General features: G+C 46.5%; 1 protein-coding gene across 2 annotated transcripts; it reads right to left on the reverse strand.

The window, feature by feature from the left end:
* Window positions 1–10,192: 10,192 nt before the first annotated feature.
* On the reverse strand, window positions 10,193–21,022 carry Cby2 (chibby family member 2). 2 transcript variants are annotated; one of them, XM_051161059.1, is made up of 3 exons: window positions 20,948–21,022; window positions 20,570–20,650; window positions 10,193–11,401 (listed from the first exon to the last, which is right to left on the reverse strand). In XM_051161059.1, the coding sequence occupies exons 1-3, from the start codon at window positions 21,020–21,022 to the stop codon at window positions 10,193–10,195; spliced, it is 1,365 nt and encodes a 454-aa protein (XP_051017016.1). The 2 variants fall into 2 exon arrangements, with proteins under 2 accessions (XP_051017016.1, XP_051017017.1); XM_051161060.1 differs by lacking the exon at window positions 20,570–20,650.
* Window positions 21,023–71,381: the final 50,359 nt, after the last annotated feature.

A 71,381-nucleotide genomic window follows, 5' to 3' on the forward strand; every position in this document is an offset into this window, starting at 1 on the left:
TTTAAGGTTTCAGAAGCTCAAGCCAGATCCGGTGTCACTCTCTCCTTTCCTGCTGCCTGCAGATCCAGATCTCAGCTCCTTCTCCAGCACCATGTCTGCCGGCGTGCAGCCACACATCTCACCATGTTGGTGATGGACTAAATCTCTGACCCTGTAAGCCAGTCCTAATGGGGTGTCTTCCTTTATAAGAGTTGCTATGGCCATGGTGTCTCTTCACAGTAATAGAAACCCTAAGACATACGGGCATCTTTCTTGGTTCTCCAGCTTTCAGAGGGAAGATTTTCAGCATCTGTAACTCCATGTGTCAGCTCTTTCTGGTTCTGCTTCTATGGATAACCTGACGCTCACTGTAACCAAGGATCGTGGTACCCAGCACACAGTGCACAGACATTTTCTGGCTCTACCTCTCCATGCTGAGTTACATAGGTTGTGTAGGAGCTCTTTCTCCTCTACCAGGAACCACTTAGCCAGAAAATCAGCACCACAGTTTCTCCATCCCGTTTCACTCCAATACCTGAAATACATCCACCTTCCTTCCTCACCATTGCCCCACCAGGATGATCAGCAATGACAATGCTGGAACCTACCCACATTATGCTGTTTAGGGCACCAATGTAGGGTATCTCTGAGGACCTCTCTGAGCACAGCATCCTGGGTAAAAGCTTCTGTAGTCATTGGACTCCAACAAATCAGATTTCGAGAAGTGTCATGTTCTCCAATTTCCTATGTATGGTGGTTGGGTATCCAACAACAAAATGTGAGGCCTTCATAAACTACCGACTGTTGGTTGTTACCTGGTAGCCTTTTCTAATATCAATTCTGTACCAGCCTAATAGTACACATATGGCCTTGGAAATGGTTATTTGCTACCAACTAATAGTCTATAGACATTAATGGCTAAAAAGAATATTAAGTTATTGGGCTGTGGAGGTGGAGATAGAAGCACCCCACGTGCCAGCATCCAATGGTACCTGTTCTATCCCATCAATCCTTACTTTCCTGTCTGTCTGGGGTGCCATGGTTCGTCACATCCACTGCTGCTCAAAACATCAAAGATGGCTGATAATGAGTCAGTCTTTACTGTTCTATTCCTCATGATACTCACTTCATCATTTTGATGCATCGGACTTAAAATCTTAGCAAGTTGCACTGATGGAATTTAGAGAAGACACTAGGCTCAAGCCCCGAGGTCTTAGCTCTGCCAGCACACAAGTGAACCTCACACCTGACCTCCAAATGGTTCCTTGAGTTTCTAATTTACTGACTATCTAACATGCGCTTGGCATGGTGCTGGGTAGAAGATAACTAATTTTGTCTTCAAGGAACTCTTAGGCTAAAAAGAGGCAGGCACACAGAAAACCATTTCTTGGTTATATAGTAAGGACCAATGTGACAGAGTTAGCCTGAAATCTAACCCCTAACTTAACCCTAACCTCTAACCTTAACACTAACCTCTAACCCCTAACCCCTCACCCCTACCCTCTGATCCCTAACCCCTAACCTCTAACCCCTAAGCCTTAACTGTAGGCTTCACCTTTTCCAAACCTACTTTATTTGGGGTTCTTTAAACACTTATACCCCCCTTCCAACCTACCTACCCTAGACAGGAGAGAAAGGAGATTTATGGGACAGGAGAAGTACACCTTTTTGGACTCAGTTCCTGGGAGTGATTCCCCTGGCGTAGTTGGCAGGATTTCAGCAGACCAGCAATTCCACCAAAGTTGCTGCTGGAACCTGGAACAGCAGCCATAGCCCAGAGCCCAGAGCCCAGAGCCTTGAAGGACTCTCTTGAGTGGTCTCTCTGGGAGCATCTCAAAGTGGAGCAATGAACAGCCAAATGATACCAAGACACGAAAAGCCCCAGCCTCCTCTTTTGGGCATAATCCTCTCAGAGTGTGTACTAGGATGTGTTTCAGCTGGCAAAAACCCAAGCCCTCCCCAAAAGTGGCTCAACTTCTAAGTGGATAAACATCACCTGTTCTCTCACAAGTCTGTTCCCCACCCCACACTTGGAATCAAAACAAAAATATGTTGATATATCCATTACATCTAATCCCTGATCTCTAACCCCTAACCCTTAACCTCTAACCCTTAGCCCCTAGCCTCTGATCCCTAACCCCTAACCTCTAACCCCTAACCTTACTCCTAATCTCTTGCTCTCACCCCAGAGGAGAAGAGGGGGAAATAGCTAATGAGTCATCCTCGGCCTAAGTTGAGCTTCTAGGAACATTTCCTGAAATAAATGATTCCCAGTTGAGTCTTGAAAGATAATTAAGAATCCAAACACATAAGCAAGCTCAAAGAGCATCTTAGATACAGAGAACTGCAAGAGCAGAGAGCAATGCGGGGGGGCGGGGGCTGTATTAGTACTGCACAAGGCAAGATAGCAGATGATAGACCTGGCAGGAAGGGAGCCGTCTGAGCACCTTGGATTCTTTTCTACACAGCCTCCCCACGCTGTGGCACCTATGATAAATGGTGCCCGCATGGAATGGGGGTGGGGTGAAGGTGGGGGTGAGGATGGGGGTGGGGGTGGGGGATGAGTCAGTGAGACTGCTCACAGCGTGGACATTCTTTGAGGTGAAGGAATCAATATGCCTACCCAGCTGCAATTGAACCCAACGTATTAGTGATAAAGCTCACCAAAAGAAAGAAAGAGCTATTGAAAGCACCAAAGAAAGGCTGCAGCATAGCCAGGACAGCATTTTAAATTGCTCACCTGGAACAGGGTAGAAAAAAAAAAAAATGGCTTATCTTAGAATTTGACCATCATCATTCAAGCAAGAGTAGATGAGGCCCTAACTGGGTCAGTGATCTGACAGAGAAAGAGAAAAGGACATTCAGGAAGCAGGAGTGAGTGAGGCAAGGGGCTCAGTTTGTAGAGTGCTTTCCTAGAGTCTTAGTTAGGGTTGCTATAGCTTCGATAAAGACCATGACCAAAGCAACTTGGGAAGGGAAGGGTTTATTTCATCTCATACCTTCAGCTAACACTCCATCACCACAGGAAAGTCAACACAGGAGCCGAAGCAGAAGACATAAAGGAATGCTGCTCACTGGTAGCTTGTTCCCCATGGCTCGTTCAGCCTGCTTTCATGTCCATGGGTAGCACTGCCCACAGTGGGCCGGACCCTCAGGCGTCAATCATTAATCAATAAAATGCCCACAGACTTGTCTATATGCCAATCTGATAGAGGCATTTTACCCTCTGTGGTCCATTTTCCCAGCTGTTATCAAGTTGACCTAACCAGCAAACACACCTGGCATGCATGGAGGCGTGCTGCAGCACTGCATCCACTAAGCGTGGTGCACACACCTGTGTGCATCCCCTCGGGCAGCCGCACACTCCTGAGGAGGAAGGAGGAGGACCAGGATCAAAATCACCCTCAGCTCATAGCAATTTTGAGGACAACCTGGGCTACAGGAGACCCTTCTCCTACAGACACAAGAGATATGAAGGAGGTAGAATCGGCCAGATTTGATGATTTCATGGTCATAGGAAATAAGGGAAGGAACAGGGTGTAGGGCAGCTGCCTGGGTTCTGGCTCATTGTGAATGAATACACAAACGTATCCTGTCTAAAGATGAAAATCTTTCCCTGTTCACCAGGCCGTTGAACTAAAAAAAAAAAAAAAATGGTTATAAGACTTCCTAACCCAGACCAAAAGCAAACAAACAAACAAACAAACAAACAAACTTACTGTGGGCATCTGAAAAATCTCCTTCCTCTAAATGACAGGGCCCGTGATCACAGAGACACAACTGAGAGGAAGAAGAGGGGAGGGGAGGAGGAAACTAACTTAGTTTTCTGTGTGAGCCTGATATGAAATTGAGTCTAACAACCTATGAGGTAGTGTGTCAGAATCACATGTTGATAGTCCCAGCCAGTGGCTCCACCATGTGTACTTTACAGCTCCTGCCCTCAAGAGACAGAGTGTATTTCGCATCTCTTCCCCTCCAGCCGACTTCTTGACTTGTCACCTGTTGAATGCGGTCTTTGGAAGTGACCCACTCAGAGCCTAGGTTTCGGAGCTGCCTACAAGCTGTTGTTCTGTCTCTCTTGGACCTTTGCTGAAGGCTAGGGTAAGTCCTGGGGAAACAGAGAACATGTGGGAAACAGCCGAGGGTCCCCAACAGTCAGCCAGTAGCTGGAATCAGAGCCGCCTAGTGACTTGCCTACTGATTTAGGACATTAGGAAGCCCAGCTAAGACTATAGCTTCCCAGGGAAGCTCAGTCTGATTTCCCAAACTGCAGACCTGGGAACTAATGGAATGTGTACTGCAAGATGCTAAGTTCAGAATGAGTTCTGGCATAACAAGTCATTGATGTGGGAGGCTGCGATCATTGTCCTCACTTTGCAGAAGAGAAAATAGTAGAGCGGAAGTTGGGGGGTTAGAATAGATAGAAACCAGTTGTCAAAGAAGAAAGTAGAAAACACTACCACCACTGAAGCTGAGCTGAAAGAGAGCACGCACAAAACAAACGACTCACAATACTGGTGACCTAAAGGCCCTGGTCCATGGCGCACAGGATTCTAACCTTTCCTCTAGCTCTGGCCCAATTCCTTACTCGGAAGTACAGTCTTTGCTAATAAACTGGAGCTGCTTCTACCACTGCCCATGTGCCTCTGCTGCAGAACACAAGAAACTGGAAATCTTGGCAGGTGCCCACCAGACTCCAGCATCTGCCAACATCTGGATTCTAGTGAGAGCCTTTCCTGGCTTACAGCCACTGGCTCATTGTATCCTCACAGAGGCAGAGGCAGAGCCACCTCTCTGGTGTTTCCTTTGGACTCTAGCTCCATCATGAAGGCATCACCTGTGTCTTAGGATTACTATTGCTGTGATAAAACACCATGACCAAAAGAAAGATGGAGAGGACAGGGTTTATTTGGTTTTCACTTCCACATCACAGTCTACCATTAAAGACAGGACAGGAACCCAAGCAGGACAGGGACCTGGAGGCAGGAGTTAATGCAGAGGCCAGGAGTTTAGGGAGGAAAGCTTTAGTTTGGCTTATGTTGTCGGAGAATGCAAGTCCATCATGTCATAGAAAGCATGACGGAGTTCACATCACAATGGGCCAGCAAGCAGAGAAAAGAGAATGTGGGTGTTCAGCTGACTTTCTTCCCACTCATCCCCCATTTTTTTTTAAATGTCCAGTATTACTCATATACAAGGTATGTCTCTCCTCACAGGTAGTCCTCTCTGGAAATGCCCTCACAGACATGTCCAGAGATTGGCTTTCCTAGTCTTACATGCCCTTCCCAATTCAATCAAGCTGATATTCAAGATTAAGTATGACAACGAACGTCTTTATATTTAGAGATATACTTCACTTTTTTTTTTTTTTTTTTTTTTGAGACAGTGTTTCTCTGTGCAGGACTTACTTTATAGACCAGGCTGGCCTTGAACTCACACCTGCCTTTGCCTCCCTAGGTGCTGGGATCACAGGCGTATGCTACCACACCTGCTTTATACATCATTTTTTAAATGCATGTACTTTATTGTGTATGGGTACATGCCAGTGTAACCACCGTGTCGGGTGTTCTAACTCCAGCCAAGTTAACACTGAAGACTGCTCATCAAAGCACCCTGTGACCTCATCAAAGGCTAAGTATCTTCCAAAGGCCTCATTTCCAAACACTACCACATTGAAGTGACACAACTCAGTCCTATATCCATCCTATTTTACTCCTTCGGGTACATCTTCCTCAGACCTCCAGCTGTCCTTAGAAGGAAAAGTCTCTCCATTCGTCAGGGACAGCATCTGGAACCATTTGAAGAAGTCCAGTGGGCCCCGAGAAGCCGTGATCTGATAAGTTAATTCAGATATCAGGAGAATATAAAGTACTGCCCACAATTAAATCAGAGCCCCATAGTACAACGGTGGCTTTTAAGGAAGGAAAAGCCATGGTTATCTTTTTACATTTAAGAAAAGCAGCCTAGTTATGGAGAATGGCTAGAACTAATTCTAGGGACAGATCAACTTGTAGCTGCCGCTGTCGCCTGCAGACTACACTGGCCAGAACTGGGTTTGACCAGTGTGAATGGAGAAATGGAAAGGTCCTAAGGATGTCTAGGGAGACTGAGGAGAGATGGTTACCGGGTGACTGTGTGGATGAAAAGAAGAGATGGTAAAGGTAAGAATCGTCTAAAGAACACAGAAAGTAACTGATCACCAAAAAATTCTCTTGTAGCTTATGAGACATTCCCTGGGTGGCAAAGGACCAGTTTCTTATATTTTTGGTTGTAAGCCTTGCTTTTAACTGCTCAGCCATCTCTCTCCAGCCTATGGGCCCATTTATTAACAATTGATTTGGACCTGATGTTTCCAAGGGAAGAATTCTAAATGGGCTGAGCTGTCTGCAAAGAATAAAAAGGCTTATAAAACACCATAACTTAAACCTCCACTTGTCTTGACAGCACAAATAACGTCACCCACCACAAAGGCCTTTATTTGAGTGAACAAATGGGGAAAAAAACTGATGGGAGTCCAGATTGGAGAAGACGCGGTAGATCCAATCAGAAACCTGCAGTTTGCCGTAAAGCACACCATCCGATTGAGAGGCTCCAAATTATGAATGGGGAGAAAAACCCATTTCCAGCAGCAACTCTAGGCAATGCGTGAAAATGACTTTGCTTCACAGCGAGTTCTTTCCCACCTGACAAGTCAGAAACTCAGCCCTGAAGACGATGAACTGCTCACTGAGGAGGGAAGAGAGGGCACCTGACTTCCTTCACCAGACACTTCATCCCAGCCTTCTCTCCTCCCCACTTATTTCCCATGCTTCCCAGGATAACGCTGGGCAAGTGTTGACTCCTCAAAGGCTGACATCACTTACTTATGAAAATTCCAAAGAGTTCAAGAACAGAATTTGGTCACTAAGGGCTGCCCTTACACTCTCTTTGATGCTGATCCTCATTGTGGATTCTGCAAAGTTCAAGATGACTATTATGGTCTAGTTGGAGCTTGAGTGTTTTCTATGAGGGGAACTTATCTAGATAAGAAGCTGTGGGACCTTTAAGAGGTAGGAATGTTAAACACTAAGCTTGGCATGAATTCCTGTATTAAAACACTTTCAAAGAATCATTTCCTTTTGTTTTAGGTTAAAAAAAAAAATTTTTTTTTGAGAAAACTGGGCACGCCAAGAGGCATTTTTAAGTCACAAACTCAGCATGTGCCCATCATTTTAACTTTGAACATGTACTCCAAAACCTTGACCTAAGAGTGCCTAGATATAGTCTCCATATTTCCTAATTGAACTATGACCTTAAATTGAGCATGCCCAGAAATACACTCCTTAACTGAGCATGCTCAGGAATGCACTTGTCCCTAAAGTGCTTCCCATATTATGGACTCCCAGGAAGCTATCCTCGCTCTACAAAGGCCATTGTTTTTGTTTGTTTTTCTTTCTTTCTTTCTTTCTTTTTGTTTTGTTTTTTTTGTTTTTTGTTTTTTGTTTTTGTTGTTGTTGTTGTTTTCCGCTTTGGAAATAATCCCTGTGTTCTTTCTGGCTGAAGGTCATAAATCTTTCTCCGCTATATTATCTGGCCATGCTTGTTTAGATTTTGTGGATCCAGAGAACAGTGGGAGGTCTTCAGGTCACTGGGGACTGTTGTGGTTTGAAGAGGAAGTATCTCCCCCACATCTCCCTGCCATCTCAAGCATTTGAACAGTTCCCAGGTGGTGGCAGTTACGGGAGATTTGGAAAGTGCATCTTACTGCTTACAGTTCAAGATGCATGCGAGCTCTGGGCTTCCTGTTCCTGCTGCCTGCCATGCTCCCCCCCCCCCCCCCCCGCCATTATGGACTCTGACCCTCTGGAACCATAAGCCAAAACAAACTCTTGTATAAACTGCTTTGGTCATGGTGTTCTATCACAGCAATAGAAAAGTAACTAATACAGGGCCCCTGGGAGAATCCAATTCTTGTGGGACCCTTTGGTTAGTTCTCAAGATGATTGTTATAAAAGAGCAAGCAGGCCATGCGTTGGCTCCTTCAGCTCCCCGTTAGGTCACATGATCTCTTCCTATGTACTTCTATTCTTGGACTGCCATCTACCGGGAGTCCTCACCAGAGTGGTCTGAGGCTAGGAATTTCTACAAATGTAATATAAGCTTGTTTGAATAAGTGTACAGCTTTGTTTCACTATAATTAAAAAAAAATACAATGATGCCTCTTACACAGATGGTTTATCTGTTAGACTATGTCACCCACCCCCATGAAATCTGGGGCTGTGGTTTCTGTTACTGAGCTTGCTCTTTTAGACTGTGGAAGTTCTCTATTGACCCCTGACCTTCAACTTTTAATCTGCCAACTCAACAAAAAATAGCAGTTGACTGTAGCAACCAAGAAGGGCAGCCAAGCCAATAGTCGAATGATGGAAGACAAGAAAGATTGAATGTTTAGCTCTCTAAACGCAAACCTTTGAGGCTCAGCTCCAAGATTCACCTTACAAAGAGAAAGCTTCAGCTATCCAATAAGGGCCTAATGTTGGTCGAGAGGCAGATCTAGAGATGGGATGCCTAGGGAGCATCTGTAAGAGTGAACACTCATGCCATCCCTCCGGAAGTTAGCTTCCACTGGTGTTGGCAGTGTTTGACAGATTGCACTGTACTGTACAATGAAGCAATGTTCTAAAATAAATCTCCTCCACTCTATAAAAAATGGCATCTTATGGCTTGTCTGGCTTATTTTCCATCCATTTAGATTTTGCTCAACAGAGAAAGCTGACATGGGTAAATAGTATTGCGTTGGCCAAGCACTCTCAGCTCATGAGGCATCTAACTGCTCTTTATAATAGAGATTAATTCCAGCTAAATACTGGGACCACAAACCTCAGGAGAGCGTGTCCTTTGTCTTCCTGTTGTCTAGAATAACAGAATCAATTTGATTCATCAGAAGATAAAAGCAACCCCCCTACACCCTGCGGTTAACTGACTTAAACAGGTGTGATGTTTTATAACACCCTGAAAGATGAACTAACAAACAGAGGAAGAAAAACTAAGGCCCAGAGGCCCATCAACAACCAGTTCCCATGTTTCAGATTCTGGTGACATAGGTGAAATAAATCACCAGCCTTCTCCTGCACCTCCATCACTGTCCACTCTGTGTGCAGAGTAAACATGTCACTAACGAGTGAGTGTAAAACCCACTCAGATTGTCCCCCTTTCTCTGGGATTTCTGATGTTGCTTTTGGGGTAAGGCTCGGTCAAGTTCTTAAATCTGAGAAACAAATACCAAAATGGCTTTTCATTTTTAGATACTAGGAAACTGGCAGCTAGTCTTGTGGAAAGAGCCCTACCTGGCTGGTCTGTAGTAGAAGTCCCCGTTTGGTTGTCGTTGGTGGTGGTGATTTGTTTGTTTTCTACCTGTCCATCGGTGAATGGCTTGGAATCCCTATTTCCCTGTTAGAGACTATATTGCCCACCACAGAGGGTTCTGAGGATCCCGTAGGTCACAAGCAACATACAAAGAGTTCCAGGAGAGGGGTGGGTTATGGTTCTCAGCTTACTGTCTGAGGACCGTAGCCAAGGAATCCTAACAAACCATGGACTCCGCATGCTAATGGTGATTTTTGTTACGTTTTGGTGAGGGGCGTGATGAGTACAGGCAGAGGTCTACAAGGACTCTGTCGGCTCAGTTTTGCTCTAAAGACCAAAGTCGGTCATCTGTGTCATGTGCCCCCGGCCCCGCTCCCAAAACTCCTTGCTTTTTGTAAAGCTAGGTGTTTTACTCTGTAGCCTAGGTAGGCCTTAAATCCACAATCCTCCTGCCTCAGCCTCTTGCCTGAGTCCTGAGAGTACAGAAAAGCATCACCATATCCCGCTAACTTTATAGAAGGGGAGAAAAAGTGCAGGGGTTGAAAGAAAAGGGCGGGGCGGGGGATGCTGAGTAATGAGAAGGTTGATAAGGAGAGAAGAGGAACAGGAAGCAGAAGCGAAGGAAGTAGGAAGTCACGAGAGTAAGGAGAAGGAAGGGAAAAGGCCATGATTCCACACAGGTGTTGGCTGCCATCAGCCTCCCATGACTTTATTGCGTCTCTGGGTGGAGGGCGGCCCTTTCCCCGATGTTCCACGGGCACGCACTGGGAGGCCAAGGTGAGGAAGACAAAGGGAGGCTGAGGAGTCGCTCTGGCCTGGTCTCGGGGCGTGGGGGGAGGGGGGGCGGTCTATGTCTGCTGCCAAGGCCTCAGACCCTGCTGGGCTTCTTGGGCTCCTTGTTGTTCTTGGCCGGCATGAAGGCCACCAGCTCCTCAATAAGCATATCCATCCGTGCCGTGACCTCCGTCACCGTGTCGATGACCATCCGCTGCTGCAGCTTCAGCTTGTTGTTCTCCCACAGGGCCTTGTTCTCCTCCTGGCAGGCGCGATGCTCCTCGCGCAGGACGTGCAGGGCCCGGTTCTCCTCCTGCAGCAGCCGGTTCTCCTCCCGGAGGGACTGCAGCGCCTGGTTCATCTCTCTCAGCAGCTGCAGGGGCTGAGCGCTACCAACGCCGCCATCTGCCAGGGCGGGGCCCACCTTGCTATCCTCTTCCCCGGAAGAGGAGGGCCCAGACAAGTTGTTAACCATCTCCCTCAGGGCTCGCAGTTTCTTCGAATCCTCCTGTGTTGATGAGGGCCCCTTGGGTTCCTCAAAGGCGGAGGAGAGGCCCTGGCTCTGATCTGGCAGAAGCCCGGCGTTATGGGACTCCTCCTTGGGGGAGGAGGTGACCTTGCCCTCGTCAGCAGAGGTCGCGTTGTCCTCTGCCTGGGCCCAGTAGGCCTGCCTCTGCTCCAGCAACTGCTGGAGAGCCCGGCTCTCTTCTCGAATGAGCTGCAGGGTGTTCTCCTTGCTACGCTGACCAGGCAAGGTAGCGGGCTCTTTCTTCACCGCTTCCTGGGAGGCTGTGTCCTTGTGCAGCAACGGGGAGGTCATCTGGCTCTCCTCGTGGCCCAGGGTGCTCTTGCGCTCTTCCCAAAAGACCTGCAGGATCTTGTTCTCCTTGCGGAGGACCCTGTTCTCGTCCCTCAGGGCCCTGTTCTCGTCCCTCAGAGACTTGTTCTCTTCCTGCAGCAGGTACTCCTTGGCCAGCCTCTTGTGGTGCAGCTTATGATGGAAGGAGGAGGAGGGGGAGAAGTAAGGGGACTGCATGGGGCAGTTCTCGCTCACCCAGCGCCCGTCCTGGAAGACGAACATCTCGTCGCTGAGCTGCACCCGGGGAGGGTTGTAGTCCAATTCCAGGTCAGCCTGGGAGGTGGGGCGCTCCATGGGGTCGAAGGGTACGGAAGAGAAGCGGTTGAGTGGGTAGGAGTGCTGGCTGGCTACCCTGCGGTTCATCCGGTGCAAGGCGGCCTGCCTGGAGCAGCGAGGAGTGGTGTACAGATTGTGGAGCCTCAGGAAGGGTTCAGCGGTGCCCCTCTGTGGGAGAGAGCAAGGCAAGCTGTTAATGGCGGAAGTGTTAAAGGACTGCTGCTGCTGGTGGCCTAAAAGGCCGGGAGACTCCTTCGCCTGACCTCCAGGGATCCTCGCAAGGAAGTATTGCTATTCTGGGGAGCTTTCTTCTGAATTAATGAATACTGAACCGTGGGCTAGGCTCCTGTAAGGCTCTGGTCATCAAATCGAGGTCACCTGATCAAACATAACGTTGTGCTTCTGTTTAGAGACACCCTCGCGAATGTGTAGATTGACAGTGGGTGTACCTGCCCTGGCAGAGTTCGGCTAACAAGCTTGCTCCATGAGGCACAGCACAGACACACTGTAACCAGGAAGGCTTTAACCACACATTGTAGACACCACTTTAAATGGTGAAACCAACAATAAGCACAAACGTTGCCAAAATGTGGTGGTGTATAGACTGCAAATGGGACCCTGCTCTCCAGGATGGCGGTTCACAACAAAGTGCTCCTGAACCCCAGTTCTCGGCTGCACACCCCCATGCGAGCTCTGTATAGATCCAAAACTGACTTCAAGTATTCTATGAGCACTGGTGCCAGTATAGTTCAAAGGTCTATAAATTCATAACTACCATGAGCTACGCATTGTGCGAGCCTATAACCCTAGCTTCTCGGAGGCACTTCAGGACTTGAAGGCTATTCTGGTCTAGCAGAACTGGTCTAGCAACTTCCAGGCCAACCAGAGCTACATAGAATAAGACTCTATTCTCAAAAAATGAAAAGCCGCAGATAAGATCCAATCATACGGTAGAAACTAAAGGTACTGATCTTCGAATCAACCTTTTTTTTTAAACCTCTGGCCTTGCTGTTTATCAGTTATAAGAAGATGGGTACATTGTGTGAATCCCCGTGTGTAAGATTTTAACTTAGGATAACTGCACCTCTTCAAAGAAGGTATTAGATCCCCCAGAGCCGGGGTTACAGGCGTTTGCAGGTACCCAGCTGGTTATGTGGTTACATTTTACCTACACAATTCACTTAATCTCCACAACACTGATGAATGAAGTATTTCAACTTGAACATTTCTATTCTGAAAAACTCTCAGTTCCAAAGTGCTTTGAAATCTGAGGTTTCTGAGCATCCCACATGATCTACATGATGTTACAAGTGAAAAATCCTGCACTTGCCTTCATACGAAGACACAGGTATACTAGTATATAAAATTATTGTGAATCGCACGTGTGTGTGTGTGTATATATATATATATATATATACATAATAGAGAGAGAGAGAGAAGAGGGGAGATGGACTCCCTCCTCTCTCCAAAATCTAAAACCATCCCTTTAAAGTCTGCCTCCTGCACGCAGCACACTAAGCATCCATGGTGGGTGGTTTTAGTCATCAACTTGTCACAAGCTAGAATCGCCTGGTGGGAGTTGGGGAGCACTAAACGGGGGAATTATTGGATTGAGTTGTCCTGTGGCATACCTGTGAGGGATTTTCTTAACTGAGTTAACTGAAGTAGGAAGACCCAGCCCTCCCCGGGTCGTACTGTACCCTGGGTTTGGGTCCCGGGCTATATAAGAGCAGAGACAGCGAGGTAAATACTAGAAGCGTGTGTGCAATTAGTCTCCCTTTGCTCTTGACTCTGGAATGTGACCGGGTGTCTCACCTTCACTTCTTTACAGAGATGAGCTGTGACCTGTAATTGTAAATCAGATAAACCCTTTCTTCCCCTAAGCTGTTTCTATCGGGGCATTTTTATCACAGCAACAGAAATAAAACCAAGAGAGCAGCCGCGTCATCATCTTGAACCTAGGACCCAAAGCAGCTTTGATCTCAAAACTCCCATGACTGAGTCCTGTTGGAGACCGTCTTGTTTCTCCATTGCCTCTAAAAGGAACTTAAACATGGCTGCTGTGCCTGCTCCCTGGGTGCATAAGAGCTAAGCCTTCATAAGGCCAAAAGAGTCCTGCTGGCAGCAACATTTAACGATTGCTGTTCTAAACCACCATGAAATACTGAATACATTGCTTTACAAAATAAATAAACTCTGCCAAAATGTAAGCAACAAAGCTGAAGAAATGTGCATAGATTCGAGGCCCCAGGCTCCCTACGCCAGTGCTCACAGCCCTTTCTTTCACAGTAGGTTACCTGGGATAGTCCCAGATTTCTTCCATTGGCTGAACTAATCTGCCTGATGACCTGGGTCCTGACAAGAGGCCCGTCAGACACAGGAGCATCTGTGCTTGGAACATCATGGAGGGGTTCTGCCGAGCCTAGGCAGATCAGTCAACAAAGGAAAGCCTCTTCTTGGTCTTTGGGACATGTTCTCACTTAGAGATAGAGACCAACAGGTGAAAAGAACAAAGCTGGCTCGTGGCAGAATGGGGAATGAAGATTGGGGGTGTGGGGGGAGGAGCTTGCGTCTCTGAGGCTCATCATATCTCCTCCATTAGGTGTTAGAATGGGGACCAAGAGACTGTCTTCAGGAGCAAGGAACAAACAATGTACTCATAGCTGTGACCCAACAAAGTGTTAGTGCTGGGGATCCAGGAAAGAGTCCTGGGTACCAACAAGGCCCTCACAGGTGCCTGAGGCCCGGCCTATGGACTGGAATCCTTCCCGAGCACAGGCCTAGCCTCTCCTGATGTTTGCTTTCTAACATGAAGATGCTTTAAACCAACAATGAATGTGTGGCATACTGTTCCCAGGGACCCTGAAAAACATAGTCAAGTAGCCAACTGGAAAGGGGAGGCAAAAGGCAATGGGAAAAGGAAGGAGACACCACCCGGGTCTCTTACTATAGGATTTCTATATACTCGTGCTGTAGGATTTCTATATACTCGTGCTGTAGGATTTCTATATGCTCGTGCTGTAGGATTTCTATATGCTCCTGCTATAGGGTTTCTATATACTCGTGCTGTAGGATTTCTATATGCTCCTGCTGTAGGATTCCTATATACTCGTGCTGTAGGATTTCTATATGCTCGTGCTGTAGGATTTCTATATGTTCGTGCTGTAGGATTTCTATATGCTCGTGCTATAGGATTTCTATATGCTCCTGCTATAGGGTTTCTATATACTCGTGCTGTAGGATTTCTATATGCTCGTGCTATAGGATTTCTATATACTCCTGCTGTAGGATTTCTATATACTCCTGCTGTAGGATTTCTATATACTCGTGCTGTAGGATTTCTATATACTCGTGCTATAGGATTTCTATATACTCCTGCTGTAGGATTTCTATATACTCGTGCTGTAGGATTTCTATATGCTCATGCTGTAGGATTTCTATATGCTCGTGCTGTAGGATTTCTATATGCTCGTGCTGTAGGATTTCTATATACTCCTGCTATAGGATTTCTATATGCTCGTGCTGTAGGATTTCTATATGCTCGTGCTGTAGGATTTCTATATGCTCGTGCTGTAGGATTTCTATATGCTCGTGCTATAGGATTTCTATATGCTCCTGCTATAGGATTTCTATATACTCGTGCTGTAGGATTTCTATATACTCCTGCTGTAGGATTTCTATATACTCGTGCTGTAGGATTTCTATATACTCGTGCTGTAGGATTTCTATATGCTCGTGCTGTAGGATTTCTATATGCTCGTGCTGTAGGATTTCTATATGCTCGTGCTGTAGGATTTCTATATGCTCGTGCTGTAGGATTTCTATATGCTCGTGCTGTAGGATTTCTATATGCTCGTGCTATAGGATTTCTATATGCTCCTGCTATAGGGTTTCTATATACTCGTGCTGTAGGATTTCTATATGCTCCTGCTGTAGGATTCCTATATACTCGTGCTGTAGGATTTCTATATGCTCCTGCTGTAGGATTTCTATATGTTCCTGCTGTAGGATTTCTATATACTCCTGCTGTAGGATTTCTATATACTCGTGCTGTAGGATTTCTATATGCTCGTGCTATAGGATTTCTATATACTCCTGCTGTAGGATTTCTATATGCTCGTGCTGTAGGATTTCTATATACTCGTGCTGTAGGATTTCTATATGCTCGTGCTATAGGATTTCTATATGCTCGTGCTGTAGGATTTCTATATGCTCGTGCTGTAGGATTTCTATATGCTCGTGCTGTAGGATTTCTATATGCTCGTGCTGTAGGATTTCTATATGCTCGTGCTGTAGGATTTCTATATACTCCTGCTGTAGGATTTCTATATACTCCTGCTGTAGGATTTCTATATACTCGTGCTGTAGGATTTCTATATGCTCGTGCTATAGGATTTCTATATACTCCTGCTGTAGGATTTCTATATACTCGTGCTGTAGGATTTCTATATGCTCATGCTGTAGGATTTCTATATACTCCTGCTGTAGGATTTCTATATACTCGTGCTGTAGGATTTCTATATACTCGTGCTGTAGGATTTCTATATGCTCGTGCTGTAGGATTTCTATATGCTCCTGCTGTAGGATTTCTATATACTCGTGCTGTAGGATTTCTATATACTCGTGCTGTAGGATTTCTATATGTTCCTGCTGTAGGATTTCTATATACTCGTGCTGTAGGATTTCTATATACTCGTGCTGTAGGATTTCTATATGCTCGTGCTGTAGGATTTCTATATACTCCTGCTGTAGGATTTCTATATACTCGTGCTGTAGGATTTCTATATGCTCGTGCTGTAGGATTTCTATATACTCCTGCTGTAGGATTTCTATATACTCGTGCTGTAGGATTTCTATATACTCGTGCTGTAGGATTTCTATATGCTCGTGCTGTAGGATTTCTATATGCTCCTGCTGTAGGATTTCTATATGCTCGTGCTGTAGGATTTCTATATGCTCCTGCTGTAGGATTTCTATATACTCGTGCTGTAGGATTTCTATATACTCGTGCTGTAGGATTTCTATATGCTCGTGCTGTAGGATTTCTATATGCTCCTGCTGTAGGATTTCTATATGCTCCTGCTGTAGGATTTCTATATGCTCCTGCTGTAGGATTTCTATATGCTCGTGCTGTAGGATTTCTATATACTAGAGCTCTTGGGGTGAAATCTTCTTCTCAGATGGAGTTACTGGGGTTGGTGGCCTTCCACGTAAAGCGTTTGGGAATGGGCCTGAAGAGTGGGCAGCCAGGCTTAACAGACCCACACCGCTGTGTGTGCTCTATATTTCAGGTGCCAGGAATGTAATCCTCAAACTCACACACTAATGGTGCTTGAGAACTGAGACCTTTGCGGCGTGGATTGGATCCTGGGGGAATGGGCGAACCCATTCAGGGGTCCACGGCTATTACAGGCGCATCTGTTATAAATCAAGCTCTCTGTGGCTTGCTTGCTGTATTTCAGCAAGCGATGCCTTCCACCCTTCTGTGACACAAGAAGGCCCCTGCCAGACGATGACCAGGTGCTGCTATAGTGCCATGCTCTTGAACTGTCCAGCCTCTGTGTTTTGTGAACTACCTGGCCTCGGGCATTTTGTTATAGTACCATAAAACTGAGGAAACAGCACTGAACTTCTCTCCCCCACTTGAAAGATGCATCATCACCCAGAAGAGATGTCGGCATACTCGAGCTTGGTCAGCCGAACGTCTATAGCACCTGCTTTGCCAACACCATTGAGGGTTAACAAGTAGGGAATGCTCAGCCAGCTGAAGGAGTTTTAATGCACCGAAGGACACCAGGGTTCTAGAGGGAGAAACCACAGTGCTAACTTCACAGCTGAGTCCCACTGTCAATTTAAAAAAAAAAAAAATCACACGGTAAATGTGATTGGTTTTGATAGACTTGCAATGCTAATAGCAAAGAGGATAAAGATGTCAGATGTAGTCATCTTAGCTAAAATTTTGCTCTTAAACTATTCCAGCTGGTATTGCTGTGAGCCAAAAAGGAGAAAAAGTCAAGGGGAAATGGCGAGGGCAGTGGGAAGTACTGTCAAGAGATCATTTTGACCAAGATGCAGATCTTTCATTGATGATCTGACAATAACAATGTCTTAATGAAACTCCCAGGGTGCTCACTGGGGAAGCTTGAATGCCTGGGAAAGTGTGGGAAAGTGAGTGTGTGTATACACGGAATCAGGAGATCAGTTGCCTGGACAGGAAACAACACTATGGCTTGTAAGTTAATGTGCTAGAGGAAAATAGATGTGAAAACACACATGTTCAATGTGAAGGGGGGAGGGGGATGGGAAATCAATAGGACCTGAAAAGACTTAACGGAGATAACTAGTGAATCATAGTGTTTACGGTGTAACTGAGAACTCCAGCCACCCAATAGGCCTGGGCGCTGGGAGCCAGGGGTACTGTTATAATTTCCTTCCAAAGAGAGTGAGCTCAACTCAAAATGAAGCTATGTGGGGCAGGAACATGCAGGAAGCCTTGGGAGTTAGCAGTCCAGACGAGGGGAAGGGATGTACTATCTTCTAGAAGCAAGACAAGAATTAGAACTGTGACATCACCTGGACCTACTAAGTAGGGTGACAGGCTGGGCACTGCCCTGGGTTAAATCTCAGCATCCTGGCTACCAAGCCTCCCAATTCCCAGAGCTGTGAAATCTCTGCCTTACACTTGTGTGGCCCATGGCCAGTATATAATGCCATCAGCGCTCCATCAATATCCTCCTCCCCCAGCACTTTCTCATTTGGGGAGGTACAGTGAAGCCCTGGGGGTAGGTCAGTTTCCATCTTCTGTTTTTCCATGACTACTTCCCTACCCAAGAGGACCAGTCTAGGGGATCCTGGCATGTTGCCTGGCTTGAGCCTCCATGGCAGGTGGGCCTATAACCACCCCAGCAGGAATGAATATATCTCAAAGAGATCCTTATGTCCCTCCTTCTAGCTATCAGATGACTGAAACACTGGTCCCCAAGAAATTTCTCCAGTGCTCTTATGTTTGGAGAAGGTAGAGGCTGAAGGCTTGTGCTAGCCAGAGGGGAAGACTGTCCTTCAGAAAGAGGTTTCGCCCAGTCCTGTTAACTTTTCTGACCACCCTGCAGGAGAGACTGGGGCTTGAAACAATGATGCTGGGCTGGATCACATCACAACCAGGACTGTTTAGTTATGTATACCTCTGGCCCCCTATATAACCCCTAACTTCCTGCCCAAGATGGACTTGGAGGAATCAATAACCTCTTTGTTCCTCCCTCAAGTGTTGCCACATTGAATACATCTCCTCTTTCTGCCTTTTTTTTTATGATTTTTTATTAATTAATTTATTCTCATTACAACTCAGTTGTTCTCCCATCACTTGTATCCACCCATTCCTCCCTCCCACCCCCACCCTATTCCCCTCCCCTAGGTTCCATGATTGAGGGGGACCTCTTCCCTCACTTTATGGTCACAGGCTATCAAGTCTCATCTTGGTATCCTGCCTATTCTTTCTTTGAGTGCCACCAGGGCTCCCCACCAAGGGGAGGTCGTCAAATATGGGGCACCAGAGTTTCCCTTCCGATCATATAAATCTTTCGCCTTTCTGCCTTTCAAACATCAGTTATTTGCTTAATTTCCTCTTCGTTGAGTGCTGACAAAGCCTGGCTGGCATACTCAAGGCCGCATCTGGCCGTGAGAAACAAATCTCCAGACAGCCATGATCCCTTCATTCCTTATCCCTTTGTCCCCTGAGGTCCAAGTAGCTGTATCAGGTCCCACAGCACAGGAAGTGGGGCTGAGGGTGGGGGCTGGGGGAGGGGAGGCCAGAACAAACCCAAGACTTCTCAAATCACCTTTCTTCTTTGACTGCTAAGCTGGTTCCGGGAGCTGGGCATGGGAAGCCGTGCCAGGGGTGGCTGAAAGGAGCTTTCTATTCTTTCTATACCATGGCAGCAATGAGGGCTTTGTGTCAGCTTCATAGGATTAAGAAACAATCCAGAACATTAACAAGGCACAACCCTTGGATGTATCTATGGGGACTTTATCAGGGAGGATGAACAGGGGAGTGGGCAGCATACTCAATGTGGTTAGTCCCCATGAGCTAAGATCCTGGACTGAATAAATGTGAGGCCGTGGCCCCACCACCGTAGCGTCCCCTTCACCATGAACTTAACACTCTTCACCAAGAGCCAAAGTAGACATTTCCTTTCTTAACTTGCTTATTGCCAGGTGTTTGGTCAAAACAATGAGAAGAGTAATCACCACAACCGCTTTCAAATCCTATTACCAACTCCTTTCCCACTCTCACATCTAGGCTGCCGTCTCCTCTCGGCCCTTAGTCTGTGGGCTGGTAAGGAACCAAAGGAACCATGCCCATACTCACACACAGTAGCAGACAGATGTGCGAGACCTAGCAAGGGTCCTTGTCCTTCTATAAGATGACCACGACATAGTTACCTAATAATCTGGCTCAGCTTTCGTGATATAAAAGTGGCCGCTCACTACAATGCTATAAGGAAAATATCATGCTGGATGTTTTCTTGCCTGGCTGTATTTGCTGAGCTTGTCACAGTTACAAGAATACTGAACACCCGTTAGACATTCATCCTCTTCTGTTCACACCTCCCTGGACTAAACTTTTAGATAAGTTACCTGTGCCTTGGATCCCTCCATCTTACATTTCACCTCCACTGGTTGTTGCATGGCCCTGGTCTTCCAATGAGCTCCTGGCTGACTCTGGAGAAAGCAAGGCCACCCCTTTGTGACATAGCAGCAGAAGCAACAGTCAAAACAAAGGGACCCTACCAAGTAAGCCACTGCATGCAGGAGACCTGAGATCGCAAGCTGCAAGGGGCTTAACCATTCCTTGGTCTCAAAAGAAACAACTGAATGTCCATCCCACCCCCCCTCCCCAGACTATCTTTGGCCCACAGCAGGGCTTAATTCTCTTGACAGCTACATGCTGGGATTTCAGCTCCTGGATTCATTCTTATACACATGACTTCAAGCTCAATTCTAGCTCCCCACAGATATCCAAACTGGTTAGACACCACCATGCAATGAAGGATCTCCTTTGGAAAGACTGGATTTTTCTTACAGTATCATCAAACCTTGAAAGGCTTGCCCTTAGTGGGGGGGGGGGCAGGAGGGCAGGGGACCCCGGCCATCCAACTTAGCCCTCTCAAGACCAGAGGTCCCCAAGGTCCAGAGAGACCATGTGTCCTCCCCCAGACACATAGCCAGGGAAAAACCAGCGAGACAAGAATCTGAGTGGCTGCCTTCTCTGTTCATCCTGTAAAGGTTTGGAAACAGGGTTATTGTAGCTGAGTTACATCCTTCCGTGGTTATCCCTACCTGAGGTAGAACCACATTGGTTGGGATTTCTAGGCTTTCAGATCTGGTATCTCTCTTTCTTGTAAACGTTGGCCTCGAGTGCTGTGAACAAGAAAAAATTAAGTTTTCCCCTTCTCAACCCATCCTCAGGGCCTCAGTGGCTCGCCTGAAACACATGACTACTTTCTACACACTTATGCCCTGCTTACAAATTAATTAGATAGCTTATAAAATTCTTGGTCTAAAGGTATGTGTAGATGGTACCTGACCAGAAATCTTATTGATCACTGAACACAAGTCAAGACAGGAATTAACTGATAGAAAAGCCTGTTGAAAGTCTTTGACAGTTGCAGTTCGCCCTGGCTTTAAACTACCATTTCTAATAATAAGTAGCCATACCAACGTGAGGTGCCAGGTATAGGTCCTATGCATAAGCTGGTCACCAAAACACTCAGAACATTCCAGAGGTGACATCACAGAACACGATCGTGATTTTCAGAGCTCATGGTTTCTCTTGAAGCGTCTCAGGTGGGAATGGGACTTCTGTAGGTAGCCTGTGTTATTGCTGCCTGTGCCCATGTGGCTAGCCTGGGTCAGAGTGACACACAATGGCCCCAGAACTCACACTTGTTTGGTCACCCCGGCTGCCAGTCATACCTCACTGCCAGGCTGGTTTGAAACTCCCCACCTCCCTTACTTCAGCTGTGTAACTTAGAAAGGAGGAAACATTTACTGCCCAGACCTGGGGAGGATTTGTCACTATGGTTTCATTCAGTTTCACTCAGATGCTAGCTACAGGGAGTTACTGTCAGGTTCTAGGAGTTAGGGCCCCATCCTTACAAAGTGGCCTTCACTTGAGATACCAATCCCAGATCAAGGCCACCTATACTGTAACTGATCAGACATGACCCAGGGGCTCAGGTTCAGTGGTTGCCTCTCAACTCAGGAAAGTGCTTTATGCTGAGTTACGGTTTTATTATGAAGCCAGAGCTCAGGAGGAGCCCATAGTAAAAAGGATGAGATACAGGAGGGAGCTTCAGGCCTCCTCTGCACTCACCTGCCTTCCAGCATCTTCAGCACCAAGGTCTGACTCCTATTTACAAGAATTTGTGAACTTCCATTACGCAGGCAAATTTAATTAAATCGTTGGCCTTTGATCATTTAACTAAATGTCAAGCACTTCCTGCTTCCCAGGAGGTAGAAGTTTGCTGAAAATTTTCAACTTTCTAATCCCGATTGGTTCCTCTGGCAACCATCCCCGCCCTCCTAGAGTCAGTCATTCCACTGTGCTCCAGTCAGGAAATTCCAAGGGTTTTGGAAGCCCCGTTCTATTATACAATTATATCACACGTAGAAGTTGCTTTAAGGACACAACACCCTGGCCCTCCATCCTCACCTCAGCCAAACCCATCGCCTCCAGAGCCATTACAGAGAGCTCCCTTGCGTATCTCTGTTCTGTGTGATTTTGCCCCTTTGGGTAGGGAGAGAGTGGTGACCCAAGGTCAGCAGACCCGCAGATCCTGAAACTGGTCACTTGAGTCCCCCACCCCCAAATTACAAGCAGAGAAGATTCAACTATACCGAAGTTTAAAGATGCATCCAGAGGAAAAACCAGTGGCCAGTTCCATTGTCAAAGAATTTGTGTCAACTAAGAAATTTCAAGGATATTTTTAATGTGTGTGTGTGTGTGTGTGTGTGTGTGTGTGTGTGTGTGTGTGTGTGTGTGTGTGTTAGTTGTTGGCTACTCTTGCCAACTCTAGTGGCTGGTTTCCTACCATAGATTTCCTTTGTTAACGTTGTATATTTGGTGAACTTTATAAACCCTCAAGGCAGGAAAGCGGTCCTGTCTGAGGAGCTCCAGCAGCCAGGCTCCCTCCCGCAGTCTTCTCTCTCATATAGCACTTCCAGCCGCCGTCTCCAGCCCCTCCGTAGAACCCTTCCCAGATTGTGCTAATTTTAGATAAAAAGTCTGAACAAAAAGCCACCAAACCCTGAACAGTAAAACCCACCAATCCCTGAACTCTCCCTGAAGCTCAGGATTTGAAACCCCACCAGTCCTCACCCTGGAAATCTCTGCCCTAGAAAGTTTCTCCTCCTCAGAAATCCTATATAAAGGCAGTGTCTGCTCAGTCCCCTGCTGTCCTCTCCTGGGAGCAGGGGCAGCCAACCATGGATTCACCCTACCAAACCCTGGACCCTCCTAATAAATTTCTTTTATGAGTTTTGCTACCTGGCATGGCTCGCTCATTGGGAGAAGGCAAGAAGCAATGAAGAGAAGAAGGGAAGAAGTGGAGTAAGGCTGAGATTCCTGAGCTCCTCAGCTCAGCTGGGACACCCTCCCCTGGGAGCCGCAATGCCTCTGCTGAGGAGGCTTCCTCTCAGAGCTCTGTGGGTCCTGAGCTCCTGTATCTCAGGATGCCCTTCCATTGGGATACCTTCTCCCCTCAGAGCTGTGTGGCTCCTGGGCTTCCTGAGCCTCAGGACACCTTCCATCTGAGCAGGAAGGCCAGCACTAGTACACGTGGAGGCCAGAAGACAACCTTGGGTGTCATCCCTCAGCTGCCGTCCATCTTATATTTTAAGACATTAGCCTGGAACTTGACAATTGGGTGAGACTGGCTTCCAGCGAGCCCCAGGGATCTGCCTGTGCCCACCTTGCCAGCACTGCCTGACGAGAGGGGCCCACATTAGAATTTTTAGGATTCTTTTTACATGGGTTGGAAGATCAAATGCAGGTCCTCACAGCTGCAAACCCACTGAGATACTAGACTTGTTTATGTAATTTTAAAATCATGGTTACAGATGCACAGTGCTGGGTTTGCCATCGTTGCCATTTTAAAGTGTATAGTTCAATAGCTCTGAGTATATCCACGCTGTTGTGTGAGAGCACTCTAGACTCTCTCATCTTAGAAAACCATGACTCCCATTAAGTGCTAATTCTCCCCCATTCCTTCCCTCCAGCCCTTGGCAACCACATCCCCATTTGTTACTGTTGTGTCTATGATTTAAACTACGTTAATGTCTTAGCGTTGCTAGTGTTGCAATGAAACACTGTGACCAAAAGCATCTTGGGGAGGAAAGGGTTTATTTCATCTTATTCTTCCAGGTAACACTTCATCACTGAGGGAAGTCAGAGCAGGAAGGCAGAGGCCATGAAGGAGTGCTGCTTACTGGCTTGCTCTTGTGGCTTGCTCTGCATCCAGGACCACCAGACCAGACATAGCACCACCCACGGTGAGCTGGGCTCTCACTCATCAGTTATCACTCAGCCCCATAGCTCACCCACAGGCCTGTCTCCCCACCCACCCACCCCCGTAGCTGAGGACCAAACCCAGGGCCTTATGCTTGCTAGGCAAGCACTCTACCACTGAGCTAAATCCCCAAGCCCCACAGGCCTGTCTTATGGAGGTACTTTCCCAATTGTGTTTCCATCTTCTTAGATGACTAGCTTGTGTCGAGTAGAAAAACAGCAAGCAAACCCAGTAAACTACCCAGCACAGTTAGATATCATAAATGAGTGAAATTACAAAATATCCTTTTGCGACAAGATTTACTCAACTTGAAACAAATATCAAGATTTCCTTCTTTGAAAAACCCGAGTCACGTTTCACTGTATGTAGATATCACCTGGGTGGCGACTATCCTTGGATACTGGAAATTATGCTGCCGTAAACTTGAGTGTGCAGACATCTCTCTGGGGTCCTGTTCTGAACTATTTTGGATGCATGTCCAGAAGTAAAATCGCTCAATGACAAGGCAATTCAGTTTGTTTTGTTTTGTTTTGTTTTTTTAAGATTTATTTATTTTAATTACATATACAGTGTTCTGCCTGTATATATGCCTGCACACCAGATCTGATTAGAGATGGCTGTGAGCCACCATGTGGTTGCTGGGGATTGAACTCAGGACCTTTGGAAGAACAGACAGTGCTCTTAACCACTGAGCCATCTCTCCAGCAACCCTCCCTGCCCCTCCTTCCCCCCCCCCCGCAATTTAGTTTTTTAATTTGGGGGACACCTCCTCACTGCTTTGCATGGCACCTGCATTATTAACCCTCCCACCAACAGAAAACTTCCCAATTCTTCACAGCCTCACTGACATTTGGTGTTTTAAGTGGGTGGTTCCTGTTCTACCTAAAACCATAGTTCTGTTTCTCCTCACGCCCCAGAGGAGCATTTGCACACCACTGGATGTGAGCAGAGTTTTGTACCAGGAAGATTTAATGTCCCCAATGAACTGAGGTCTGGAGGGGGCTCCCTTATGCAAGATTTGCTATCTCTTTGGCTTTGGCTCAACCGTCAACCAGCTGACATATAATTGGTACTTCTGTTGTGAACTGTCAATAAAGTGTTGTTCCCACAGCCCATGTGAGAGTCTCTTTTTCTGCTTGCTAGACGGATTGATTTTCTCTTTTATTTTTAAAGAAAGGAACACTTAACCTGGGCCATCCCAGTCATGGCATTTGCAGTTGCCCACTACATAGGATGGTACCCCAAATGCCTGTTATTACTCTGATTAACACAACCATCAATCACCCTTGTTCCATGAGCATCTCAATCGGTGGGCACTCCACCGAGGCTTGTGGGTTTTTTATCTAGACAAACTCACTAGAGATAAAAGGTAAGCAGGCCCCTAAGACTCCCCAGGGTCCTAAGGCCTACAGCTGTCTGTCTGATATGGAGTTAGTCCAACAGCAAGAAGGCTGTCAGAGAGCAAAGACCCCTACCCTTCCTCCAAAAACCCACACAAACTGAAGCTCCTCAGCCCAGTAACCAGAGGTGAGCATCAGGATTACACTTTGACCTCTCTTTCCTTCACCCCTATGGAGGAAGGCATAGGAAAGTGGGTAAGTATAATAATTTATCTCACACGGAGAGTGTGCCCCTGTCCTAGTTTGCTGTGTCTGTGATAAACACTACGACCAGAAGCAACTAGGGGAAGAAGGGGTTTATCTGGTGTACACATCCTGATCACAGTGAATTGTTTAGGGAAGTCAGTACAGGAACTCAGGCAGGAATTGTGGAGGAAGCTGCTCACTTCACCTGGCTTTCTTAGCTTATGTCCTTATACAGCCCGGGATTGCCTGCCTAGGAGTGGCATCTCCCACTGTGGCCTGAGGTCTCCCATAGCAATTGTGAATCAAGAAAATACCCCACAGATAAGCACACAGAACAATCTCGTAGGAGCTGTAGCTCAGGGAACATTCGCTCTTTCCAGGTGATCATACTTTGTATCAAACTGATAAAACAAAATTAAAATTAAATAAAAAAGAAGGAAGGAAGGAAGGAGCACAATTGGCCCCTGTGGTGATTTGGATGCCCCCCTACTCCCACTACTCCCATTCCCACCCCACCCACCCCATATCCCCCTCCACATCCCCACCCCTCCCCTGTAGGCTAATATATTTGCAAGCTTAATCTGCAGTTGATAAACTATTTGGAAGGATTAGGAAGTGTGGCCTTGCTGGAAGAGCTGTGTTGCTGGGAATGGGCTGTAAGGTTTCAAAAGCCACACCAGACCCAACCTCCGCCTCCTCCCCCCCCCACTCCCCCACTCCCCTTCCTCCCCGCCACCTGCTACCTGTAGATCAGGTTATTAACGTCTTAGTCTTAGTTCCAGTGCCACACCTATCTGTTTCCCACCGTAAGGATAATCAACTCACAGTGTGAAACTGTAAAGCCAGCCCCAATTAAATTCTTTCTTTCTTTGATAAGAGTTGCTTTGGTCATGGTGTTTCTTCACAGCAATACAACAGTAACTAAGATAACGCCTTGTCAACTCAAGGCAAATATGCATCCTCATTAAACCACAACATTTTAAACATTTCCTTCCTTGTTTATCACCCAAGTCTCATGTTACTGTCACAATATAAACCATGGTTTAACTTTTTTAAAGTCTCACAGTCTTATTAGAAAAATTCATCACTTAGAAATTCAGTATTTCCTTAAAATATTGTCTGACATCTTAACTGTGGGCTCCCATAAAATAAAAGCAAGTTAATTTTATTTTTCACTTCAAAGGGGGAAGAACCAGGACCCAGTTAGAATCAGATAAAAGCAAAACCAAAGTCCAACAGTGTCAACGGGCTCAGTACCCAACGTCTGAGATCCACCATGATGTAAACTCCAAACGGTCTGGGTAGTCCCACCTCTCTGAATCTGCCACCTGCAGCACGGGTAACTTGTCACACAGGCTCACGATATCTCCTCACTCATCACTGCCATTGCTGGTCCCCCCATGATCCTGGCATCCCTAACACTCTGGGACCTCCACTGCAACTGGGGCTGCACCTTCACCAATGACCTCTTTGGGGACTCCAACTCCGCCACACATGCCATGACCCCCTCAGTGCTACAGTGTCCGTGCTGCTAAAACTAGTACCATGTGAGAGACAATTATACGTTACCAAGTTTGGTTGCCAGACAGAGATGTAGCTGCAACCCCCTCCCCAACCCCGACCACCACAGCTGCTGTGTGCTGCCCCTGAGGAAATACAACCCAAAGGATCTCACTCCAATGACAATGACCTCTTACAAACTAACGCTAGGTTCAGCAATCCCAGGCAGCCTGCGTCAATTATCCCAGTAAAGCAAAGGTTTCACTTCCATAATTTTTTAATCCAAAATATCACATAAATGGCCCCGGGGTAGAGTCTTTACTTCCTCAGAAACTTCTCAGACAAGACAAGCCTTCATCATCTGCGTCTCCCCAACATTCTTCTCTCCCAAGCTCCCACAGCAGCACATTAAGCTCTGAGTGCCGCCAGCCCACAGTGTCACGTGATTCCACAGTTCTCCCCGCCCTCCCACTCTCCCGCCCCACCCCCGGCCCGCTCTCAATGCTCCATTTTCTGTCTTTTACCACTTCAGGCCCCCTTTGCCCTCCTCAGGGCAAGACCCTGCCAAAGCCTCCCCTCACTCACCTTCTCTATCTCTTTCATCCCCTTCCTTCATTCTCACCAGCTCCTTCCTCCTGCTCCTGCTTTCTTTCTCCTCCTCTTTCCACTTCTCTCTTTCTGCCTTATTCTCTCCTTGTGCTTCCCCTGTAGGCCTTTGCCACTCACTTCTCCAATTCGGTGTAGCCAAGACTTGTGGGAAACTGGGATTCCCAAACGGAGACACATAGCAGGCACTTTAAAGTAAGGGGGTTGGCACACTTACATCCCGGAAGTCACCCAAAGAGTTAGTGGGGAAAGGTGAAAGAGACCACATGCTGGAAAGCACCCCATGTGACATTCAAACTTGAAGACCTCTATGTACAAGCCTCACATAACTTTACAAACCCCCAAACACCAGAAACGCAACTCTTTCCTGAACTTGATCAATCTCTTCACTCAGTCCAAAAGGGAGGGCTTTGATTAAAAAAAAAAAAAAAGTGATCCATGGAGGGGATAGAGAAATGGCTCAGTGCTGTTCTTCCAGAGGACCCAGGATTGATTTCTAGCAACCCACATGGCAGCTCAAAATTATCTCCAACTCCAATTCCATATATAAACTTAATGGTTCCTTGGGACTGTTCAATCTCATCCCATTACTGACCATTTTTTTTTTCTCAGCCAACAGAACTGACAAAAACACCCAGAAAGACACACAGAGAGGCAACTAGGGTTGGCCACCACACAGACTTAAACCAGGGATCTCATGACACCTAAAGAGTTACGGTTCTATTGTTATGAAAAGACACCACGACCGAGGCAGCTCTTATAAAAGAAAGCATTTGGTTGGGGTCTTCCTTATAGTTTCAGAAGGTTAGCCCATTATCATCGTGGCTGTGGGCGTGGCAGACATGGTGCTGGAGCAGTAGCTGAGAGCTATACCCTGATCCACAGGCCATAAGAGGGACACTTTGCCTGCCTTGAAACCTCAAAGCCCACCCCCCAGCAACAAACACACATTCTCCAACTAGGGCCACACCTCTTAATCCTAATCTGGTCAAATAGTACCGTTCCCTGATGACTAAGCATTCAAATAGATGAGTCTTAGACGGCCATTCTTATTCAAAACATCACGGGGATTTTCCTGGATCCTGAAAATATGGACCAGATCTTTGCTGGAGTAGGTCTTTGTTTCTGTTTTGGCAGGTGTTGTGTTTTAAGGTCGGAGTGATGTAGTTAACATGGCATCAGTTGTGCCTTAAGGTCTGGAGGCCCCATTACATAAACACGGATGAGATAACTGTATTTTAAGGGGAAAGGTGGGTTGTTTTGTTTTTGAGATGTTTTTTAAAATATATATATTTTAAAATGGGGCTTCTCTGCATCACTTTGACTGGCCTTCAAGTCCATTTGTAACTCAGGCCAGCCTTGAAGATACTGTCTGCCTGTCTCAACTTCTGAAGTACTAGGACCATTGGCATGTGTCACCACACCTGTCGCCAAAATAAAAAGTAATGTTTTAAAGCAACACGATTGTGCATGAGGAAGGTGGCTCAGTGGGTAAAGGTGCCTGCTGCCAAGCCCGACCACCTAAATATAACCACACAGTGGAAGGTGTCCTGTAAGTTGACCTCTGACCTCCACACACATATACATATATATGCTGTGCCTTGTCATGTAACCATCCCAGACAGATAAATACATAAATGTGAAACACAATTTTAAGTAGTGCTGTTTTATCTTGGTCATTGATAATGCCAAAAATATCTTGTATTTTCATTGAAAAGGTAAATTATCAATAGAATTTATTGGTTGGGACCATGGTATAATTAAATGTGCTTCTTCTTAATGAGCCAAGCATCAGATTTCAGTTGGAGTTTTGAGTTAAGTGCCTGCCATCCCTGAAAAGGCTATCCCATAAAAACCCTGTAGGTCTAAATGGAAAAGCACATTAGTGATTGCATCCTCTAAATCATAATCTTCAATATTCGATCTTACGCACATAAGCCTGGTAAAGTTTCCCTATGGAATTACCACTTCTCCCCTTGTAGGTCAGTCTCAGAAAGGCACAAACCGTGGGGATTAGCTAATGAGAGTGGGTGTGCAACTCTGTGAATAACTAAAACTTACTGTTATATGGCTCTAAAGGAGGAAGCTTACATGTAAAAATATCTCAATTTTAAAATGCCCAGCAGAAGATTTTTGGCCCAAAATCAAAACCCCACCTAAAACTGTTCTTCTAAAAAAAAAAAAAGACAAGAAACACTTTTTAGACAGAGTGCCTTGACATGTTCTCCACTGTCAGACACAGATGTTTCACATGTATCTAGCACAATGCATGCATAGATTGACGGAGATACTTTCCTTCACTGGATATGTTGCTTTCAAAAACATTAAAAACAAAAAAATCCTCTTAGCTCGCTACTCATTGTTCAACCACCATCTCTACCAAGAAGGAAAAAGAAAAAAGGCTGCATTTTCTTTCTTTTCAAATGGTTCCGAGATAATGCACTGTAAACAGCTACTTGTCACCACAAAGGCCAGCAAATGTGATGCTTGGTCTTTTTTTTAAAAAAAAAAAAAAAGAGAGAGAGAGAGAGATGACTGAAAAACCTTCAGTGGCACCAGAGGCTTCCAGAGCATTCTCTATACTGACACAAAAGAGATGGTCAAATCTCAGGGAGCCCTGTCACTTTTTAAAAGTAGGTCGCTTCCATTCACGCTACGCTGTGGTGTGTTGTACGTTTTTCCTGCCTTGACTGCTCTGTGGTAACAGTTTGGTCAGAAATAAATCTCTATGAGCTTAAATAAATAAATGCATGGCAAATAAACTTCCTGAGTGACACTACCTCCATATTCTTCTAGCATCCTCTTTAGATTCCAGCCAAAGCAGCTACTCCATCAAATGTTATCTTCAACCACGGTTCCCTCAGCGCATCGTCGCTGGCAGAGATGTGATTTACGGTTGAGAATGTTTTTCTTCTGGCATGCTTCCTATGGCTCATTCAGAAAAGAGCAGTGCTTTGTATATTTCAGTATTGAAGCAGAAGCAACATCTGTATTTCAAACAGCTGTAGACTAATCACTTCCTGGTTTATTTCTATCACTCATTCCTTCCGAGTTTTCCTGGCATCCACCAGCAACCTTTGCAACTAAGGATAAGGATTCACTTCATTTAATCTTTCAGGAACAACGTATTGAGTACCTTGAATTGGCCAACCACTCTCTGAGGAAGTCATGAACAAAATTAAATTTTTATAAAGCTACACACCTATAAGGAAAAGCCAGTGACAGACAAGTTTTCAAATTCAAATACAAATTATCCTGCCGAGTCTGCTGAGGATTGCTTCCAGGGCACAAATATCTACATGCTTAATCAAGACTTCCATGTAAAATGTCGGTTTATGAAACAAAAATGAACACAAAATGACTGTGTTTGAATTAACCTACCCACATCCTTTACGGTTTAATCACCTTTGGCTTATTTATAATATGCCCCCAAACAATGAAAGTAGTGATTAGATTATACTGTTTAAAGGATGACAGGAAAAAAAAAAAGTTCTGCACATGATCAGCATTGACTTTTATGGCAATGGCAATGTGAAGTCATCAGAAGGTGTGTACTAGACATGGCGTGACTTGACCAAGGTAGAAAAAGAGTTCTCTGGCCCTAGTGGAGAGTAAGCAGCAAAATGGTAAGGCAAGCGCAAAGGACCAATTTCAACAGGCGAGGCCAAAGACAGACGCACATAGTAAAGGCCAGAGGACCTGAGAAACAGACTCTGCATATATTTTGATGCAGACCAATGGGACTTGCTGCAGGTTTAGCTATAGGGTAGAAAAGAAGGGAGATAGAGTGCTCCACAGGTCTAATCTAAGCTCCTGGGAACCGTCAGATTCTTGGAGGGAGGTGGGGGTGGGAAAGGAGACAAAGGTGGGCCACAGACGGAGATGCAGAATTAGGTCTGGAGACGGAAAGACTGTAGACAGGAGTAAGTGTAAGGACCAAGAAAAGAGCCCCTTGTAAGAGTCTGGAATCACAGGAAGCCGTGTGGAATGGAAATGTCAGTTTAGGACTTGTTAGCGTGTCAATGGGATTAAAAGCCTTGCCACTTGATTTATTTTTCCATTCATCATTTCACGTGTATTTATTGCCTTGGCGAGAACAGGTAGTCCCAGACCCACATCGCTCTTTTTTAACCACCACTAAGTTTCAAACCCAAAAGAAACCTTTCAGCACCACTTCTCATACATTTATTAATGTTTTAAAATACTGCATTGGACATGATTTAGATAGTTTAAAAATACAGTACATCGCTTTATAGTATATTTTTAAAATTATGATGGCTTTGAATTCTTATTAGCCAAGACAACACAGTTAGGTGAGGTTCACCATTAGAGAATGTGTAGATAAATCTGTATTTACTTCTTAGTAACTTCATTGTAAAGAGAGACTGTTCTAGAAGAAACACTGACACGGTGGCCCTTTCTCTTGCCAATTTCATTTTCCTTGTTATTACATCCTACCCACACATCTCTCCTCAGAGATCTTAGGCTGTATTTCCACTTTGGGATAAGTAGTCTAGTTATGACCAGAGAGCATCATTCCTAAATCCACTTCATCTAGCACAGATGAGCTGCCGCCCAGCAACGAGGAGGGAAATGTGTCTTGCTCAATCCCTGCAGAATCTGCTTTTCAGGACAGCACTCCCCTTCAAACAGGGGCACCCTCAGGCCACTCGAAGATGCTAGTGTCTGACCTTGAGTTACAGGTTCATAGAGCTCAGTTTCCTTCTAATTAAAAAAAAAGTCAATGGGAAATGGGGCTGGAGAGGCGCCTCGATGCTTAAGAGCACAGGCTGCTTTTTGCAGAGGACCTGGGTTCTGTTCCCAGCACTCACATGATGGCTCAAAACCATCTGCAACTTCAGTTTCAGGGGATCTGATGTCCTCTTCTGATTTTGGATGGCACCAGGTGCACACGTGGCACATAGACATACATGTGGACAGAATACCCATACACATTTTTTAGAAAAAAAAAAATTGTAGTCTATAGAAGTTGAAATCATGCTGTTCTTTTCCCATATCCAGGGAGGAGGTGCTTTGCACATCATTTGAGAGACGCTGCTCACAGGTTGCTTTGATTTGATGCAGCCCCTTTCACTGATGAGGATGTGACAAGTGAGGCTGCCATACAATCAGAATAGGACCGGGCCCCAGCTCCTGAATCAACAGAATCCCCATCAACCTCAGTTCCCACACACCCAGAGATGCCTAACAATGAACAAACTTAAAGATGAAAACATCCAAAGGCCAGGGTTGTTAAAATTGAAGGCTTGCCTGGAGGTTATTTAAAAATTAAAACTGTGCTAATTTTTTTTTCTCTGAAGCAATTGGTATTAAGTTTTGTGGGGGTTTTTGTTTTGTTTTGTTTTGTTTTTGTTTTTGTTTGTTCATTTGCTTGCTTTTAACGTTGACCCAAGACTGGGGAAATGGTTCAGTGGATAAAGTGCTTGCTATGCAAGGTCCAGAGTTCAAATCCCAGAGCCCATGTGAAAGCTCAGTAGGCTTGTTGGACTGCCTGTCACCCTAGCACTTAGGACACAGAGAACCCCAGGGCAAGCTGGCTAGTTAGAATAACCACAATTGGCAAGTTCTAGGTTCAGCAGAGAGACCCTCTCACACAATATAAAAGGTAGAGAGCAATCCAGGAAGACTCTCAATGTCAACTTGGTATGCACACAAATACAAACTTAATGGGTGGGGGAGAAGCCTTCTGCTCTCTCACCCCATTCCTGAGGTCATAAGAGGGGTTGAGTTGGCCCCATCCCTTGCCCGCTGCAGCACTCAGGAGAGCAAGCGCTGTACCTTGTCTGGGCATCACAGTAGAGCTGGGCCCTGGAAGAGGGTGTACAGGTAAACCACCCCTGAGGAGCAAGAGTGTGGGAGAGCTGGCCCCTGCCACTCTGTTGTGAGGTGGTGTGAGTGCTAGGGTGACATGCTCCCTTAGCCTCTCCTCCCCAAAGTGTCTCGGAAACCTGACCCTGGAGTCACTAGAGCAGAAGGGCTAGTCCTGGTCACTGGCTATAGCATTTGGGAGGAAGGGCCCTTCACCTCACCTCACCTGGGCAACATAGTGGAGCTGGCTCTGATGGCAAAGGCATGGGTGAGCCAACCCCAAGGGTACAAGAGCTGGAAAGCTGGCCCAGCCCCTCACAGGCTGCAGCACTCAGGAGAGTAGGCCCCAAACTTTGACTGGGCAGCAAAGTGGAACTAGCTCTGGAGGCACGGGTCAGGGTAAGCCAGCTCAGCTCCCACCCAGGCCCAGATCCAGGGCTCTGCATTGACCAATCCTAAAATCTCTATCACCTGTGAATGGTTGGGACACATGAGTGGAACAGTCCTGCTGATCCAAACCTACAGGATCACCATGACACAGGGCAACAACCAGGAAGAATCCCGATGAGAATCCAATATTGATGGTGTCACAGATGCCAGATGTCTCGAACCAGACCAATGAGTCATTGCAATGAACATCTGCAAGTGAAGATGTCTGGACAGAGGGATAAACTGTGACATACTAGGGCTTCCACTATGAGATGTTTTCTATGCTTCGTTGTTGTTACTTGCTTGCTTGCTTGCTTGTGTGTTTTATTTCGGGGAGGAGGTTACAAGGACAAAGGGCAGATATGAGGGGATGGAGAGGTGAATGAGACTGGGGTGCATGATGTGAAACTCGCAAAGAATCAAAGAGTTTTTAGAACTTTAATTTACCTTAAATGTACCTTCCATGAACAAGCAATATAGGCTCACCCAATTTTATAATGCATACAAATGACCTTGAAGATCTCAAAGGAGGTCACAGAACCCGTTCTCAACCCAAAGTCAAGCCCACTAGGACCCAATCACTTAAGAATCCCCTAGAAAGTGATTGCATTTGGTACAATTACAGTGCCCTCACTGAGAAGCCACTTAGCAAAGAAAGAACCGTGTCCTCAAGGACTAATCCTGAGGGCAGCTGAGCCTCGGAACAAGATTTCAACATGGATCATTACTGTGCTTTACCTCTGAGTGGAAAAATGCAAGTAATCACTCCCAAAGAAGGAGCTAATAATTACTTGAAAGCCCTTCCCCCAAAGCCAGCCACTCAGCCCGTGCCCTGTCACAGCTCCATGGCTAAGCAGACTATGTTAGCAGCAGGACTGTTCAGTGGCAATCGTGTCCTTTTCAGGTTTCACTCAAAGATCATTCTTTCCATTATGATCCTTGAAGCGAAACCAAGAAGGGGTTGAAACACCCCCGACGGTCTTGCTCTCGAATCCCAGCCTCAGACATGCCTATTAATCCAATACAGTAAAACTCACGAACTTCTGGGACTCCTTGAGGCGCTCTTATCGTAGAAATTGTTTCCCGTGAAACTGCTTTCTCCTACATCGTTAAGGAAAGTTCCGTCTTAACTCGACTCGCCACAGGGAGGACGTGGAAGCAAAGTATCCAGTCGTCGAGAAACACGCATGCTTATACATGCTGAGGCTCCAAGAAGCATTACAGGGACTGTCCAGTCTGGACTGAAAGTTGCAGGCCACTGCAGGCTCTGGGCCTAGCAACTGCCAGCTTTCTTAAGTAACAAAACAGAATAAAGGGGGCTGGAGAGATGGTTCAGTGGTTAAGAGCACTGTCTGCTCTTCCAAAGGACCCGGGTTCAGTTCCCAGCCACCACATGGCAGCTCACAACTGTCTGTAATTCCAGTTCCAATGGCTCTGACACCCTCACGCTAAAACAGAATAAAGACCTCACGATGCCCCCAATTACACAGCGCACCTAAAAGCCACCCTGTTTTCTGCAAAAGGACGTTTACGGTTAATGCACCTGTGTTCACAGAGCTTAGAAGAGGAGACTGGAGGAATGGCTCGGTCTGTAGAGTGCTTGCTGTTTCAAAATAAGGTGAATAGCGTTCCTGAAGAGTGATACCGAAGGTTGTACTCTGGTCTCCACATGCATGCCCGTATATGTGTGTGCATGCACACACGCACGCGCACGCGCACACACAGTTTTGGAGAGGGGGTACCTGGTGATAAAGAAGACATTTACTTATATTCTTGCACAGTGTACAGTGTGCCAGTTAGAATTTTGTTGACAAAACTAGAGTCACTTTGGAAGGAAGAACCTCAACTGAGGAATTACCTCCATCAGACTGGGCTGTGCGCATGTCTGTGGGGCATTTCTTGTTGCTGGTCTATGTAGGAGGGCCCAGTTCACTGGGGGTAGTGCCACCCCTAGGTAGGGGGACCTAAGGTGTCTAAGAAAAGTGACTGAGCAAGTCAGTACACAGCATGCTACGGTCTCTATTTCAGGGTCTATCTCCAGGTTCCTGCCTCCCTCAATGGTGCAGTGTGAGCTGTCAGATGAAATAAGCCTTTTCCTTCTCACGTTGCTTTCGGTTAGTGTTTTAACCCAGCATCAGAGAAGCAAACTAATAAACATGGGCAGGGTAACAGAAAGTCTGCGTCCAACTGCAGACGCTAGAATTGGACTGCGTACGTTGATCTATACAGCAAATGGATTGGTGTGGCTGACTCCTGAGTCCTGTTCACTGGGAGGCTATTAATCCTCCATGTGGCCTTGAGCCAGAGCTTTTAAGCATCTCTTATCAATTTCCTGCAATGATGGAATGGAGATGAAAATACGACTACCTTACAAATCCTACTAGAGCAAAAACTCCTTTCTGTTGGTATATCCCACTGTAGCCAATATTTGTGTCCTTCTTGCAATGAAATGCCGCTTACGACGAGTGAGACATCAAATGGCTGTCAAGGGGCACTTAAGTTTCTGTCATAGACTGGACTTTAAAAAAGCATTCACACACGAGGGCCTGAGGGGTCAGCTGCTGAAGAAGGACAGTTTTCCTTTCTTATAAGAACATGAAAAATGGCCTTGGCAGATTAACTGTTTTTTGGTTTTTTGTTTTGTTTTGTTTTGTTTTTGTTTTTGTTTTTGTTTTTTTTCCCCTTAGTTCCTACTACCTGTTAGTGTCCCTTCCCTTCTGCCAGGAATGTCCTGCATTCACCTCTGTGTCACCAGCCCTGGGGTTCCCACCCACATAATGGGCCAGGCCCTCCCACGTTTTTTAATCACTAATTAAGAAAATACCCTGCAGCTGGATCTTACAGAGGCATTTCCTCAACTGAAGGTCCATCCTCTGAGATAACTCTAGCTTGTGTCAAGTTGTCATAAGCCTATCCAGCAGAGGCCACGGGCAGGAATGTGCGTTGTTGTCCCATCATAGCTTGAGGACACTGGTGGGAAGTAACTGACTGGTCAGGGACTACAGTCCCTTGTGAACTGGGCTGAGTTCCAGCCAAAGCAATGTCCGTAGAGATGACAAGTACCACCACAGTGCCACCTCCACACGGAGGAGGGAGGAAGCAAAGGTGATGCTCCTCTCAACAGCGAGACTCCTGTGGTCCACTTGAGACAGGACACACACCTCTCCCTCCTGGGACTCCTTGAATGTCACATGCTTCCCCAGATTGGTGTCACTGCCTCTGTGGCCTCAGCCTGGAAGGAGTCACCCTGGAAATCAGACTATGTGTATTTGTTGCTTTTGCCTTATCCTCACCACAATAACTGACAGAAACAACCTAAGGGAGGAAAAACTCATTTGGGCTCAATACTTGAGGGGATTTTTGCCATCAGGAAGGCACAATGAAGCCGCTTGATTGATCGTGGCAGGAGAGCAGGGTGGTGGCTGCTCATGTCATAACCGACCTGGAAGCTGGGAGTGAGGCAGAAATCAGAGGCTCACACCCTACTTCTACCAGCTGGCTTCGCTTCCTACAGGTCCCATAGTCCCCTAAAATACCAGATAGGGAACAAGTGATCAAAATATGAGATTTAAAGCAAAACTCGGCATCCATTGTACTGTGACATGCCAACATCCTTCACGTGACAAAAAAATCTTTTATTTTTAATGCTGAGGGCCATATCCAGGGCCCTAAGCATATAGGCCAGCACCCTACCAACCGAGCTACATCCCCAGCCCCACACAATCTTATTCCCAAGAAACGAAGAATTGTTTCCATTTTAGCAGACTGAGAAACTCAGATCAAAGAGATGTGGTCTGTCCAAGGTCAATGCACTTAGCAGTTCGGAGATTTGAAGGCCAGCTTTCTGGCTTAGGCTGCAGCAACAGTGACACTATCCCACGGATCCTTCTGGACAGCATGCCCAAAGGAATCTCCCCAACTGTCATTCAGCTGTTACCCTCAACCCCGGGCACTCAAAACAGAATGTGCAGGTGATGGCGCGCAACCCATCTGCCCATAGAGGGCAACCTACCATATTCTGAGAAGTTTTAAAGGGCAGGAGAAGGCGATCTCTCCAAATTGTTTGGCCATGCATAGGAATGCATAGGCCATGTGGTGTGTCTATCTGTCCACCACTATTCCTTGTATCACTAGCCAGTCCCAGGGGTCATGCCAGCTGGCCGGTGTGGGTTAGGTAGTGTAAAACAAGTTCAGTGTAAATAATTACACAAACTTGAGCCTTGAATGTTGAATATTATAAACTTAGGGCACGGAGAAGATGAATGACCAGAGAGGAAGTAAAAGTAAGGTCATCCGGGAGCCTGATTCATGTGTGAATCGAGTGTAATGCTCATTTGCCCAGCGCAGACTCGGTTAATGGGCCATTGTTATCATTGAAAAATTCCTGTGCTTGCACACCTATGGATTTGCGACCATGTGACCCACCAGAGACACCTCATACGACCCCTCTGTGAGTATTGCCCTTTGTTGGTTCCAACCAGACCAATACATTCCAAATCTTCTGGCTAGAGATGGGGAGGGGCAGCGGCAAGAGTGGGGTGCATTGCTGTGGTTACCATGGCAGCCTGTAATGTCCCCCTTGAGAAGGGCCTCCATTTTCCAGTACCCTCCATGACAGGACCATAGTGCATACATCACCCTGGCTTCCCGACGGTCTGTGCTATTGATCATCTTAGCCATTTACCAGGCAGGGGATGATAGCTATGGCTTGGTAATTTCCTGTGTGCTCCTTCCTTCGATCCCTAAAAGCTGGTACTAATTTAATACTCGCAAGAAGACTGTGTTGCTCGAATGCCCTTATGGTGATACAAGAGCTGGATATTTACCTGCAGGATTTGTCAAAACTTGCTAATTGCCAATATGTCTCCAGCTGATGTTAAATACAATATCAGTGGTAAAAAAAAAAAAAAAAAAGAAAGAAAAAGAAAACCCTTACTCTGAGAATAAATAAAAGACTCGCCTAGATGGAAAGTGACCAAGCTAGAGACAGTCAGCTTTGCATTACTCTCCGAAGAGGCAGGAGGAGCAGGGACGCCACTGCAAAGGGAGACTACACGCAGCAATCTGTGCCTGGCTCAATCCCATCCCCATGGCAATGTGTCAGTTCACACCATAACATCATCAGTCAACCTGTTCAACCAAAGAAAGGCCAAAAAGCACAGTGAGGTGAAAAAGTCCTCACAGGTAATGAATGCTAGCAAGTGCTTCCTCCTCCTCCTCCTCATCTTCTGCTTCCTTCTTTTTCATATTTTTCTTCTGATTTTAACTAACCCTGCTCTCGACCCATGGGCTAGTGGTCACCTAAGAAATGACCTTTTGCTGTCTTGAGCCAAAGTTTGGTGAGCTACAGAAGTATTTTCCAACTTTGTCAGGTCCCAAAGAAACAAATGGCCAGCTGTGGTGCCTGTTAGAATACCAAAGCGTACTCTGGCCTCTAGGCTCTCTCAGCGAGTACCTATTACAGAGCCATCCTGGCACTATAACCTGCATCCTACTCTAAATCTCTCCAGCCTGGGGCCTTCACTTCCCTTTCCCAGGCTTCTCGATTCCATAAAAACCTGCCATTTTTGGCTCTGCGCTCTCCTGGCTCCACTCTTGGTCCACCACTCCTGCTGCTCTCTGTCTCTCTGTCTCTGTCTCTGTCTCTGTCTCTGTCTCTCTCTGTCTCTCTCTCTCTCTCTCTCTCTCTCTCTCTCTCTGTCTCTCTCTCTCTGTCTCTCTGTCTCTCTCTGTCTCTCTCTGTCTCTCTGTCTGTCTTCTCTCTCTCTCTGTCTCTGTCTGTCTATCTGTCTCTCTGTCTCTCTCTCTGTCTCTCTCTCTCTCTCTGTCAGTCTCTCTCTCTCTCTCAGCTTTTTTTCTGGACCTCTTGGTCCTGGACTCCTCTCCCTCTCTTGGTCCACTTGCCCTCTCTCTTACCCCCAACCCCACTTCTCATGTCTTGGTTCAGGCTGCTGGCCATGGGCTGTGTACTGTTTTCCCTCTCTGCTCCAGACCCTTCCAGCTGCCTCTGGCTGTCCTCTCCCTCGCATCCACGATATAAACCTCCTCAATCACACTTCAGAGCAGTCACATCCTCATTCATTCAAAGCTTATTTTTGTTATTGAAACATGGTAGCACAGATACACAGAAAGTAAATCAAGATGTGAAGTGTTTGCAGAACCCTGGTTTATTCCCGAGAGCCAACCACTGCCCTTGGGGAGGAGAGGCAAGGTTTAAATTCATACAAGAGGTGTGGAGTTTGGTAGCAAGATAAAACTTGTCGACTGGTGAGCACAATGCATGGTGAAATGAGCCAAGAAGAGAGGAAAGGTCCAGCAGGAGTGAGGTGACCCAAGACCCGGTCTGTGATTTTTATAATATTGTCAAGGACCAGAATTGATGTCAGCCCCTTAGAGATAGCCACCTTCAAGCAGGAAAGCTGTGTCACAGCTCCTGAGTTCAGAAGTTTCAGTCTGTCTGGGATCTAGACTTCGCTGCTTTTGGGCCCCAGTGGAAAGGTTATTTCATCCTGGCAATAGTACATGGTGTGACAAAATCTTGGTGACCTGGAAGCAGTGCATATGTCACCAGAAGAAGAGAGACTAGTGTCACCAAACCACCTTTAAGGACATACCTCCATTGACCTAAGACACACCACTAGGCCCCGCCTCTTACTACTAAACCCCGCCTCTTACTACTAGGCCCCACCTCTTAACTACCCCACCACCCCTCTCAATGGCACCAAACTGAGAACCAACTCCTTGCCATAGGGGCCATCAAGATCTGAATTTACTGACATGGTTGTTTGTTTGTCGAGGAGGCTTTAAGTGCCTCTCCAGTTACTAAACTTCCTGCCTTTGCATGCAGTCTGAAAGAGGTAGCCTTTCAGGAGATGTGCCTGACGTGGGCTAAGGAGAAGCAAAGCCCTTCTCCCCACTCCCACAAAGCACCTAGCTGTGCTGAGCTCCCCACTTCCCTGGCTTCCTGCAGCTGTCCTGCAGCCTGCCCCAGTAGCCTCAGCCCCACTACTGTTGTCTGTGCCAGGCTGTCTCTTAGGTAGGGCCTTCTGTAATTAACCAGGAGTATTTCAGACCCATATTTTGACTCATCTCACAGACTTATTTTCTAAATTACGTGTCAGCATGAAGGTGTTTAAAAAAAAAAAAAAGGAAGGAAGAAACACTTAACTCAGCAGTAATTAACCATAAAGCCTTTAAAGCTTAGTCTTCATTTCGAATTTAAGAGCCAGAAACGATATCAGTAGCTACTGAGATCAGGTTGTGTTTAATCTCTGGTTAAAAAGGCAGCAAAAGGCTTGAGTGATATTATTATTAAGGTACCATTTGTTAAACTTTTCCTTTTCTGTTGCACTCAACAACAACTTTAGCTGCTAAAATTCTTAAACATACACTTACCACTGATGAAAACACACTGCAATAAGACTTAGCTGGAATGGGCATTGCTCATACAGAGTATTTAGGAGACTTTTCGGGATCTCTGAGCTCTTCTAGAATGTCAGCACCTTTTCTGGACAACACTTAAGTGTAGGGCAGTTAGTAGCATCTGCCGGGAATTTTCTACAACTGAGAAAGCTAGGCCTGAAAAAGGTGACTGACTCTCAGATACGTGAAGTTTCTTTGTCTACTCAGGGAGACCCCAATTAGCAAGAAGCCAAATGTTTTCAGCGGCAGAGAGCACTTCCGAGTCAGAGCTCAGGGGCATGTTGCACCCCAGGATGAAGTGAGCGACCTACTCATAAAACTGCAAGCCAGGGAGAATAGTGGGATGCCCAAAGCCAAGAGGACTCTCCTCCTTCACTTAATATCACAGGAGTTCGGAGGCTGAGACCTCGCAAAAATGTCCCCTCCATGGTCTCTCACCTGCCAGACACCAAGTGGCCTTGCAGAACTTTCTGCTCCCGTTACCCTTTGAGAAGTTGCCTTGCAAACTTTAACCTTGTTTCTCCTTCCACTAACAAGGGAGGGATGATGAGTGATGGCCATGTTTTGGGGTGAACACTCACTCTTTGTGGTTAACCATCATTCTGAGGCTGCCTTGTCCACTTAAGCTCAAACTCCTAAACTCCCTTGGCCTCATATATTTTGTTTTATTAGATGTATACCATCATAAAGCAATATGGCTTTCCTTTCGCCTCAAGTGTCAGCAACCACTGAACCCAATGCTCTGTGATACAGTTCAAAACAACTCACATTTTTCCACCATCTTTGTCTTACCTTGCCCCCTGTCCCATTAAACAACATTATCCTTTGTTATTCCATCTTTCCTTGGATACAAGTTTTACAGCAAGTCATCTGAGAGAGAGAGAGACAGAGAGAGACAGACAGACAGAGACAGAGAGAGAGAGAGAGACAGAGAGACAGAGAGACAGAGACAGAGACAGACAGAGACAGACAGAGACAGAGAGACAGACAGACAGACATATAGAGAACAAAATTACCTTTAAATCAATGGTTTGGTTTTGTTGTTGTTCTTTTTGTTTTGTTTTTATTTTGGAGTAGCTAGTCTCTGTGACTTCCCTGTGTGGACATCCTTATTGAGGAAGGTGGATCTGGGCATGGCGCCCTTCAGTGAGACAATTAGCATGACACAGCAAGGACCATACAGCCTCGGCAAGCACCAGAACCTGCTCCCTATGAGAGTGGAGCTGCCCTTCCTCCCGAGGTGAGCTCTCCATCTTTAAAATGCTGGCGGCGCCCACTCCTCTCTGTTACACTCTTGTGATGAGGATCAACGAGACAGCAACTATCAAGTGTTTTAGCTCCTTGGGGGACAGGGCTCTGTAACTGTAATTATCTTTATTGACAGCAGCAAGGAGCTGTTACGGGCTTTTCCGGGTATAATTCCTTGTCTTCCTGCCTGTGATAGAGCCCACACACTGGCTTTCTCCTGCTGCCCTTAGCCTAAATTCCAATGAATGACCAAATCCACATACAAATGAGTGCTCATGTGTAGAGAGAAAGGGTTGGAGAAGGCTGGGAAGAACACACCGTCACCGCAGCCAGGAAAGAAATGCCTGATCTGAGGTCTTTGGAAGGTCTCTCTTGGGCAAGCACAGCTGCTTTGATCTCAGTACAGCCAGCAGTGGCTGTGTCACTCCCAGGGGACATTGTTTTACAGCGACGCAGCACAGGTGGTGCAGGCTCCCATCACTGGAGCTATTCTGCGGGAAGATAACTCCCTTCCCCAGTTAGCAGTCTGTGCGAGCGAGTGTGGGGTTCTAGTCTTCATGCTGATAAAGCTAAATGATATGCCCTTCACCCTCTGACAACTGTTTATTCTCAGATTTTAATTATCTGAAGGAGAGGCCCAGAATCCAGTCCACCGCCTTTACTCTGCCTCCTGCAGCGGGTACCCTCCTTTCTTCTGTGTGATGGCAGATGCTCATCTTCATGGGCACAGTCTTCTCCTGGGAGGTTCTGTAGTTCCTCATCTGAAGCGTTGCCCTTTGCAACCCAAAAGATTTTTATGTCTGGATTTTCGAAGTATACTGCTGCATCGCTGTTTCCTCTGAATTAAAACAGTTAAGGCTGGATTGATAAAGAAAAGAAGTTTCAGGGAACGGTTGAAACTTAAAAGATTGACAAGACCCCTCTCAACGGTTGTCTAAGAAGTACCGCCTGCTGGGGATAAGAGACTCTTCTCCTAGCTGAGCAGTCTGAGCTGTAGTCGAGAGGCTGGGGTGGGCTTTTCAGTGATGCAGCTGCCTTTGCTCTTCCATGCTTCTATAACCCATCACCCACACTTCTGTAAGGCACCCCAATAAGCTTTCCGGTTCACCACGCGGTTAGGGTGGAGGAGCTTCTGTTTTATTGTAGGTGCCCTATCTGGGATGAAGAGACTTTTGGCCACATCCCCCAGGACCTCTTCGAAGCACATACCTCCAACTCTTCCCCAGCCCCTTAGTTTAAACTATCTTCTCTCAAGTTTTCCCAGACATCAGAGAACATTAAAACAAATTCTGAAATCCAATGCCACTCATTCGATTCCAGAGAAAGCACATCTGCCTGCAGCTGTACAGAGCTCTGCGCACAACTACAAGCAATGTTAGCGATGATGACATAGTTGCAGTGGTTTGCCAGAAACTTCAAGAACCAAATGAGATAAGATGGTTTCTAAGACAGGTCAGGAGAGACTGTAAAACTAAAGTCAGAGAGAGAGAGAGACAGAGAGAGAGAGAGAGGCAGAAACAGAGACAGAGACACAGAGACAGAGACACAGAGACAGAGACAGAGGTGCATGCACGAGCGTGCACACACACACACACACACACACACACACACACACACGTACTCCATCCACATGCTGCATGCATACACACACTGCTTCAAGACCTATTTGGCTGCTTCCAGTGGAACATCACTGAATGCCAGAATGCCAGAAAAGGAGCTTTCAGAATGTATGAAACTCAACTGCAAATTTGCCTTAACACTTAGGAAAGAGGAGGGGAACAGAGAGTGACAAATTTACTTGGAGTCTTGCAGACTTTTTTTTTTTTTTTCCGGCCAAATTGCTGGGTTTTTGAGACAGCTCATCATCTTTGCGACAACATGAACTGCAGACTTGTCACTTTCCGCTCTGCGCTAATACAAGCTGACTGATTATATGAGTCTGCCCTCCCCAGTCAGCAGCCAGGCGCCCGTTCTCTGCTACGTGCTTAGAGCCAGAGAAAAGTCTTCTCGGGGGACTAATGAAGAACTGTCATCAGTGGGCTGTACGACTGGATAATGGCGGGACGGCTGCTATAGACAAGCAGCACCTCGTGCAGAAAGTACAATCCTTGCTAACAGAGAAAGGCACTGGGTTGATTGAAGGCTCCTCAAGGCCAGCGTGGGCCTCATATTAAGCTGCTGCTCTCGGTTGCTTCTGGTCCTTGGCCTGCGCTCAGGAACCGCGACCTGATCTCCCCCAAGACTAGGCTCATTTCAGTCCAGGCCATCATTGAATTTGAAAGTATATCCCCCAACACTCCCCCAAATAACTTGGAAAGAAAACTAAGACTGCAGGCCTACCACCTCTGGGGTAGGAGTCATTGTCAATCCGTCTCTGTCTCCCCTGTCTCCCCGTGGAGAAAATCAAAAAGTGCCAATGTGGCCCGTTCTCAGAAGCAAACAGGGCAGGGTCTGCTTGGGAAATGGATGAGAGGAAACAGTATGAATAAGAAATGATTACGGGCTAGAGAGATGGCTCAGCGGTTAAGAGCACTGTCTCCTCTTCCAGAGGACCTGAGTTCAATTTCAGACAACCACATGGTGGCTCACAGCCATCTATAATGAGATCTACTGCCCTCTTCTGGCCTGCAGGTATACTTCAAATAGAGCACTTATATATAAAATAAATAAGTAAAATCTTTTTAAAAGATGACTTTAATCCCAGAATTTGGGAGGCAGAGGCAGGCGGATCACTGTGAGCTCGAAGCCAACTGGTCTACAAAGTGAGTCCAGGACAGCCAGGGCTACACAGAAAAACCCAGTCTCAAAAAACTAAAACAAACAAAAATAAAATCGAAAGCTTAAAACAGACAAACAAAAGAAAAGAAAGAAATGATTAAGTCATTAGATTTTTTTTTTAAATTGTCATTTTGTTTTTTGTTTGTTTTGGTTTTTTAATACAAGGGTCTTATGTATCCTGGGCTTTTCTCAAACATTTTATGTATCCAAGGATGGCCTTGAGCCTCTCTGCCCCTTCTGCCTCTCCCTCCTGAGTGCTGGGATTACAGGATGCCCTTGCAAACTGCCCTGTGCCAGTCTGTCTTCCCCCTCCCTCCCACTGTCCATGCCAGGTGCCGATGATTGTCCTTCCAACTTTAGCCACTGCTGTCCCTCCCCACATTCTACTGTAGGTGGGACTCGGTAACTTCTGGAGTCCTTCTGCCTCTGAATTTCCAATGTCAGCTTTCCCCTTGGATTATGTGGAAGCACATAACCACTGTGACAGTCCCATCGCACCTGCCATGTGATGGAGATGTCTTGCCAGGCTTCCCTGCCTGAGGTCTCCTATGCTGGTTACTACTAGGTTTTGGGGTTCAAGGCACAACAATGTGTTATACAAATCATACCACGCAGCAGACCCGCAAGGGTATACAGAGACAGTCTCTGGGGAGACACGAGGAGGAGGAGGAGAGAGAGAGAGGGAGAGAGAGAGAGAGAAAGAGAGAGAGAGAGAGAGAGAGAGAAGATGGACTGAGCCCCCTTTATAAAGTACCCTGGCACATGCGCAGAAAGTGCACACGTAGCTTAGGGGACTTGAATCCTGGCAGCTGGAGGTGACATGTTTCTGATGACAGTGATGTATTTCAGGGTGGCTCTGAGGTTTCCTGTTTTCCCATGGTCTTCAGGGCCTTTGAGATGTTGGTACTGCTGCCTAATTACTAACACGAGGGACCCGGATGAAGTGGCCCACGAGGAAAGAAACTGGCCTAGAAATATCGTCAAGGTTAACTGTCTCAAAGCTCAGCCATACTTCTCCCAGCCCAGCTCTCAGAATTTGGCTTTGTTGTCTCAAACATTATTTGGTTGTAGTGTTTTCTTCTCATTAAAACAAGTTTTGTTTTTTGTTTTTTTTTTTTTTTAAGCCAGCATGGTGCATCCTATCCGCAGATGAGACAAAACCACAGTGATCTGAAGAACGGATGAGCCATACCATGGGAACAGTGGTATGGTCCCCACCAGACTCCAAAGCACCCTTCCTGTTGAGGCCACTGGACACAGACTCCCCTGAACTCTACTCTTCCAGGATTTAGAGTAATTAGCGGTAAATAAGTAAAAGTGAGAATCTAAAAGTGGGGAAACACTAAACAAGTCCTCAAAGGGGATACGTCTCCGTGTCCTCAAAGTGCAGCTAAGTTAGGTAGTTCTAAATGCCTGCTTGTGTTTTATTTCTGACTCTCACCTCAACTCTCACCTCCGGTTTATGGGAGGCAGATAAAGGTAGGCCTGTCTCCTCCCCCACTATTGCAGTGGCAGAGCTGAGCCTTTGAGTGCCACAGTCTGGTACTTACTATGCCCTCTCTGCCCATTCTTGCCACACCGCTGAGAGTCATATTGTTAAAACTAAATTAGCTTCTTCAAAATTCATTGACACCACAGCATGTTATCCATTGGCGATACTACTTTTTCTTAGTTTTTATGTTTCTAACAAATTCTGGTGTGTAAGAGCTGAAAGATGGATAGGGGCACCATAAGATGCTGTTTTCTGGGGTTTCGTGCCTGTTGTACACATACACACAAGACCTGCACAAAATTCGGATGGTTGATGGGATTATTTTAATGTATAGGTAAACTAAAAATTGACTGCAATCAGTGTCAATGATTCTATTGCACCCTGGCACACTGCTAAAACACTGTGCAAGAGAAAGACAAAGGCATGCACACACACTCACACACACGCACACACTCACCACGTGTGCCTGTCACACATCTCAATTCTGAGTTGTCTGAGGCTGAGAGCAATTTCCTTCTGATTGACTCTATTGGCCTTTATGGGAGGGCATACTGAATGTCAAAGGGCCAAAAGGTTTCCCGGCACTCTGGCGTATCTAGCACTCACTGCCCACTCTCACTGACGCAGTGAGTGCTAGAAGAAATCTCACATCCTATTGAGGACAGGCCTCACAGATTCTGATGGAGGCTCCCACTACCCGTGGATAATGGCAGGGAGCTTATCACAAGTTCCAGCTGTCACCGTGGGTGTGTTCTGTGTCAAAGACAAAAGCAGAAGACCAACGCAAAGACGCCAGTCAGAGCAATATGATGGATGACCTCTCTGAATTTAGATGCCCTGACTACCGGGCAGTGACCATGACTTTCCAGCTAATGGTTCTCCATTCAGAAATATCTGCAAGAGAAAAAGAAAATCAGTCTTTCTCAGCACACATAGCCCTGGCCCGCATCACCACCAGGCCCCTGAGTTCACTGCCCAGAGCCCACAGTTGTAAGAGAGCACTCATTTACGAAAGTTGCTTTCTGACCTCTACACACTTGCATCCACGCATGCACAGGCACTAGGGCACACACACACAATCATGTACATACATATAAGCTGGAGATAAGATAAATATTAAGATAATTTGGCAGTCGGGCAATGGTGGCACATGCCTTTAATCCCAGCACTTGGGAGGCAGAGGCAGGTGGATCGCTGTGAGTTCGAGGCCAGCCTGGTCTACAAAGCGAACCTAGGACAGCCAAGGCTACACAGAGAAACTTTGTCTCGGGGGGGGGGGGGCAAAGATAATTTGAAGTTGTACCTCATTTCGTCTCGTGTAGTAGCAACCATTCAATGCTGCTGACCGGGAGCTCTCACACGTTGCTCTCAGACATTGCTATTTGCTGAATGAGAGTCTTCCTAACTTTTTCTGCCCATTTTTATTCTGGAATTCTTCCTCTTCCTTGTGGCTTGGTCAAACTCCTGAGAGTCCTGTAGATGTAGGTTTTTGCATGTAGTCAAATGCCCTCTCTTCATCCTGCCTCTATGTTACATGCCAAGTGTGTCTCTTTTTTTTCTCATGTGCTCTAGATTTTCAGTCTTAAGAAAACTCTCCCAAAAGCCGGGCATGGTGGCGCACGCCTTTATTCCCAGCACTCAGGAGGCAGAGGCACGCGGATCGCTGTGAGTTCGAGGCCAGCCTGGTCTACAAAGTGAGTCCAGGATGGCCAAGGCTACACAGAGAAACCCTGTCTCGAAAAAAAAAAAAAAAGAAAAGAAAAGAAAGAAAACTCTCCCAAAATCCTGGACTATATTTGCAGCTCCTCAAATTCCTTTTATGACTTTATTCCTCTTTTATATTAATGTTTGAGTTCATAGAGAATTTTATTCTAGACTGTGTTATGAATTAAAAATAAATTTTTTCCTGGGTACATTTTTAAACAAACCTGTATCCTCCTGGTGTGTAGAATCCCTTATGGCTCTCTATTTCTCTTTATAATTCTTAGACCATGCTGGTTTGATTACAGTGGCTTTAGGGTGTGTTTTGAAGTCTAGAGTTAAAAGACTCTCTCCCCGTGTTGCTCATATTTTTCAGTAACCTGATATAATGGTTCTCTCAAATAACTTTTAAGGTCACATTGCCCAATTCAAACCCACCAAAATAACCAACTTGGTACTGTTAGGTTCCTATCTGAAACTTGATTAAATTAATATTAGCTTGGGGGAACTGATAGTTTGGAGAGTTGGGATTTCCCTTAAAGGACCGTGATTTCACTCCTCATTTATCCGGGTTTTTTTTTTTTCCACTGTATGGGCTCACTCTATTAGACTTTTGTATTAGTCAGGGTTCTCTAGGATAACCAAACTTATAGAATGAATATATATTCATAGTATAATCATAATAAGTATATATATGTATATATATGGCTTATTAGAGTGGCTTACAGGCTGTGTTCCAGCTAATCCAACAGTGACTAGCTATAAATGGCAAGTGTAAGAATCCAACAGTTGCTCAGTGCACAAGGCTGGACATCTCAGCTGGTCTTCAGTATGTGCCGGGATCCTGAAGAAGTAAACTCTATAGGAGTCTTGGGCTTGCTAGTGAGACAAGAGCAAGCAGACAAAGAGCAAATGTTTCCTTCCTCCCTCCGTGTCCTTTATAAAGGCTTCCAAAGAAGGCGAGGCCCAGATTAGAGGTAGGTTTCCTCAGGTCAAAAGCTCCGGACTTCCACCCTAAAGAGCCAGATGAGACGCAGGTCTCCCAACTTCATGTCAAGCAGAGCCACCTCACAGGTGTGCCCTCCATTTGTGGGATTTGGTTAGTCCCAGGAGTGCCCAAGCTGACAACCAAGGGTCACCATCACAGCCTTTTCACAGACATGTAATAATATTTGCAGCTCGGATTGGAGAACCCTGTCAGCCTTGCCTAAGTATTGCTGAAATGGACACTAGTCATTGGCTTGTCTAACTGATATGCAAACTCTTCCATAAATTATGTAATAGCAAGCAAAAATTGACACGGTTTTATGGTTTTTGTTGCTTATTTTGATGCTACACCTGCTTTGAGCCAATCAGCAACTGTGCTCAGATGACATCGGAGAAGCTGTTCAGGGCAGGAGGTGGCTGGCGGGTGCCTGCATCCTCCTTACCGCTGCAAAACTGGGAACAAATCACTGGGAAGTTCAGAGACTGGAGCCAGGCATGTTCTACCAAGCAGCACAGAATTGGTTTAGACAGTGTGGCCCAGCCTCCAAATGCCCAGCCGCCTTTACAACTGATCTCACTTCATTAGCTTACAAAAGTACTAGCCCACATTCTGTGCGGTTAATTCCAGGGTCTTGTTTTCTGCCTTCCAATAGGCTTTTTAAATTCGGTCTTGATCTGCTTTACCTTGTATCTGTCTGCTTTTCGTACTCTGTGCCCTCCAGCCTTTGAGAAAACTCTAGAATAATAATGGTAAGAAGCGACATCCCAATGCACTTTTTGCTTGATTTTAATTAAAATCTCTTTTGTTTTTTATAACTAGGAATAAAATTTCCTGCTGGTTTCTGAATATCGATCCTTGCCATTTTGACATAGCTTAAATGTAAGTAACAGAGACTTGGTAGGAATTTAAATGGATGTTTAGAGGCAGACCATTACTGCTCTTGATTTGCGAGCTCAACAAAATCAGAAGTGAAGTATTTGTGATGACGTTGGCCTATTCCTTCGCCTTGTTGCCTCACAGTTACAGAATGGCTCCTGCAGCTCCAGATGCTACCATCCCATCCAAGATACAAAGAAGGGGAAAAGAGATGACACCAACTATATGGGTCCCTCTTTATAAGATTGGGGAAAAAAAGCTTTATTAGAAAACCCACTGTAGACTTCAGGAAGCCCAGTCACGCTGCAACACTTATCTTTAAGAAAATAGCTGCTTTACATCTCGAGGCTCAGTAAAGGACTTAGTCGGGGAAGGAAGGATAGAAATAGCTTAGAGTTCACTAACCCACAGGGTCTACCAGATGGTCTCCACCAATCACATGCACTTCTCTTGGGAATGGCTGGTGATTCTGTTGGAAGACACACACCGTGACTTGATATGATCACTTTCTCTTAATTGATGGAATAAATTGTGTCAATACTGTCCTTGTATTTCAAAAAACATTTACATTTTTATTTTCATTGTGTATGTGTGCGTGTGTGTGCCTAGTATGTGTACACAAATCCAGGGGTCCATCATCCCAACACTCAGCAAGTGGGGGCAGAAGGATCCAGAGTTCAAAGTCATCTTTGGCTCACAGCTAATGTGAGGCCAGCCTAAGACCTTGTTTCAGTAATTAATCTAAAATAATAATAATAATAATAATAATAATAATAATAATAATAATAATAATAATAACAATAATAAGCTGGGCGTGGTGGCACACGCCTTTAATCCCAGCACTGGGGAGGCAGAGGCAGGCAGATCGCTGTGAGTTCGAGGCCAGGCTGGTCTACAAAGCAAGTCTAGGACAGCCAAGGCTACACAGAGAGACCCTGTCTTGAAAAACCAAAACAAATAATAATAATAATAATAATAATAATAATAATAATAATAATAATAATAATAATAATAATAATATAGAATTCAACAGTAAACTTACCTGGTTTTTATCTTTCACAATTTCTCCACTAGCAGTTAATTGGTCTATTCAAGCTTCCAGCGGCTTCAATGTAGTAACTCAGATCTTGGTTTCTATTGAGTAAGTTGTTATACTTTCCAGCTGGTAATCTAGGACACGTTCTCATATTCTCCCTCCCTCGCACCCTCCCTCTCTCCATCCCTGTCTCCCTCCCTCTCTCCCTCCCTCCCTGCCTCCCTCCCTTCCTCCTTGCCTTTCTACCTCTCTCCCTCCCTCCCTCCCTCTCTCCCTGCCTCCCTCTCTCCCTCCCTCCCTCCCTCTCTCCCTCTCTGTCTCCTTCCCTCCCTCTCCCCCTCCCTCCCTCCCTCTCTCCCTCTCTGTCTCCTTCCCTCCCTCTCTCCCTCCCTCTCTCTCCCTCTCTTCCTCCCTCCCTCCCTCTCCCCTCTTTATCCTCTCACCCTTTCTCCTTCCTTCTCTCTCACCTTCCCTCCCTCACCCTCCTTTTTCCCTCCTAAACATTAATCAGACTTGCTCGCTAATTTGTCTTTATTTTTATCGATCTCTTTTCAAAGAAACAATTTTACGTACCTTTCACACCTCTGAAGGTGTTCCATTTTATTAATCTCAATTTTCTTTCTTATTTTAGATTGCTTTATTATTGACTTTTAAAACTCCTTAACCTAATAGGGGGAAAAATCTTTATCTTCTTTAATAATAAAGGCGCAAAAGGGCTGGCTCAGCAGGTAAGGGCATTTCCCATCAGGCTTCTGGGGACCAAAGTTCAGTCCCTGAATCCACTTGGTGGAAGGAGAGAGCCAACCCCCACAAGTTATCCTCTGACCTCCACAGGCACACAAGGTGCAATGTATTCTCCCCCGCCCCTTCCCTCACACATACACACACACACACAAACTTCTCTTTCCTGGGCTGTGCTCTGCAGTTGCTGGGGCTTCCACAGTGGTAGAGGGTGTCTTGTGTGACACTTGAACTTGTCTTGGCTTAGTGCCACTCCTCCGGCTGCCTCTGCCTCCTCTTCATTTTTTCCTCTGTAGTCAGCTTTCCCCTCCTTCGGTGTGTTTTTATAACACCTGGGTCTTCTAGGGCAGGGCATTCCAAAATTCTGTTGTTACCTTCTCCCAACGCCCGTTTCAATTTCCGGGTTTGGGTTGGGGTGCTTGGAATTTTATTTTTCATAAAATTACTAGACTTTTCTGTGCAACCCCCAGTTTCAATATTGGCCATTCGATATTTGTGTCACGCATCCCTGATCGAGCAGCCTTCAGTCACTTCTAACAGCATGCTGGCTAGGGTGGCACCTGCTGCTGTGGCAGATGTACCTTGAAATCTAAGAAGCCTGAGACTGTGTAAGCCGATTTCCCACATACACAGTCAGTGGGAGGCAGGAGGCTCTGCCCTACTAGGTCACTTCGGAACTACACCCTGGAATGGCCTTCCTTGTCAGCTCCTGGCTTCCAGGGTCTCCCTGGGCTTCACATGTGACTGAAGGATAGAGGAAGGAGGTGGCCAATCCCAGATTGACATGGCTTATTTCCCACTAGCCAGATCTGTCACGTGACTCCACCACACTGCAAAGAGGATGAAGAAATTCAAGAAGTGGATCCGGTGAACTATCCTATTCCTTCAGTAGCCATTAAGTCATGTGATACTCAACATCTCTTCAAGAGACACAACCTATTGCACCCAGCTCAAAGCCCAGAAACTCCCCAGTGACGATGTACAGTTCTCTATAGACAGCACCTGTGTCCTCTAAGTGGCAATGACCTAAGAAATTAATGTACAAGTTAACGCCCCATCACATACATAGAGCAGACAGATACGCCCTGGAATGTCCTGTCTAGGGACAGAATAAACCCAGTGAAACAAAGCAAAACAAAACAAAGCCCTCCTTTAGGAAAAACAGCTGGCATTCACAGTGGTCACTGGTCCAGAGAGCTTATACTAACTGGGAGGCAGGAATGGTGAGGCTCAGCTGGGGTTGGAGAAGCTGCTAGTGGAGGTCCCGGTGCTGTTCCCCAGGTGAATTTCCTGTTCTGTCCTCTTTGGCTTTTGGCCCCCAAGCCACTTACCCAGCTCCGCATGCTCTCTAACGTCTCGACCCTCTTCTTGTCTTTTGTTGGAATACCCTGCGAAGAAGTGAAGACAAGCTCTCGACAACCATGCCCTGAGTGGACAAGAAGTGACTTCTGCACAGAGACTGGGATGACAATCAGGGACCCCGTATGGGTCTGAGCTAGGTCCTCTGCATACATGTTATGGCTGTGTGGCTTGGTGTTTGTTCTTGTGGGGCTCCTAACAGTGGGAGTGGGGGCCTGTCTATGACTCTTTTGCCTGCTCTTGGGACCCTTTCCCTTATACAGGGTTGTCCAGCCTTGAAATGAGGGCAGTGTGCCTAGACATAACTTGGTATCCCTGGGAGACCTGCCCTTTTCTGAAGGGAAAGAGAGGAGGAGTAAATCTGGGGGAGAGAAGAGGTGGAGGGAAGGGACTAGGAGGGAAGGAGGGGAAACTGTGGTCGGGATGTAATATATGAGAGAATAATAAATTTAAAAGATTAAAAAAAGAATGAAAATAAATGAGTCCTGTGTGGACAAACCTCTGAGGAGCTCGCGTCTCTGTCACCTGAGTCTTCACAGCTACCCCTCCCCGCCCCGCAGCCTCTCCACCGAACATTCCTGCTCTTCTTCCCTCTTGCTGTTTGGTTTTGGTTTGGTTTTCTCTTTCGTTTCTTCAGATACTTTCTCTGATCATGGGTTATACATTCTCCATCATTAAACACTTGCAAGCACATTTCCTTCCACCTGATGTACGTTCTGTATTTCCTTGGATTCTTAGATTCTATTTCAAAATGCAGTTCTTTTATTCACCACTTCAGAAAGAAAGGCAATTCTAATGAAATCATAACGCAATGCTCTCATAACACGATGCTTTGTTTAATCGTTATTGGAAGAGGGTGGTTTTTTTCTCCTCCAAGCTCTACTACACACAAATTTTTATCTTGGTTTTGTGGATTAATAAAAAGGAGAATTGAATGTAATAAATTAGCTAATGTACATGTCCGGCTTCCTCATCTAAAGCCTAGGTAACCTAAACTGTTCATCCACTCGGAGCTAAAATGTCATGTTTTCCCACACAGTGTTGTCCTCTCTGCCATTAAGAGACTCTCCTGGGAGAATATCACTGTTATGTTCAGGAGCTTCATCCAAGCTACCAACACTCAAATTTGATGTCATTTAAATATATATATATATATATATATATATATATATATATATATATATATATATATATATATACATATCCATCGCCCCCTTGGGTCTGCGTAAGTAAAAAATATTTTACTGTCTCAGTCAAAAAAAAAAAATGTTTGCATGAGAGCTTGAGTTCCACCCTTGGAATCAAAGTAAAAAGTTGAGTGTGGCAGTTCATGCTTGTAACCCCAGCACTGAGGGAGCAAGGGAAGGATTCCTGGTGCTCACTGGCCTGCCAGCCCAGCTGAATCAGTGAGCTCCAAGTCTCAGTGAGGAAGCTTCTGTCAAAAAATAAGGCGGATGACTTCTGAGAAACGACACACTGGAGGCTGAGCTCTGGCCCCCACATGGACACGAACACTCTCACTCTTGTATGCAAACTGTTTCCCTCCCGTCCTCTAGACAGATGGACATACAGACATGTAGATGCTGCTGATAGCAGAGAAGGCACTGTGTGGGAAAACACGGCATTTTAGCTTTGAGTGGATGAGCACTGTAGGCTATCTGGACCCTAACGAAAAAGCAAGAGAAGGCAGTTTATTGTAGCCAATTCTGCTTTTTATTAATGCACAAAACCATCTTAAAGATTTGTGTCTGATAGAGCTTAGGGGAAAAAAACTCTCCCAATAACAATTAAGTAAACTTGGCGTTATCAGAACATTGCATTATGGTAAATGAAGTAAATGTGTGCGTGTGTGTGTGCGCGCGCGCGCGCGCGTGTGCGCACACGCTCATGACACACACACGCACACGTGCAGTTTCACACAACTACCCCAGGCATGTGTTAATGGTTTGTTCTGAAATGCGGTCAACCAAAAGTAGGTGGCAAATCCCTGTGGTCCCCAGCTGAGGCCTCATTCACACACACACACACAATTACAAAGGCAAAAAGGGCAAAAGTTGTAAATACATGGTGGGTAGGATGCAGTGTAGTCGCCCCCTTCAGAAAGGCCAAGATGGAGGATGAGACTAGAGGGATGGTTCACAAGCCGTGGTTAAAGAGCCATGCACCATAAAGACACCAGCCCTGATCTCCAGAACCCACAAGAATGTCAGGTGAGTATAGAGGCCTCAGTGAACATGGCAGAAGCATAGTGGAAGATGATTCCTGACTTTATCATTGAGCCCCCACATGCATGTGGGCCCACAGGCATGCAAACCCTCCCCCCCCACACACACATGCACATACACCATACACACATGCATAAGCACATATGTCCACACTGTACACATATACGCAATAAATAAAAAGTGGAACATAGAAAAATGTTCCAGTGTAGTTCCCACTCATTCTCACTGCAAGAGCATAGATTTTGGAACCACTCTTCCAAAGCACAGAAGGAATTCTGCCTATGTGAGTCTCTGGGGGCAAGAGGACCAGGAGGTCATGAGCCTAAGGTGGTTTAGATATAAACCCTCTCTATCTGACCTGCTAAGAAGTTCTTATAAGAACGAAAAAGGACCACCTCGGCTTCTTAAGGAATCCACCCAGAAAGGGCCTGGCCAGCATCATTTAGACAGTGATGTCAGACCTCTCGGTTCAAAGCCATAAACCCATTAACATTCGAGGTTCCTTGTGAGGAAAGACCAAGTAAGTTCACAGAGGAAAAGCATCCCATTCAGAACCACAGTAGACGAAGGCCTCAGAAGCGAGCGTTGCTTACCTCCCTCTCAGCCCAGCCAGCCTGGACTAGATGCAGCTTGTGGTATGGTCTGGCAGCCTTCCCAGCTTGACGCTCTGCAGAATGTCAGTATTTTCCTTGGCTTATTCTCTGCGGCATTGCACTGAAGCGTCCCCTAAGTCCCTGCTAAATGTGAGGCTGCTGGCTGATTCTGCCCATTAAATCCAAGTGACAAAAAAAAAAAAAAATCTAGCTAAAGTGTTTAGGACAGTGACAAACAGCTTCTGTTCTGCCTCCGTCCTCGCAGCCATCCCCATCTCGCCCATTTCCGGTGAGTAGAAAGAAAGAGTGAGTACTGCAAGGATAAGAAGCAAAACAGTGGGCTGTGGTGGGGACAGGAGAGGACATTCCCTCCACCTCCACGCAGAGGAGAAGGGAAAATATCCTGCAGCATTCCCCGGAAAACACTGACATGGTGACCATGGAAGATAAGATTTCGGTTTTGGATTTTTTTTTTTTTTCATTTTCATTTTCATTTATTTATTTTATGTGCATTGTTGTAAGAGTGTCAGATCTCTTGGAACTGGAGTTACAGACTGCCTGGTGAGCTGCCATGTGGTTGCTGGGAATTGAACCTGGGTCCTTTGGAAGAGCCATCTCTCCAGCCTGGAAGATAATAAGATTTTGATTGATAAATCTTAGGTCACACTGGCCCTTTAACAGCAGACTCCAAATGTCTACCATGTGGCTGGATTCCTGTGTCCTCGTGTGCATTCTGCCCACCATGGGACACCTAAGTGAACAGTTTTCAAATTTATAAAACGAATGAGTGTAACTGGATGGACGTTCCCTTGGCAACTTGCAAACAAAGGTTCTCTGCGGTGATGAGACAGCCGTTATCCCAGCAGACTTGGCCCAGAAACAAGCCATGCATCCTCCCCAGTGGTAACTTCCCAGTCTCAAGCCCGTATCTTGCCAACAAGATGTGGAGGCCTTCAAAATGAAGTCTTAAGTTCGCCCAAGAGGCCAGTGTCCTCAGGATTTATGTTTATCATTACAAGCCTCACGTGAAAACAATGACCTTGGCTCCTGGGGGTGGGGGTGGGGCTTCTACGCATTCAGAGAAACCTCCTGGCAAAGCTTCAGGGCACCTGTGCATCCCTGGCCTAACAGAGCAGTGAGCCCAGAACATCATTCCGGGCTGCTATGCCACTTCCAGCCTTCCTTCATCCAATTAGCGTGATGGCTGGTAAAAGCTGAGCTGCTGAGAAGCCATTTTAGGCTCTGAATAGAAAAATTAAATCAGTTCTCCCCCGTAATCAATAGACAGGAGTCTCAAACTGAAACAGAACACGCGTCTTCGCTTTGTCTCTGGGAAGAGAAGCTGCCACTCAAGCGAGCTACAGCCCTGATGGCGCAGTACAAGTATTGCGTGGAGTACTCAGAGAAGCACTGATGACTCCCACGTGGACGCTGCAAGAAATCTCCTCTTGAGGCCTTGTGGGAAGGCACACACTTAGAGTGTCATTTCACCAAGCGTTATCATTCCTGACCCCACCACACGAACCCTTAATTAATTACGGCCGTCCTAATGTGAAAAATACTCTCATAACAGAAGGGTGACTGATTTTTTTTTTTCATACATAAGCCAACCACAAATCAGTCACAACTCCCTAAACACCGCCAAGGAGGTGCTCAATTTGTATCTGCGATGAACTTCAAGTGTTGCATAATTTATACCTAAAATCCACTCTCATACATCTACTAAAATACCCGACTCTGACCTTCGCTCCCAATCCCAACTGCATTAAAAAGGGACTATAAATCACTGGGGCATAAGGCCCAGTCACAGCCCCGCTTTCCAAAAGCCAGGCAACTTTCTTCCTTTGATGTGTTCATCATCCCCTTGAACAGGTTATGAAAGCTACTTGCATCTCAGGATAATAATTCAAAGGCGCTTACATCGAGGTTCATTGTCTGCACAGGAGAGCTAAGTGAGCCGCGTAGACAAATGGCGCCTCTCGGGTTCCACAGACCCTTCTATGTATCCCTGCCTCGAGAGCGCCCCCCTCAGGTCCTGCTGGCACCGTGTGCAACAGACATGGTATTTACACAGCTCAGCTTTCACGCTCTCAAAAAACCTCTTGTGCAGGGCAGTCTGAGATAGCCGCAGGCTCACAGTGACTGTTTGCATTAGGGCAGAAATTTGCTTGGCACTAAAAGACACTCTGTTTGCTCTGTTTTGTCATGAACTGGATGATTGTCTTTTAAAACTGCTCAAGGAAAGCTGGGGTGGTGGTAGCGCACGCCTTTAATCCCAGCACTCGGGAGGCAGAGGCAGGTGGAATCACTGTGAGTTCGAGGCCAGCCTGGTCTACAAAGCAAGTCCAGGACAGCCAAGACTACACAGAGAAACCCTGTCTCAGAGGGGGCGGGGACTGCTCAGGGCTGGGTATCACATAGCTCAGTGAGAGAATGCTTGCCTACCAAGTGACTACAGCGTTCTAGCTTCAATCTCTAGCACAGAAAGAACCGAAAGAGTCTCAAACCGATCGTACTGCTGAGGCCAGTTATCTGAAGCTCAGCGCTCCAAATCCCTGTGTGCACGGAGCACCAGAAGGCCTGCAATAAGCAGGAACCACAAGGAGAACTTTCTTCCAGCAACTCTTGGGGAGAGTTTTGAAAAGAATCCAAGCAGAGCCATGAGAAAGACTTTCCATCAGCTGTCACCCAGCAGTGGGGCAGCCCGGGATTCTCCTCGGCAAATCTGATGTCCATCCATGGAGGTAACAAAAGACTCTGGGAAAGTGGCCAAGCTTGCTACAGAATAGAGACTCCTATGAGTCGGTGTCCAGAGGAAATGTTCTTAGGGTGACATTGACATGCCCTGTTCAAGGGATGCCATCAATGACCCCCAAGGCCCTGTCCCCACAGGCCCTAGGGGTCATTATGATGATTGGTCTCTTGCAAATGTAGATGTAATTTGTGTCACAGCTACAAGCCAGTTGCTCTGACAAAAATTTCCAGCCCAAACACAAGGCAAGAAGGGAAGATAAATCCACCTTAGCCACCAGATGCGGCAGAATTAGACTATACGCTTTGCCACCAACGTGGTAGAAGTAGCCCACAGCTGTCTGTCTGTCCCTCTCTCCCCTCCACTTGTCCCATGGAGCATCTTCCTTTGTACCTTCAGATGTGCTGAAGGACTCTGTATGGCAGAGGTGAGCTAGCAGCACACTGACTTGATTACTGCTCAGTTCCTCTAGTCCTGGGAAAACATCCTTGGCCTCTGCCACTTCACAGGACAAGTCCTTATGGCCAACTGGTGGGGTCCAGAACCCCAGATACACAAGGTCAACGAAGCTCTTATGTTCTTCTGTTTAAGAGCCAAGAGAAGGAGAAGCAAACACTCAAAACACAAAAAGAAAGAGGAAGCGACTCACGATGTCTCTTCACCCATATCAGCCTTTGGAAGCCCTGAGATTCTATCATTGAGGGCAACTGCCCCGGGAAGAAGAATGGAGAAATCCAGACAGGAATAAGAACTAGGAAGCAGCAGTGGCTGGAAACGTCCCTAAGTCAGTAAGTGCTTACCTTGCAAGAGTGAGGACCACTGCAAGATCCCCAGAATGCACACATACAAGGTGCTGGGAGGGGTGGCACATGCTTGGCGATCTCAGCACTTGGGAGGCAGAAATGGATCCCTGGGGCTTGCTGACCAGCCAGTCTTGGTGAGCCCAAGGCCAGTGGGGGTCCCTGTCTCAAAATATGAGCAGGCCTTCTGAGAAATAACACCAGAGGGTGGCCTCTGGACTCCACATGAATGTGTACACAAGAGCACTTGTACACACACATGCACCCAGTAAATAAATGAGTAGATAATAAAAAAGTAGGCAGGGTACAAGGCACAAAGGCCAGGGAAAAGGAAGATGCTACCATGGGTTAAAGCCATATTCCCACATCCCCTTCCTTAAAGGAAGATGAAACTGGGGCTGCTGCATAAAAAGAGGAAAAAAAACAAAAAAACAAAACAAAAACAAAACCCCACGCCTAGCAATTGCTAAGTGCTCCTTCACACCATGGTTTCTGAAAGACGCTAAAATAGATGCCACCATTTGCAGTCACCTGGAGCAAGATGTGGTAAAAAGGAAGTCACCAGCAAGGCTCTATGAGAAAGCCTTATCAGCCCAGTCCCGTCTGCCTGTGTTTAAGTGGCAGGCAGGTGTGAGAGCGCAACAGATGCTATCTCTAGGCCCTCGCTAGCCTCCAGAGTTCTCTTATTGCACAGCAACCTAAGGAACTGGCCTTTGAAGGAGATACTTGGGGGGCCAATGGCTGGAGAGGACAGAAAGTCTGCTTTGGGAATTAAAAGGGAAGGCAGGGCCAGATAGCAGGAAGAGAAGAGAGGTCAGTCTCCAGGCTGTCCCCTCCCCCACACCCCCCAGCCCCCCAACCAGGCCCCCACCCACCCCCCAACCCCCCACCCACCCTGCCTCCCGACTGGAAGGTCAACGGTGACCCAGCTTGGGTGCCTGGGAATCGGAGCCCAAGCCTTCTGAAGTCACAGAACGGGGGCCGGGGCTATAGCTGAGTTGGGAAAGTGGGTGCCTGGAATCATTCAGTCCTAGCACTGTATAAACCATGAGTGGTTCACCTGCAACACTTCGTGTGGGGGCAGGGCGGGGGTGGGGAACAGTGGCACCGGGAAAATCAAGAGTTCCGTGTCATTCTGGGCTGCCCGGAGCTCAAGGGCTCTCTATGAGACCCTGTCAAAAACAAACACAGAGAGCAAAAACAAAAGTAACTTGGGATCCCAGAAATAACTCTCTTTGGTATCTACTGCTATTCACAGCTACCTCTCTTTGGCTTTGAAAATAGACCTGGCCAAAGCCAATGCTGAGAAGAAAACTAAACCAGGCTGCACGCTTAACTCTTCTAATGCTGAGAGCTACACTCCCTCACGTGTTCTTCTGAACTTGAGCCCTAACCAATGACTTTTTATAATTTCACTCTAAGTTCCTAAGTCTGATAAGATTTATTAATGGGAGAAGCTAAGTATCCGAGTATTAAAGTGACCATTTACACGCTAATTATTGCTAAAGTGGTTGTTTTTCTCGGTTTTCTGGAGTTGATGCCAATAAGTGCCTGTTGTCTGCACATATTCATTCTTACTTTCCCTCTTTCTGGTTCAAGGGCCCCAGTCTGGATGACAAATAGCACTCACTCTATCTGTGCACCGCACACAGAGACCCCTTCCCCTCCAGTGCCCCCTTTTTCTAGACCGTTACACTGCCATCACACCACAGGCCATGAATAATTTATTCTCTGTATCGCAGTAACTTCCAAAAGAGATTTAAGTGGTTCGGTGTGCAGCTACATGACAAATGTTTACCGGAAGCTGAAAAGTTTCCAGGAGCCAAGATGGCCAGTGCCTGTAATCCTCGCCCACGGGAGGCTGCGGCAGGTGGGCCTCAAACTCAGGTAGCCTGAGCTGTACAGAAAGACCCTGGCCCAAATAAATATAAATAGTTAGCTTTAATACCACCTGAGGATATGCATGCACACAAAGTTCTCTGTAGGAACCAGACCCGACTGGGCTGCCTGCCTGTCTTGCTGTTTCATGTCCTGTTTCTAGCAGCTTCCATGTCTGTGTTTATCTTGGTTAGCTAGCCATGTTTACTGCTCTGAGAACACACCCCTCCCTTCCTCTCGACTTTTCCTTCTGTGTGCAATCACCTCTTGAGGGATTTCACCTGGGAGGAGGATTCCTGTTTTGCTGCCTATAAGAAGGCTCTTTGGAACTCTGAAGGAGAGGAGAATAATAAACCGCTGCCGCAGCTGCTGCTCTCTTAGCACGAAGGACCCACTGTGTTAGTGTGTATGAGTTAAATCTGCAGTCCCTCGCCCTCGACTCTGTACCGCGGTGGTGTGGGCGCCACAGTTCTCCAAACAAAAGTCTTTAAGACCAGTGAGATAGCTCAGGGTAAAGGCTCTTACTGCCAGGCCTGAAAGCTTGAATTTAAAATCTCAGGCAGAACCCACATGGTGGAAGGAGAGAAAACATAGGTCGAAAAGTTGTCCTCTGGCTTCCACAAGTACACTACAGTATGTTAACTTGCATATGAATATGTGTAAACTCACAGACACACACACACACGCACATGCACACTCACATACATGTACGTGTGTGTGCATGTGAGCACACCCCCACACACAAACACAAAATAACTAAATAAGCCTAAAAGCAGCAAAAAAAAAAAAAAAAAAAAGTCAAGAAAGGATTACTAAATTATAAAGTTTGGATAGGACTAATTGTAATAACTAACTTGACCTTTGACCTTTTCGATAGCGATACAAATATCATGCAATGTGTATATAGCCTTAGACATGCTGCCTAAAGACATGTAGCTTTAAAACAAACAAACAAAAAAATGCCTTTTGTCTTCTTGTACTGGTGCCGAGAGAATTTAATTACACCAGTAAATGTACAGAGTGCCTGCTGAGTCCCAGATCATGCCAGATCATGAAAGATCAGACACACAAAAGTCCCTGTCCTTGGACTTTGCCTCCAGTAAGATGAGACAAGCACAAATAAACTATAGAACTTGTCATACATGCTATGAGCTCAGAGAGGGGATAAAGACTTAAGGTGGCATTTAAGGACGCACATGAAGAGAAAGCAGGAAGAGTCATGAGCTATCATAGGGTTTTTCAGACACAAACAAGCAGACCAGAGCGGGCTGCAGCCTAGTTGCCGGTGAAGGGCAAGTCAAGAATGGAGCAGAAAGGAAATCAAAGGGGCAGACAGGGGACAGACAAGAGGAAGAGAAGTGAGATCAGTTTCTGACCCAGCTTGGGTGCCGGGAATCTGAGGCCAAGCCTTCTGGAAGTCATAGAACAGGGCTGGGGTTGTAGCAGGGGAACGGGAAAGGAGGCCTTGAGTTTTCTCTTTCCAAGAAGGAGAGGGAAAAAAGTCACGGGAAGTATGACCTGACAGGTTTTAAAGAATTCCTCTCACCGGGTGGTGGTGGCAGCGCACACCTTTAATCCCAGCACTGGGGAGGCAAAGGCGGATTGCTGTGAGTTTGAGGCCAGCCTGGTCTACAAAGCAAGTCCAAGACAGTCAAGGCTACACAGAGAAACCCTGTCTGGAGGAAGAAGAAGAAAGAAGAAGAAGAAGAAGAAGAAGAAGAAGAAGAAGAAGAAGAAGAAGAAGAAGAAGAAGAAGAAGAAAGAATTCCTCTCTCTGTTGGCTATAGATGGAGAGAATTAGAAGACCAATTATGAGCCTTGTGAAATTTCCCAGAGAAACAGAAATGGTAAGAAACGATCAGCTTCTGGATGCGTGTTTGGATGGAGGAGCTAGGAGCTGGAAGCAGGTCCATCTGGGAGACGGGAGAGCATCCAAGGTGTGTCCAGGTGCCTGGTCGGAGCAGTGGAGCAGCAGTTTAACAAATGGCAGAGACTAGGATGGATAGCTCTGGGGAGGGACCCCCACAATCTGACACACACACACACACACACACACACACACACACACACACACACACAGTCTGGGCCACATGGGACGGGATGTTCTCTCCGGACACCCAGGTAGAAAGACCAATGGAAAGATGAAGGGTGCCTTTAATGGATGCTTATGGTAATTCTATGAAAACATTTGTTTTATCACCTATCAGCCTGCTCTAGAAGCAAAGAGCACATGATTTCCATGATTGCCAAGCAGAGGCGTTTCTAGAAGCAGCCTTGTCTGACAGGATATTTCCTTCAGGAACCTAACAGGACAGTTTCCTGAACCCAGAGGGGCAGGCAGCTCACAAGAACCTCCACCTGCCTCTCTGCCTCTCCCCACTATGATCCCAGCTTGCCTTTGGCAAGAGCAAGCACTGTCGAGGTGTTTTTTTCTCTGGGGCAGATCAAATTGCCACCTAGATAAAGACAGATCACTCTTACTTGGAGGCTAGTCATTAGGATACCACAAAGACCACTGGAAGTTTCCATTATAAAGAGCCCTGATGGGGCCAGAGAAAAGGACCAACAGTTAAGAGGGCATGCTGCTACCTCAGATGACCCTGGCCCAGTTCCTGGCACCTATATCAGGTAGCCTACAACCACCTGTCACTCCAGTTCCAAAAGATCCCAGTGCACTCTGGCCTCCCCAGACACCTGCAGGTATATACGTGTGTGTGTGTGTGTGTGTGTGTGTGTGTGTGTGTGTGTGTGTGTGTGTGTTTGTATTCATATATATATATATATATATATATATATAAAACATATATGTATATGTATTCATATATATCATATATACATACAATATACATATGTTTATATAAAGACACACATGTAGCCGGGCAGTGGTGGCACACACCTTTAATCCCAGCATTCAGAAGGCAGAGGCAGGTGGATCACTGTGAGTTCAAGGCCAGCCTGGTCTACAAAAGGAGTCCAGGACAGCCAAGGCTACACAGAGAAACCCTGTCTCGGAGGGAAAAAAAAAGACACACATTTACACATACATATAATTTTAAAAACTACTTTTTTTTTAAGCCATGGAAGCCTTAAATGACAGCTGAATCCATGCTGAATCCCTAGGTGACAAGCTAGTGTTCAGCAATGACTCAGAATCACACCAGCTAAGACTTGAGCATCTTTGGCTTATCTGGGCAGATGTGAGGTAATCCCTTCCTCCAGACATTTGTAAGAGATTGGCCATGCCTACCAGTCTACAGGATACAAGGAATAAACCATTGTCAGAAATGTAGCAGAGCTATCAAAATCATCTATCTGCAACAAAAGTGGAAAAACACATCACTCTTTAGCTGTGTGTCCTCCAGCCTTTTGAAATAACTTGAAACCTACAATGTTTCTGTCTCATTCAATCTGTATTTCCAACACTCCCTGATATAATACAGGCACACAGGTGTTTAGGAAAATCTCTACAGGGGCTGGAGAGATGGCTCAGCCCTTAAGAGCACTGTCTGCTCTCCCAGAGGTCCTGAGTTCAATCCTCAGCAACCACATGGTGGCTCACAAGTATCTATACTGGAATCTGATGCCCTCTTCTGGTGTGCAGGTGTACATGCAGATAGAGCATTCATGTACATAAAATAAATAAATGGAGAGAGAGAGAGAGTCTCCACAAAGAAATATGACCCCATCAACATAAAACACCAAAAAACAAAACCTATGGGTGCCATCTCGTGGAAGTCTTTACTGTAACAATGTTCCCAGATTCCAGGCACCTGGCTAACAGGCAGTGGAACCTGAAATGAGGTAGGGGCACTGCTTGAGGTGACTGGCTAGGAAACTTTTATTGCTGTACACACCAAGCACCCCTCTTTGCAATGGGCATGACAGGAGCCTGGAACCATTCTCCCGGCCAGCCCTTGGCACTTCCCTGGAGCAGAACTGAGTGTAGATGCCTGAGGTAGCCCGATCAGTTCTCCACTCTCCTTCCCAGCAAAACCTGTGTGAACCTCGCCTTGAGTCTTCCCGTGTGCTATAGAGATCCTTGAGAGATGATCCCAAGAACCCTTAGTGTATAGACAGAGTCTTCTGTCTCCTGGCTTCAGCTCAGACCCCCCAAACCCCAGTATCTGCTTTATGTTTTTCTTCCATCTTTTCCGTATCTTGGTCTAGAGGGGCAGAAAAGGTCACCTGACCACTTTCCATTTGCTGATTGCCGTGTGGGCTTGTGCCCCTATTTCTCCCAGCAGTTTCTCTCTTTGGTTCTTGGTCTGAGCTCTTCCCAAGAGTCTGGCCCAGGCCACTAAGAGACATAAGAGCCAGGAACACATGACAAGCACACAGTCCTCATGAATCTTTAGGCTTCACGGAAACCTGCAGCTTATACAGCTGGGTAGATTCAGAAAGGAAAAGAGAGAGCTACAGTTACAAAGTTTGGTACAAACAGGATTGCTTATTAAGAACAGGAAGCCACAGCAAATTATCACACCCAGTTCTCTTTCTTATGAAACTTCTGTGCAAATATTAGAAATGCCCCGCCCACCTCACCTGCCACCCCACCCCCACCTCACTGCACTGAAAGAGACAACAGTCTCACCTCCCTGCTCATCCTAGCTCACCCTGCAATGCCACCCAGTCCACTCAGAGTCACAGTCTGAGAATTACACCCGGTGTCCCCTGTTCCCTGACTCCAGATCAGCCCCATGAACGCGTGATTTGTTCCCTTGAGGCAACTCTGTCCTAAGAACAGCCCTCAGAGGGACAGAGGGGCAGAGGTGACATCCAGGTTGCTTAGAGATGTTGATCCTGGGGACAACCTCAAGTGAGTCCAGCCAGGATGCCCTGAAAGGCACTCCTACCATCTTTTCCCCTTAGCAGCCAGACCCTCCACCTTCCTTCCTTCCCTCCTTTCCTCCCTCCTTCCCTCCCCTCCCCCCATGCCCCCACCCCACTCCCACCCCCCCCCCATCCCTGCTCCTTTGGCTGGAAATGAGAAGCTGAAAGTATAGAATGCCTGAAATAACAGAGAAGTGATAAGAGATGCGTGTTCCGTCCCCATGGTAACGAAGAACAACCCAAACTCTGAGATTGGAAGGATGCAGCTGACTCGGGGTCAGGATTCAGGCTTGGGTAAGAGCTCCGGTGGCTGGGTCTGGGTTCCTCCGGCCTGAGGGCCATAGAGAGGCAGAAGCAAGGGGGAAAGAGAGGCCAGGGTGGCACAGAGTCCAAGGAGAGCAATGAAGATGTGCCAAGTACCCAGGTACCTTTGTTGTTCTTTTTTCTGGCCTTGTGCTGCCTTGACCTTTCTGTTCCCTGCCTTGACCCTGTTCTCCCCCTGTGAAAGGCGATGCTCTACTGGCACTGTGCTTACAAAGGAGGAGTGAGTCTGTGTCCCTTTCAGAGAACCTAGTCCTGAAAAAATACATATATATCCTGTCTGAGATATGGCTTGCCCAGGCCTATAGCTGGGACCCAAGGCAAGAATCTCAGTTTTCTTCCACTCCACCACCACCACCACTCTAGCCCGCCTCTCACCTCTGTGAGAGAAACAGCACCCCTACCCAGCCTAGGGAAGGGGGAAGGGGAGGAGCAGGCCCAAGGTTGGCTATTAATAGTGTTTTGTAACAACCGCAGGTTTAAAGTCACCCTCCTTGAAAGACCAAATTCTAATATATTTGAAATCCTATTTACTAAAAAAAAAAACAAAAACAAAAGTCCCAGGAAATACATTCTTAACAGAGACACTGAGTGTCTCTTCTAAAAGCTACAGTGATTGGTGCGTGAGGGCTCAGTGGGACTTTGGGAATCCAGAATTTGTCCCTGGCGTGTTTGAGTGTGGATCCAGATCAGCTCCAGGGATTGATCATAAAACAAAAGCCATCAGTCACTCCCCTCAAGAGGGAAAGCAGCTGCCTTCCACCATGGGTCCTGCCAGAGAGCTAAATAAAAGGACTTATAAACAGCCCGGAAGGCAGCAGCAGTCTCACCTCCTGGCTTTCTCAGAACACTGTAGGACTCCCCAGTCTATTACAGAAGTCAGACTTCCTCCCTTGCTCCAGACAGGCTTTCTAAACAACTGCTGCCAGAGCCCAGTGATCCCCAGGGGTCCTGTGGTCCACTCTGTGTCTTCATCAACTCCTTTAAATGGTCTGAGCCCATCCCTGCATCCCTTGGCTTTTCCCCACTGGGGAGGTTAAGTGGATGAAACATCCAAACCCTTTGTAGTCAGTTTCCTGCGTGCCTCTGGACTGCAGCTGTCCGATTGAGTGCACGGACCTCAGTTGAGACCCCCCCCACCCCCCACGGTGAGCCAGGCACTGTGATGGAACTAGCGTTCTAGGAGTAAGGCAGGGTGTGCCAAGAGACAGGAACTTTGCAGAAACACAGTGAGAGAGCTGGGAGTAACCACACACTTTCCTCCATGAGAACCTGGAAGCAAGGAGATCCTGGGAGAGCAGGCCGTGGGTGGGCTGGTGCGGGAGGACTGATTGACGCAACCAAGCCCTTGCTCTAGTTCTGGAGCGGCAGTGTCATGTAATCCAGTCTCGTGCACGACCTGCCTGAGTGCCTGGCCTCTTACTACTAAACCCCAGCCAGGCTGACTCTTAGTGTTGTATTATGGTTTGTGGTTTCAATGTTAAATGTCTCCCACAAGTTCATGTGTTCGAACACTAGGGCTCCAGATGGTGGCGCTGTTTCGGGAGTTTGGGGGAAACTTTGGGACTTAGGATCACTTAGAGGTTTTAATTGCCTCTGGTTCCCTGGTCTGTGTTCTCTGCTTCCTGCTCCAGGCTCTTCTGTGTTCTCTGCTTCCTGCTCCAGGCTCTTTGTGAAGAGCCTCTCTGTCATGGTTTCCTCAGCACGATTGACTGATCTCTCAGAAACTATGAGCCTAAAGAAACCTTCTCTTAAGACGTTCCTATCAAGAATCTCGTCAAGGCAATGAGAAGAGTGACTAAGTCATCCCCTTCTGGGCACATCAAGTCTGACAGGAAATATGCAGGAAGAGTTTTTAATTAACTGGCTCGTTTGGTGGCCCTAGTTCTGTTGAAAGGCACCCCACAATTACCTACCCAAGCTCAAGGCTTCCTTTGCACTGAGTCAGGGAGAAGCTCTACATCCTATCCCTTCTGTCTTCTTGTTTGTTTGTTTGTTTGTTTTTTCAAGACAGGGTTTCTCTGTGTAGCCTTGGCTATCCTGGACTCACACTGTAGACCAGACTGGCCTTGAACTCACAGGGATCCATCCACCTGCCTCTGCCTCCTGAGTGCTGGGATTACAGGCGTGCGCCACCACCTCCCGACCCCTCCTGTCTATAAGAGGACCCTGAGCAGAAAATCCTTCACCCTTCCTAGATCTCAGCCAAGGATGTGGATCAAGCCAGTCCTGCTTTCCTTTGTTTGTCTGACCTATTCACTCACAGGAGGCACAACTTAGACAGTCTAGGGACAACCCCACCTGTGCTCTTCCCATCTCATCCACAAAGAGGCTAATTTTATTGTTTTCCTACACAGCCCCTCTGTGGTGACTGACTTTGGTTGTCAACTTTTCCTAGATCGAAACTTCCCTAGAGATGGCTAAGCGCCCTTCTGTGTCTTGGAGGGTGCTCCCACCGAATGACTGTGTGTGAATCAGTGAAGTAGATAGGGCAAGCCCGCTTTAAACGTGGGCGCCAGCACCCAATAGGCTGGAGGCCCCTAGGACACTGAGCTGAAGGCAAAGGCAGTTCGGCTCCCTCCCTACTTTCCCAGTAGACACATTTTTCTGCTGCTGTCTCCAGTAGACACCGGATTCCCAAGTTCTTCGGCCTTTGCAAACTTGTGGTAGTGCCTGCACGGGGAGTGAGCATCCTCACTCTCTTGCTTTGCTGCTAGGCTTGTCATTATTAGCTTATTCTGCAGCTTCCTAGACTTATCATTAGTTTCTATGGCTCTCCAAATGCCCGTCTTGGAACCACTTGGCCTCTGATTGTACACAGCTTTCTCATCTCTTCTTATAATTACATGCTATGTGTCTATGCCTCTCTACGTAGAGACACGTATGCCTTCTATTTACTGTTTCTCTGTTGGACCCGGCCTTATACACACTCAGAGCTTCAGTGTGGAACTCAGGATCTATGGCCTTCTAGACTGATGCCTTGACCTCTTAGAAGAGGAAGATGCTTGGTGGCCCACCTCAAGTCCTAAGCCTATCCTCAACCCCAAATCCGTAGATCTTTTGTCCTGTTTTAAAATAGTCAATGGCAAGTTTCAACTTTATGCTGGTTCACAACTTTCTGTCATGCCTTCCAAGCTCAGCTGTGTGTGTATGTGGTCTACACTCACTCATGGCTGAGCACTCAGTGCCCCAGGGGAAGGCAGCCTACAACCATATTCCTGGTCACAATATCAGTTTTGTTTTTGGTTTGGTTTGGTTTGGTTTTTGTTTCATTTTGTTTTGTTGTTTTTTTTTTTTTTTTTTTTTTTTTTTTCAAAACAGGGTTTCTCTGTGTAGCCTTGGCTGTTCTGGACTCACATTGTAGACCAGGCTGGCCTCGAACTCATAGCGATCCACCTGCCTCTGCCACCTAAGTGCTAGGATTAAAGAAAGGCGTGCACCACCACACCCAGCTCCACAATATCAGTTTTATTCACTCATGTTATCATTGGGTAACCTCACATCTGGAAGGATTGGCAGCCCTGATCAAACTAGTCTGTGCAGTCAGCTTTTTTGGAAGAGGCACTGGGAAAGGGGTCAAGAATAGAGCCAGGTGAAGCAAGGCATCCGGCCCAGAAGCAAGTAGTTTCCAGAGCGTTCTGTCTTCATGACTACACACATTTCATTGTCAGGAAGGGCATACTGCCAAGAGGGTGTCCCTCACTCAGAAAGGACATGGGATGGTGGATCTACCAACGTCATTCATTCCAGACTCTGGTCTCACCTCAGGGTCTCCAGCACACACGAGCTAGCCTGCCTGGAATTCAGAAAACAGCTTTTAAAAAATATCCCAGGCTGGTCTCAAACTCAGTGTATAGCAAAGGACAACCTTGAACTTCTGGTCCTCCACCTCCGGAGTGCTGAGACAGCAGCCATGTGACAGAGTTTACCCAGTTCTGGCCATCAAACTCAGGGTGCCACGCACACTGACAAAGATGCTACCAAGTGAGCTGTATTCCTGGCACAGAGATGGCTTCATGTGACCTGGGTGATTACACTTGAAAGAAGCTCATGACCCATCACAAGCACAAAGTTCCCCTTGCATTTTGACAGGACTTCCCAAACTAAATGCCCAGCTTCAGATTACAAGGACCTATTCCTTTCTGACCCCGCTTTCCCTACTCTCCTGTTTGTCAACACAGTGGCCTGTGCCTCCCCCCTGTGCAAACGTAGACCCTTCAACCAGTCAGCTGCTCTTGACCCTTCGGAAAGCAACAAGAGGAAGGAGAAGCCCTAGGCAGGCAGAGAGGTGAGGGGAGGAAAGGCTAGGACACTTGGCAGGAGCAGCCTAGCCCCTTCCCTGGGTTAGCCTCCCGAAAGCTTTGAACTAAAATAGGGACTGCACTTCCCAAGTAGGCTCAGGCCTCAGCAGGCAGAGGTGGAGCTGGCTGTCTGCTGGTTCCCCAGTGCCTCCTTTTACAAATATCATAGTTTCAGTTCACGGTAGAATTCTTTTTCCATTTGTTTTATAGTTGCACTATGCTGTGTTTTATTTTATATTTAATAAACATAATAAGCTTAATAAGCAAGAGGCTTTCTTCCTTGGCCTTTAA

The sequence above is a fragment of the Acomys russatus genome, chromosome 18, assembly GCF_903995435.1.
Source record: "Acomys russatus chromosome 18, mAcoRus1.1, whole genome shotgun sequence".
Taxonomy (NCBI): domain Eukaryota; kingdom Metazoa; phylum Chordata; class Mammalia; order Rodentia; family Muridae; genus Acomys; species Acomys russatus.

What these genes read in the sequence shown, in the direction of transcription:
- Cby2 (XM_051161059.1), bottom strand. Translation starts at nt 21,022, where the DNA reads ATGTCACCTCTGGAATGTTCTGAGTGTTTTGGTGACCAGCTTATGCAT. An exon ending in ATACCTGGCACCTCACGTTG is followed by an intron (nt 20,651 to 20,947) that starts GTATGGCTACTT and finishes TCTTGTTCACAG; the next exon opens with CACTCGAGGCCAACGTTTAC. An exon ending in CCAATGTGGTTCTACCTCAG is followed by an intron (nt 11,402 to 20,569) that starts GTAGGGATAACC and finishes TCTCTCCCACAG; the next exon opens with AGGGGCACCGCTGAACCCTT.